The sequence below is a fragment of the Thermobia domestica genome, chromosome 5, assembly GCF_964235325.1.
Source record: "Thermobia domestica chromosome 5, izTheDome1.hap1.1, whole genome shotgun sequence".
Taxonomy (NCBI): domain Eukaryota; kingdom Metazoa; phylum Arthropoda; class Insecta; order Zygentoma; family Lepismatidae; genus Thermobia; species Thermobia domestica.
This window is the reverse complement of record NC_137458.1, coordinates 208,594,749-208,666,837: the sequence shown is the minus strand read 5'-3', so window position 1 is coordinate 208,666,837 and position 72,089 is coordinate 208,594,749. Positions and strand designations below refer to the sequence as shown.

The following is a 72,089-nucleotide window of genomic DNA, read 5'->3' as shown; positions in this document are numbered from 1 at the left end:
TGATAGATTAATTGAAATTGTTCCCTTTTTGTTCACTGATCTTTATGATAATGTAATGTTACTTTAAATCGATGGCCTACTCTTTACCTTACAGAATTTTAAACAAAAATAAAATCTTATACTAGGCATTTTCTAAGTATCACAATAATTCTACGAAATAGTTATAGTTACCGGCACGTAGCATGGCTTCTCAAGGTCACAATATGCTGGCCGAGGCGAGCTTCCACTTTATTCTGTTGCAGAGTTGGCAGAGTAGTTAGCTACTTTGCAGTGCAGAATGTACGTTGCAGTGTCTCATAGTTATGAGGTATGCGTATATGTATAAAACACAACCACAATATTACGAAATACACGAAAATATTGTCGCTCACATACTGGAATTATGTTCATGTTACACAGTATTGATTAATGTAGGGACGTCAAATTTTCGTTATTTTCTGCCCAAAATAGATGTTCTTTACGACAAATTGGTGCTATTGTTCGTATTAAACTAAAGATATACAGTGTTATTGATTTCAAATCATGTTATTTTTCCGGATAGTTGTAATAAAATTTAAATATATCACGCATTTTCTCGGATTAAAATAAAAATGGGTTATAAAATATGAATGTTATCATTTTGAATGAAATGATGCACTTCGATCTCAGCCGCGGTGTCTCAGTGGTAGGACGTTCACCTCTGGTGTTTGGGGTCCCGGGTTCGATCCCAACCCCGCCAAGTGGACTTTGCGGTGGACAAACACCATGTGTGTAGGTTTCCTCGTGGTTCTCCCGCTTCCTCCCACTTTCTTCATTCCACCATTTCATTCATTACTCATCATCACCGTCTCCTTTGCCCTAACCGGTATAACCGTGTGATGTAAAACTCAAAGATTTCATTTTTTTACTTCGATCTCAAAACAAATTTTAAGACAGAAATACACGCACACGTCATTATTAATTTATTTTTATTATTTCTACTATAAGGATTCATTTTTATCTGTTATTAATCCCTCTGTGACTGACTATACTTGTTGTTATTGGATGCTGGAATAACTTTGTAGGGCTGGCAGCCCTGCTGGTTACTGGAAAGCTGATTGTCGGTAGGATCGCTGGTCGGAATTCGTCTGCTTTTGCAGTGACCTTGAGCTGCCATGCTACGTGCCGGTCACTATAACTGATTGTTTATCAAGTAGTAACCTGCATTATTACTCATGTTTATTTTGTTACTGTAAAGGCGTTTGAAATGTCTCAAAATTCAGTGATCACTGTAAATAGTGGATGTTAAGAATAGTCAGTAAAACATTTCAATCCAAGTATACTGTGTAAAGATATTCGATTACGCAAATTTTGACCGTCAAGTAGATTATCAACAACTCTATCAGACATTTAAAAATAATAATAATACAGAAGAAAATAGAAAAGCAAATGTTTGATTAGCGCCAAAAGTTTTTTTTTCTTAAAGCAAAAGCAGAGATATGATTAATAGAATACATCGACAAGGTACCAATTCGATGAACAAAAGCAATTACACTGAATTATTGAATTCGATTGTAAAATATGATTAGAGAGTTGCGAATCATTTGTTGAATGCAACTATGTAAGTTTGCCAGAACTTGCTATACGATTCAAAATGACCTAAGTAGTTCTGTAGCAGAGAAAATTTTTAACTATAACGGTAACCAAGAAAGTTCTGTCGCTTTTTGTGGAGGTTTGTGTTCCATTGGCCCTCACACCCTGAGTTGAATGAGAATGGAAATAAGGCGAAGATCAGTTGTTGGTGTGAATATATCCAACATACTAGTTGGTTGTGGCAGTTCACTTACCCCGTGAACTTGCGTAAGGACAGAGTAAACGTGGTACCTCCACAGAGCGTCGTAAGGACGTGTATGCTGTACGAGTTCAAACTGGGGTCAAACGCTGCTGCAGCGGGGCGGATGATATACCAGGTCTTTGTTGAGGGTGTCTTGACTACGCGGACAGTGAAGCGTGGTTTAACAAGTTTAAGGACGGTGACGAAACACTCGAAGACGCACCACCACGTGTCGGAAGACCAACACGTGTACAAAATGAAGATATTCAGGCAACAATTGAGGCAAACAGTGGCCAGACATGTGAGGAACTGAGGCTACAATTCAGTGTGAGTGGAGAGGACAAACCTTTCGGCAGCACCACCATCAACTTGAGAAGCACTACAAGTTGGGTCGATGAGTCCCACAAAATTTGACTCCAGTCCCAGGGGTGTAGCCAGCAGGTTTGTGTAGGGGGGGCCCGTCGTTTTGGAGGGGGGCCAGCTACAATGTACAAAGCCAAAAAAAAATGTGTTGCTGCTAATGTTTTTGAGGCCTGAAAGAAGGGAAAATGTTGGTTTCCTTCTGGAAGACTAAGAACACTATTTTATATTATTATTATTATTATTATTATTATTATTATTATTATTATTATTATTATTATTATTATTATTATTATTATCCATAAATTATATTTAACATAGTTTTTATTATGCTTAATCAAGAACTACTGCCCGGGACCAAACGCTATACTTTTGTGCATAACTATAAAGGTAACCAAGAAAGTTCTGTCCCTTTTCGTGGAGGTCTGTGTTCAATTGGACCTCACACTGTGAGTTGAATGCAAGTGGAGATAAGGCGAACGTCAGTTGTTGGTGTGGGTATATCCAACATACTACCTGGTTGTGGCAATTCAGACACACCGTGAACTTGCGTAAAGACAGAGGGAATATGGGACATCCACAGAGCGTCATAAGAGCATGTATGCTGAACGAGTTCAAATGGAGGTCAAACACCGCTGTAGCGAGACAGAAGATATGCCAGGCCTTTTGTGAGGGTGTCGTGACGACGCGGACATTGCAGCGATGGTTTAACAAGTTTAGGAACGATGACGAAACACCCGAAAACACCACGTGCCAGAAGACCAACACATGTACAAAGAGGAACTGAGACTACAATTCAGTATGTGGTGAAACCATTCGGCAGCACATATATCAACTTGTGAAGCACTACAAGTTGGTTCGATGGGTCTCTCATATTTTGACTATGGGCCAGAAGGCAACGCGGCAGTCGCCTGTGTTTATTTATTGTTTCGGAGCCATTTCTGGACAAGGCGTTGACATGTGATAAAAAAATGTGTCCTATACGAAGCACCACGGCGCCGTCATCATTAGTTAACATCCCATGAACCGATTTCAAAACAGCCGAAACCAGCACTGTACCAGAATAAGGTCCTTCTGTGTGTTTGGTGCATCGTGCATCGGGAACTGCTACCAGCTGGTCAGAGTATTAATTCAACTGTGTACTGTCAGCAGTTGAGCTGTGCTGAACAAAAACTCAAAACTCTGGAGCCATCACTTCTGAATTGCAAATGGGTCCTCGTTTACGTGACAACGCTAAGTTCCACGTGGCTAGGATGACTCAGGACACCACTTTCCGCCTTGGATGGGAAACAATATTGCAACCACTATATTCTTCGGGTATTGAACCGTCCGATTATCAAATGTTCCATTCTTTGGACAATCACCTTAGAGGACGCCAGTTCAAATCCCTAGTTAAAGTCCAAAATGCACCTCATACTTTCTTTGTTTCACGGCCCACCGAGTTCTACCGCGTTGGATTGCATGGCTTTCCAGAACGTTTTCAGAAGGTCGTCGATGCTGATGGGGACTATTTTTGACTTCCATAGGTGACATAGGTGACATATCGATGTTCGAAGGTGGTGGGTGAAAAAGCAACAAAACTTTCTTGGTTACCTTTATATTTAAATTTAAGACCTTGTATACAGAACCTATCTACACAAGATTGATTTTCTTTGAAATTTCACTTAATTTCTTTATGGTTTCCTGACAAAAATATTTATTTATTATTCGTGACTAAAACAAAACAGAATTATTTTATTACACTGAGTAGAAATAAAAGAGAGCGAATGAAATCCAAATTGAATAAAAGCATTGTTTCTCACCAAATTTTCCATCCTCTATGTCTTTTAAAACACGTTAAAGTATATAAAATATACTGTACTTACAAATCAGTTTAGTACCTTTGTTTTATGACTGTATTTCTAGTACCTTGTTAAAACGTTTGTCTTAAAACTGTCAAATATAAATCGCAGTAAATTGTGTAATCTCCTGTCACAAGAAAGTATCCTATTTTTCGATCGGTATAAGGAAGAGATACTATACTTTTTCGATCGGTATAGAAAAACAATATTTCTCCATGCTATTTTACCATAAATTATTAATTGCCAATAAACTTTGTTACTTTTAAATGAATGAAGCGAGATAATTTTACTACGATGTTTTAAAAGTTGGTCATTTGGGGGGGCCGCGCCCCGATGGGCCCCCCTTGGCTACACCCCTGTCCAGGCCAGAAGACAACGTGAACAGACACCTATGTTTTTTGTGTCTCGTCTGAGGAAGGAGCCATTCTGAATAGAGTGTTGACAATTCATGAGGAGTGGGTAATGTACGAAGCTTCACGGCGAGGTCATCACTGGTTATCTTCCCATGAACCGTTTCTAAAACACCAGAAACTAGCACTGCACCAGAAGAAGATCCTCCTGTGTGTTTGGTGGACTGCTCGCGATATCGTGCATTGGGAACTGTTACTAGCTGGTCAGAGCATCAATGCAACTGTGTACTGACAGCAGTTGAGCCGTGTTCAGGAAAACTCGAAACTCTGGAGACTGCACTTCTGAGTCGCAAAGGGGTCCACCTGTTATAGGACAACGATAAGTCTCACGTAGCTAGAATGACTCGGGACACCATTCTATGCCTTGGATGGGAAACATTATTGCAACTGCCACACTCCCTGGACATTGCTCCATCCGATTATCACCTGTTCCACTTCTTGGACAATCACTTTAGAGAAAGCCAGTTCAAATTCCTAGTACAGTTGCAAAATGCATTTGATACTTTATTCGCTTCCCGGCCCACCACGTTCTACCACCATGGAATCCATGGCCTTCCAGAACGTTGGGAGAAGGTCGTCGACGCTGATGGGGATTTTTTGATCTTTCATGCACGTCTTAGGTTACATATCGATGTTTGAAGGCAATGGATGAAAAAGCGACAGAACTTTCTTGGTTATCTTTATAAATAAGGCATAAATGGTTACCTTTATAAATAGGGCATACATTTTTCAGTTCTCCCTCTGTCGCAATATTACTTCAAAAAATAACAGATGTAGCAACTTTGAACACTGTTGCAGGTGGAGAAATGATTTCCATGATTCTTAGATATTACTGGAAATCGATCAGTCACAGTATTGGTAAAACAATTTATTTGCATACCATTGTCCATTACATTGTTCTCATGAGATATGTTACAATTATAATCATCCTCAAAATTGTTCTTTAAGTTATTCTTTCTTTTTTCTTTTTATTTTTTAAAAGTAGGAAATCATTATATTAAAGTAAAGGTCGTTCATTATACTTTTCAATCTTCAGCAATAACAGTTTGTAAACATAGAACAAAACACAACTTTAGTTATTAGTTGTAGTGACGGCTAAAGGAGACAAATGTTAGTAGCTTTTGAATTAGTCTAACATCTTCTGAATCCTGAGATTTTTGAAGTTGACTTGTAGCAACCCTGCCAGCCTCCCTCTTCCTCTGTTCGCCTGTGTTGTATCCTTTTGTTCTTCTCGTTGTCTGTGTTGTGTCTTGATGAACTGCTCTACTAACGCCTCCGTTGCTGCCGGAAGAAATTGTCTTGCCCAGCGCCACCAAACAACCGGCCCAACAAAGAAATAGGGGAAAAGGAAAGGAAAAAGGGAAGCCGAGAGAGAGACAGAGAGAGAGAAGGAAAGACAGAGACAGAGAAAGAGAAATCTTGTGTTAAGAGTTTGCGCACTTAGAAGAACAACATTTGAAGACAGTCGAAAAATCTGGCTTTCGGCACCTCGCCTCACTTGTCATTAAGTAAGCGTCTGCTGCAAAATCATTGCACCACTACCGTAAGTGTTACAAACTTAGATAACACAAAAATTATTGTTACATATATGTAACATAAGACGATAGCCATGAAATAGAATGTGAATCGGGAAAGAAGAATGGGAGGAAGAAGGTACAGAAGGAAGGAGAAGAAGATTTCATGTTGTATAAAATATTAAAGAAAATTGATCTTGTGAAAATGAAGTGATTAGCGGAAGAATGTAATGTACGGATCCTTCTAAATGTGAGTCAAGTGATGTATTGAATTATGATTCAAGTTTATAGTCAATGTTTATAGTTATCATACAGTTTGCTTTGCCTCAAACTTTATTATGTTTCTTGAATATAATGATAGGGACTGCGGTGGCTTAGTGGTAGAGCGTTCACCTCTGGTACTTGGGGTCTTTGGTTCGATCCCAGCGAAGTGTGCTTTGTGGTGGACAAACACCGCGTGCGTGGGTTTTCTCGGGGTTCTCCGATTTCTCTCACTTTCTTCACTCCACTATTTCCTTCATTTCTCATCATTGCCGTCTCCTTTAAACTAACCGGCATAAACGTGCGACGTAAAACTTAAAAGATTTCATTTCTTTTCATTTTTGAATATAATAATAATAATAATAATAATAATAATAATAATAATAATAATAATAATAATAATAATAATAATAATAATAATAATAAATTTCAGGTTTCTTTCCAGAAAATGTCCGTGAGAGAGAAGTCAAAATGTAAGGGGGCTCCACTGAGACAATATTTTGGTGTACATACACACACACACACACACACACACATAGATAGATGGATAGATAGATAGATAGATAGATAGATAGATAGATAGAGAGAGAGAGAGAGAGAGAGAGAGAATCTATATGTGTGTGTGTGTGTCAAAGAATATTGAAAATCTCCAAATGGGGACTTTAGTGCTTAGTCAAAGAAAATACATACAGAGACCAATCATTTCCAACGATCTTAAAGTGTATTGCTCTGCTTCCCAGTAAACCAACCAGAGAAAGAAAGGATCAGATAGGAAAGTTCATGTTGATAAAAGACAGTAGTGGCAGGCAAACAGCATCGATAGCATAGTTGATGATTTCGCAGTCATACTACTAACCGTGAATCAATTATTATCAGTACATACACTGCCCAAACATACTTATTCCATCCTCCTCCTTCAAACCTTCCTCTTCTTGCCTCATTGTGATTACATTTGCTTTTCTTAGATTGTAAAAGTGCGCTCCTGTGTTAAACATTAGCTAGTTCGAAATGGTTCTTTCTCTTCTATACTACGTGGTAAAGGACGTGCCCTGCACGAAATTGACGTGCAATCGCAATTTTATATATTCTAGCTCTGGACAGGGTCACTTCAGAGGGCAAAATATCCCTGAAAGTATTCCTGAAAAAAAAAAAGTACAATTTCGTGCCATCTTGATTAACGATTCAAATAAACTGAAGAGAATGACCGACTGGAGAAACTTACTAACCTAGTTGATTTGTTTCTTTCTTTCAGTAATGATATCTTTGATAGGTTCTATAACCTTAGTCTAAAAGGTTTTGAACGTATGTTCTATCTGAAACGATTCATAAAAAGGATCAACAGCGATATAGCATAATATTGGTTATTACTAATTAATCTTGCACGTAACTAACAATCAGTGTCAGTAGTAACACACGGCTGAATATACTAGAAATGTGCATGGTTTGAGGCGTCAATTACCGTAATGATATTGTATTAATATTGCTATTGGTAATTCTTTTCCGTGATAGAGAACATGTGTCTCAGATTCCAAGTGAAATTGCAAGCTGATCTCATGTAGACAGCTTAAAGGAAACGAATGTTATACTTCTTTGTAAAATAAGAACCTTTCCTTAAACCAATAGAATCAATTTAATCATGTCTGTAAATGTGAGGAGCTCTTGAGTTTTAAATTGAATTTTCCCATTACACGTCTTGACTGCATTCAATACGTGTTCAATATGCTCATTTACACATAAGTATACTATGCACTAAAAAATAAAAATTGTATGTAGTCACCAAAGTCGAAGCACCTTAATAGAGGACTACAGAAAGATAGTTCTGGCCAGGATTCCAAATTTGTTGATGATCGTTTGATCCTAAGGGTTCTCTTCGGCAGGAGAAACTACTAAGTATGAGGAATAATCTGTATTTTAATTCAATGTTCGTTTTCTTTTTGATTGGACTACTGCAATGAGGAAATGGCTGTTATTATTTCTTTTGGTTGCATGTTTTATTATTATTGTTGTTGTATTATTACAAGTTGTTATCGTGTCTTCGGTTATACTATAGCTTAAAATTGTGCTTTATTAAAAGTTCTAACTAATTTATATTTAACAAAGTTATTTATTTATTCATCTAATTATTTACACCTATGTATTTGTTCGAGTTTGGCCACCAATCAAAATTCAGTTACACGAATATTAATGCTTAAATCTTGATGGTTGCGACCAGGGTTGCCACACTCAAGATTCGTGATGATGCCAAACACGGGTCTGAATTATGCTAGGTTTTTGTAAATTATGCCAGATTTTCAAATTATCTTTCCTAATTAATTTTAAAGACCCGCTCCTACTTATCTTCATTATTTTAACGGTGTTTTAACTGTATTCATGTACAAGGCTAATATGACGCTTTCAGGAACGATAATGAAATAAATTGGTAAATGGCACATTGTGGGGGAAGAAGGTCGAATTTATATTTTAGGAATGAATAACATTTTAAGAAATATATGCACAACATGCCGCTTCCGACACAGCCCTGAAGCATTATTTTTAGTGTATTACTAGCTGTCCCCTGACCCTGAAGCTCATATCCCTCCCCCCTCAAGTTGTATATTGAAAGGGACAGAAACATCCCAGATAACCACATCAGGTTTCAGTTGACAGTAATAAAACTATGGGTAACTAAATATGTTTTGCAGGGTCACATTTTGCTATTTTTGAACATTTCTCTGAATTCAACAATAAATTACAACTGTGGAAATACTGACTGGTTTCCATTGCTCCAACCATCGCTTCAACTAAAAAGAATAATTCCAGACAGTCCTTGAACCATCTAAATTTTCGTCCTTTTTCTGTTCAGAAAGAAGAATGAAATTATGCTAGATTTGGCCAAGATGCTAAAGTCAAGATGCTAGATGCTAAATGCATGTGAATTATGCTAAATCTAGCACCAAGATGCTAGATATGGCTTCACTGGTTGCGACCCTTGTTCTATTTTAAAATAAGCTTAAGCTGTACATAAATTAACACAAATACACAATACATAGAATCTCTGATAAGTCACTCATTCTCTAAATCATTGTAGCTTCCTTATTTATGAAAGTACTTTTATGAAACTAGGATATTCAGAAGGAAAAGAATTTTATTATTATTATTATTATTATAATATTATTATTATTATTATTATTATTATTATTATTATTATTATTATTATTATTATTATTATTATTATTATTATTATTATTATTATTATTAGTTAATATCGTTTGTCTTGTTTCTGTGCAGTTTGAGTTGAAATGTTATCTATGTTAAGCGTGTAAAAGTGGTTCAGAAAAGCAGCTTGATATGTCTCGGGATCTGTTATTCGAATGCAAAGGAATCTCCCCTCCTGATTGCTAAAACTCTATTGCTATCATAAACGCCTGAGCATATGCAACCCAATTTACACCTAATTTTTCAAAGACCCGACGTCAGTTGATAAGCCTGTAGAGCACTAAACTAAACAGGCTTTAGCTATGGATTTGACGAACAAGAAAATTTCTCCATTTTGAAATTAACCTCTATTGTTTGAAGCGTGTTGTATAATGAGTGCTATCACAAATGTTATAATTCGTTGTGGGCACAATGCATTATTTCACCACAGTCTGTACGTAAGAAAGAAAATAATAATAAAACATTGATCGTACATGAGTTAGAAAATAGTTGAAGTGAACTGAAAATATCAAATCTGAAACGCTTGAAGGAAATAATTTGTAAATCTTTGTCTCCAATCATGAACCTATTCCAATTCCTCATCATTCTTGCCATTCGAACATCTCCTTCCTTCTCCACAAGAAGTAATATCTTGTATATCCTCACCATAGGTATTCTGCCCTTACTGCCAGGTCACTTGCAGCAGCTGAGAAGCTTCCATGTTCCACGGTCCTCCGCTAACCTCTTCGTCTTCATGTATGATCTTTCTGTTTTTATATCATCCATTAATTGTAGTCTCCTTCGCCCCCTCCCTCTCTTTCTCGTCACCATACCCTTTAGGACGTCCCTTATGGTACAGTTTCTTAGGCAATGTCCCAACCAGTTTCTCTTCCTCTTCTTAACAATACCTAAAAGTGTTATTTTCTCCCCCACCATTTCTAACATCCTCTCATTCGTTTTCCGCTCGACCCAACTAATTCTTTCCATTCTTCTCCATATCCACATTTCGAAGTATACCAGTCGTTTTTCATTACTTTTAGTAATGTCCATGTTTCCGCCCCGTACAGAACAACACTCTACACGAAATATTTTATGAGTTTTTTTCCTCAACTCTTTATTCAAGGTCCCACAAAACAAATTTTTCTTATTCCTAAAGACTTCTTTCGCCATTCCTATCCTAGCTTTTATTTTAGGTTCGCACTTCATGTCATTACTAAAAATACTACCCGGATGTCGAAAACTATTCACTTGTTCTATTTTGTCCTCTCCCATTTTTATATTTGACACAGACCACTTCGTTCCAATCACCATGGCTTTTGTCTTTCTAACATTTATTTTCATCCCATATTCTTCAAAGCCTTCCTATTTTTTTCTAACATTTTATTGATTTCCTTTTCAGATTCTGCAACAAGCGCCATATCGTCTGCAAATCTTATGCATCTAATCATTCTACCTCCTACCGAAATGCCGTCATCATCATGTAAACTCTTTTTCACTATCTCTTCTAGATAGACATTAAATAGTGTTGGCGAAAGACATACAGTATGGGTTATTGAAATTGATTGAAATTGAAGCACGTTAAAAACTTTGGAACTAGGGACATTCGAACGGGAACTACTTGCCAACACCGACCATTTACTTGGTGTTGCATAAAAACTGTTAGCTAGTTGAAAACCTTTCATGTAAAACTGGCCTGTGTGAAGAGACGATCATTAACTGAATAATTAATCATTTCCTTCTTCAACTCAGAGACAAATCAAAAAGAGCTTTCGAAAAGGAAAAAATGTCTCGAAACGTCCCTCAAGTTGAGGCTGAGGTTTTAATACCTCTTCAACCTAGGAAGAAGAAAAGATCTCAGACGTTATATTCTAATTATTTAAATTGTATCAAGACGTTCAGGAATATTAGTTAGGTTTCGAGATATTAAAGTAAAATATACTCATCAAAAATATTACCTCCTTAATAGTAATTTCTCACCTTTAGAAGAAGGAGGTACCAAGCAGAAGACTTGGGTTCGAGTCTCGTCGTGACAATGAATTTTCTTCAAAAAATGTTTTATGTAGGAAATTGTTATTTAATTCTATAATTACTTTATTATTATTATTATTATTATTATTATTATTATTATTATTATTATTATTATTATTATTATTATTATTATTATTATTATTATTATTATTATTATTATTGTTATTATTAACGATCATTCCAAACTTCCACCACCTCACGCATTTTGTTTCACGTAAGATAGTGTGTTGTAAAATAAAATATGATTTGTGCGAAAACAACGTTTATAAGTTACAAGGTCTGTAACATCCAAGTATTCGTCAGAAACTCAGTCGTGCATGACTGACAAAATCTAGTGTGAAGCAGAAAAGAAGGAAGTGTGATGATCGAATAAAAATCAAATTCAAGATTTCAACAAATTTACACGTTTTATGGTCTCTATATACCGAAAAGGTGTTTCTGAATATCCATTCGTTCGACCCACTCTACATGTTCAGTCACCTAGAAATCATATCGTTCAACGAATCCGCACCAAAATTTGAAGTTATAGTTTTCTAGGAGTGTTTCTCGAATTTTCTCCCTATTCCAGAAATAAAGTACTTTACTCAAGAATGAAAATGTTTAAAAGAAAATCTTTATATTTCATATACAATATTGCATTAACAACACTATGCTGTGGTATAAGAAATTTTTCTGAGAAAATATCACAATAGGTAGTTTATTCATGGGGGTATTTTCCGACGATTTTCTTTAACAGACTCCTATGATTTTGTTTATCATTCATAAATAAAGTGTGTATTTCATTAAAAATCTCACAATGTATACCTTATATGTACAAGGTGTAATGGTTTTGCTCGGAATATTTTCTTGAAAATGGCATAGGTAAATTTGTTTATATTTCATAAATAAATATTTCAAAAACACATTGACAACACAACATAATTCATTTATGCTTGAAAAAGTTCACAAGGAGTTATTTTATTCTTGGTTGTGACTTTTACAGACGATATCTTCAGAAGCAACTCAGGTGATTTTCTTAATATTTTATAAATAATTATTTCATTAATAGCTCTATAATAGTAAATAAAATACTTCCTATAAAAATACCCCCAATGTAGTAGTTCACTCTTCAAGGTGAGTTTTTATTGACAGTTTTCTCAAATACGACCCATGCGATTTTATTGATATTAGATAAATAAATTTTTCCTTCGTAACCCTAGCAAATGGCATATGCAATCTCTTATGAAAAATTCAAAAGAGCTAGTTCAATTTTGAGGGTGAGGTTTTTCTTTTTTTTTTTTTTAGCACGAAATTTCCTCCAGAAAAGGCTTATAATTAGTTTCTTTTTGCTCAAGAAAATGTTTCGTTAATAACTGCAGCATAATATGATTTAGTGAATGGAACAAGAGCGGGAAAGTTTACTAAGTTGGGTCATACCTTCCATTTGCTTTTCTTGAAGTCATTTAAAATTCAACTTATTTTCACTCCGTTTCTCAACTTCAATTGAGGGGTGAGCGCAACAGTGGTCTAACCCACATTAAAAAAAAAAATCAAGTTGAACTTAAACACATGTGGTTTTTTGTACAATATTTGTATGTACAATGTATGACACATTCAACCACTTGTAGTTGCTTTTGCTACATTGTACAAAAAGCACATGTGTTTAACTTTAACTTGATTTTTCTCCACTTTTTAAAAATGTGAGTTAGACCACTGTTGCGCTCACCCCCTCAGTTGTGAGAAATTGAAAAGCTACAATTCATTTATTCCGAATTGGACATAGAAACTTTTCCTTCCAGAGAACAACGAAGCGATGCATGACAAGAAATGAAGGTATGAATATATATACCCCCACATCCAGTCATTATCAACTGGATGCTCTGAAATTTACGGTTTACTCGCAGTAAACTACGAGCAAACTAGCGTTTATGGAAGAGAGTGATTGTTGACATACAAAGAGCTGTCGTGACTTTTTAGATTCACTGCTCTAGTCATCATGAGTGACTGTGCCCTGGCTGCACGAGTTTTATTACATTACACTTATGTCTTTCTTATTTATTTATTTTATTTTATTTTATTTTATTATTATTATTATTATTATTATTTTTTTTTTTTTTTTTTGCACAACCAGTTCTCTCCTTCCTTGTTATAATCGTCATACCTCAACCAATCCTAAACGTTTTAAGACTTCGTAATTCATCTAATCACCACTTTCCTTCTGCATTGATTTTCGAAGGTTTCCATTTTAAATATACTGGGGGAATTACAGATCCTCAATGAACCAAGATATGAGAACAAAAACTTTAAGCTCACACGCTGTTTGTTTGTTTGTTTGCTTGTGTTAACAATGGAACCTAGATAATTAGGCAGCGTTGGTGTATTATTCAACATCCGTCAAGGATTTACTAACTCGAGTAGCTGGTTTGAGCGAAACTGCAATAGTTGTCCACATGAGGATATAATACACATATATGGCTCATGTATGTTTATGCAGTAACCTTTCACCAAAATTTAATGATGTGCTCGTAAAAGAAGTTTGTGCTTCGTCTCTTAAGGTACCTTCTTCTACACTTTTTTTCCCCGAAAGTAATTACTGGATTTGGAAGTGGGAGAGTAATCTTTATTGTCAATTATGGTGTCCTTTAATAAACAACTTTCGTTTTCCCTTCTTTTCCCCCACCGAATGGTGGTGTATTTATATACCAATGTCTTCTCGAAGCTCTTTATAATCAAGTGGCTAACGCACGACTTCAATGTGCATGGTCCCGGGTTCAATCTAAGTCGAAAGTAATATTACATGTAGTGATTCAAATGATGTAAATACCATGAATGAGCTTCTTAAGTTTTCATGAGCTTACCAGATGTTGAATAAGGACGTTGGAGAGCTTGAGCCGGTTGGATTTTATATGTACTTATTAATCATGATTTTATTTTGGTATGTTTTTATAATGCTATCTTGTTGCGAGTGTCATTTGAAAATGGTACGACAGTGGTGTGAAAATTCTGTCTATACAGTCAACTCATTTATAATAGTTAAATATTGTATACAATAGGAGTAATTAGGGCGTATATGAGATAGGTTACTAAATTAGTCGATGTTACTAAATTAGTCGATGTTAAAAAAAAAAGGACGAAAGTAGATTACAAAATAAAGATGTGTAAAATAGAATGGACATTTCTTTTCTGACCAAAAGTTCAAGTTAATGATTCCATTTTGTAGACCGAATCTTCAATATATTTCAAATATCTCAGAAATTGTTTCTTAGTTAGGGAGATGTAGAGTTTCAAACAACACAAGAACGTGCTGCTTACTTACGACAGTAGACACTGGGTGTTTGACATAACGTCACACATCGAGTCTCCTTTTTCAACTGAATTGAAAGCTTAAGGCAGTGTTCTTATATAGCAGTTTCCTAATGTAAATGATAATAATAATAATAATAATAATAATAATAATAATAATAATAATAATAATAATAATAATAATAATAATAATAATAATAATAATAATAATAATAATAATAATAATGGAACAAAAAGGCAGGTAATAAAATAAGTAAAATACTTTCTGTACATAAAAATAACGTGTTAACAAGACCTATTCTTCTAGTATAAAATATACTAAAAGCCATCTGTAACAAATCATGTGTGATTACAAATATTTTAGATATATATCATCAGGCTTATTTTATCATTAAACTAGCTGAAATACCCATTCTTTTCATGAAGGCTGTACTTGAAAATCAACGCCTGTGGGAGTATCACCATTCATCTCAGTGACCGCGAAAACTATGGATTTGACACTAATATCGGTCATTTTGAATTATTTTTACATGTCTCGGTAAACTCTCCCCCTCCCGCAAGTGAACCCTGGCCCGCATACAATGGTAGTTGAATTTGAAAGTCATCGCTAATGGAAGTGTCACCATTGATTTCAGCGACCGCAAAAACTATGAATTAGACACTAACATCGGTCATTTTCTACTACTTTTACATGTCCCGGTAAACACCCCTCCTGAGACCCCCTGGTTCGAAATTTTAAAAAGAGCTTCATCTTGGTCTGGGGCCTGAACCAAGGTACCCGTGACCCAAATTTGGTAACTCCCGGTCCACTCATCTGGTCCCCAGGCCGCACACAGACAGACAAACACACACACAGACAAACAATTTATTTTATTTATATTAGATTGGAACAGAAACATGAGGAGTCTAACTACTGCATCAATTTAAATTAATCCGCAGATTGAGAAGACTTTCCACCATATTATAGTTACAAATAGGTCTATAGCTTTTCTTTATGGCACCTATATATTTCTTTTACTCTTGTACACATTGAAAATTTGTAGGCATACAGCTTGTAAACGGGATGAATTTCAATGCTATTATATATATATATATATATATATATATATATATATATATATATATATATATATATAACACTTTCTGCAACAAAAAGTTCTTCTTTCTCACCTCAACGATAGGTTGGTGGACAACATGGAAGTTATAAAATTTTTTCTCCCTTGGGAGAGCTGTTTTATACTTTAATTAGCAGTCAGCTAGCTGGAGGATCTGACCCCAGACCCCGGACCCCAGCATTTAATCGGCCTACGGCCTCGCATCTCTTATGTATCGGCCTTTGCATCAAGAGTGAATTTCGTACATTTGCTCGTAATATTTCCTGAATTTGGCCAGCTGTGGAATTAGCCCCCAGACCTCCATGTTTGCTCGGCCTCTTAGACTCACAATTCTACCGAATTTCAAGTTTCTTTTCCTATTTCAACTATCTAAAAGATAAGATTTTGTATACCAAGAAAACTCTCATTTAAATAACATGGGAATTTCTTCATCTCCCCTCTTTAGACCTCTTAAAAACTAAAAATATTCACTTTTATCAATTTTCCCGTAGGTTAGTCCCAGAAGACTACAATCATGCCAAATCTCATCATTCTAATCCTGCCGGAAGTACCTAAACATTTTGGGGTGTAGAAGATGTCCCATATAAATAACACAGGAAAGATTTTTCAGTTCGTCATAAAACCACTCTAAAGTTGCAAATTTTTATTTTTAGTGATTTTGTTAAGTGATCCTATAGGAAACGTACAAGCATACTGAATTTCAAGTTTTTATTCCAATTGTAAGTATCTAAAACATGAAATTATAGGTAAACAACAACAACAACAACAAAAAAGCCAATTTAAATAACGGGGAATTTCTTCATCCCTCTTAGACCTCATTTTTAGCACTTTTATTGTGGGTTAGTCCCGAAAAGCTACAATCATGCCAAATTTTATCATTGTAGTCCTACAGAAAGTGCCCAATAATTTTGGGGTGTAGAAGATGTCTCATATAAATAACATGGAAAAGATTTTTCTGTTCCCCATAGACCCACTCTGAAGATGGAAAGTTTTATTTTTTAGTGATTTTATTAAATAATTCTATTGAAATTGTGCAAGCATACCGAACTTCAAGTTTTTATTCCAATTTCAAGTACCTAAAATACAAGATTATAGTTAGAAAAAAGCCCATTTAAATAATATGGAGAATTTCTTCATCCCTCGCTTTAGACTCCCTAAAAATTAAAAATACAGGGTGTCCGAGAAGTACTTCCCTGATTACAGAAATTGATAGCTCAGGCTAGAAATAAGATAGAAATATGAAACTGGTGTAGAGTTGTTTACAAACTATAAAAGTTTTTGTCTGTGTTAGGTTTGTTCTGTTTTACCAAGTCTCAATTTTGTTTGTTTTAGGTTTGTAGTGCGTAAGTAAGAAGCCCAAGAAGCCATGCCAACTAACCAGGAGAAGGCACAGTGTGTCCTGTGGTACCATGAGACACGATCACCAACCACGGTGCAGAGACAGTTCTAGACAACATTTGGGAGGACTCCACCTGATGTCAAGAGCATTAAAGCCTGGTATGAGAAGTTCAAGAACACAGGGTCGGTTGCTGACCTTCCGAGGTCTGATCGACCAAGAACCTCAGCAGACACGGTGGAGACTGTGCGGCAGTCTTTTCTGAGAAGTCCTAAGAAATCGGTGCGCAGGGCCTCACGTGAATTACAGATGCCAAAAAGCTCTATCCATGACATTTTACACAAACGTTTATTGTTTCGTGCTTACAAAGTGCAACTCGTTCAGGCCTTGTTGCCCGACGACGGTACACGTCGATATGACTTTGCGGTCGAAATGCTATCACGTATTGAGGACGATAATGGTTATCTCAGACTAATTGCCTTTTCCGACGAAGCGACATTCTTTGTCAGTGGAGTAGTGAATCGCCATAATGTACGCATTTGGGGTTCAGAACCCCCCAGGGAGGTCAGGGAGTTCACCAGAGGCAGTCCAAAGGTGAATGTTTGGTGCGCGTTATTGCACGATCGAATTATCGGGCCATTCTTCTTCGCTGAGGATACCATCACATCTGCAGTGTACCTGGATATGTTGCAGCTGTATGCTGTTCCTCAGCTGCTTCAGTATCGCCCCGATGTCGTTTTTCAGCAAGACGGTGCACCACCTCATTGGGGTTTGGACGTCCGTGCCTATCTCGATAGGACATTTCCTGGGAGATGGATTGGTCGTGATGGACCAACAGCTTGGCCTCCACGCTCTCCTGACATAACCCCATTAGACTTCTTTTTATGGGGTTATGTCAAGGATGAGGTCTACCGAACACGTGTACCAGATCTTGAAACCCTGCAGCAACGAATAACCACAGTCGTTGCATCGATCCCTCCAGTGATGTTGGCTAATGTGTGGATGGAAATTGAATATCGCCTAGATGTGCTACGTGCTACCAAGGGTGCTCATGTGAAAGTGTACTGATGTGACCAAAACTTTTATAGTTTGTAAACAATTCTACACCAGTTTCATATTTCTATCGTATTTCTAGCCTGAGTTATCAATTTCTGTAATCAGGGAAGGACTTCTCGGACACCCTGTAATCACTTTTGGCAATTTTTCTGTGGGGTAGTCCCGAAAAGTTACAGTCACTCCAATTTCAACTTTCCACGTCAACCGAAAATACTCGTTATTTTATGTCAGTGACTCAGTTCATGCAGTTTCATATACGAGGACAGATCGGAAAGTGACGCACGATATATATATATATATATATATATATATATATATATATATATATATATATATATATATATACAGACTGTTCCATAATTCGTGTTATTTTCTACAGCGCTGGGAGAAGATGAAGTTTATACACTATTAATGTAAAATTTGGCACTCTTATTGAGAAATATCTGAATTTTTCGAATATGTAAAGAAAATAAAAGAAAATTACTGTTTAGCCCCCCTTTTAGGGGTGTAAACACGAAAGTTCATTTTCCTTATGGGAGATTCAATGTTAAATTTTAGAAGCAGTTTTCTCCAATAATTATTCGTGAAGATTTTGGAGCAAATGAGTTGTATTTGTTACAAAATGCAAAAACACTCATTCACAAAGCTAGTAAAGCCGTCTCAAACATTATTTTGCGAAGGTCCCCCTTTTGGGGGGCAAGGGGCGTAAAAAGGTGGTGCGTGATATGTTACCAAAATCCCAAAATTTATTTTCGGAATGCCAGTAAGCATGAGATTAATCACAAATGTCACAGAATTAATGCTCCAATGTCCTTACATGTAAGAGTGACTTATAATGGGGCTACAGCCCCCTTTCAAAAATTAAAAAAAAAATCACCATAAATATCCTTAGTAGGGACATACGAGAAGAAGGTATTTTTGTTAATGTGAAATTTGTCGTCATTGTATCAAATGAGTATGCGTTTTTCAAATCTGGAATATTATTTTGATAACGCACCGTCTTAGGGGGGCACAGGGGGCGAAGTACTCGATGATGGATCTTTATAAAAATTCAAAATTTTGTTCCGGAAATGCCAGTGAGCGTCAGATTTTTCACCACTGTTACAGGATTAATATTCTAATGCTCCTTGCATGTGCCAGTGACTTATATGGGGCTATAGCCCCCTTTCAAAAATAAAAACAATCACCATAAATATCCTTAGTAGGGACATACGAGAAGAAGGTATTTTTTAATTAATGTAAAATTAGGCGTCATTGTATCAAAAGAGTATGCTATTTTTCAAATCTGGAATGTTATTTTGATAACGCACCGCCTTAGGGGGTGACTTATATGGGGCTATAGCCCCTCTCAAAAAATCACCATAAATATCCTTCGTAGTGACATACAAAAAGAAGGTACTTTTTGTCAATTAATGTGTAATTTGGTGTCGTTGTATCAAAAGAGTATGCGTTTTTCACATCTGAAATGTTATTTTAGTAACCACTGCCTTAAGGGGGCACAGGGGGCGAAACATCAGATGATAGACCTTTATAAAAATTCCAAATTTTGTTCCGGAAATGCCAGTGAGCATCAGATTAATCACAAATGTCACAGAATTAATATTCCGATGCTCTTTGCATGTGTCAGTGACTGATATGTGGCTACAGCCTCCCTTCCAAAAATCATATTAAAAATTCACCATAAATATCCTTACCAGGAACATACCGGAAGAAACATTTTTTTTTAAATCAATTAAGTTAAATTTGGTGTTATTGTGCTTGAAAGGTATGTGTCTTTTAATATGGGATGTTACTTTGGTACCGCACCGCCTTAGGGGGCACAGGGGGCGAAACATAAAATGATGGATGTTAATAAAAATTCCAAATTTTATTCTGGAAATGCCAGTGAGCATCAGATTAATCATAAATTTCGCAGAATTAATATTCCGATGTTTTTTGCATGTGCCAGTGATTGATATGGGGCTATAGCCCCTTCCAAAAATCACATAAAAAATTAGCCATAAATATTTTAGCAGGGACATCCGAGAAACCATTATTTCTTGTCAAATTAATGTAAAATAATTTATCTTAGTAAAAAGGTACGCGTTTTTGAAATATAGAATGTTATTTTGGTGACGCCGGATTAGGAGGGCACAGGGCGCGCAGCATAAGCATTTTAATCTTTATAAAAAAAAAATCCAAATTTTATTCTGGAAGTGTGAATGAGTATCAGATTAATCACAAATGACACAGAATTAAGATTCCGATGTTCCTTCCATGTACCAGTGATTGATGTGGGGCTACAGCCCCCATCCACAAATCACGATAAATATCCTTAACAGGGACACACCGGAAGAAGCTATTTTTAAAAATCAAGTAATGTGAAATTTGGCGCTGGCATTGTTTTTTTAATTCGGTATAATTTTGATAACGCACCACCTTTAGCGGCAAAGGGGGTGAAGCATAAGATTGTGGATCTTTATGAAGATTCCAAATTTTATTTTGAAAATGCTAGTGAGCGTGAGATTAGTCACAAATGTCACAGAATTAATATTCCGATGCTCTTTGCATGTCCCAGTGACTTATATGGGCTACAGCTCCCTTCCAAAAATCACAAAAATTCACAATAAATATGTCATAATTAATATGTAAGTTGTCATTATTGCAAAACAAAAAAATATACAATAAACATGGAAATTACTGTAAATGAATAACTTCTGTCAGTGTAACTGATTATGCATATAGCTTTGTTGTTATGGTGTCACTGGAATATAATCAAAGAATTTTATATTTTTAAAAATCAATTAGGGCTCTTTTTATAGCAGAAAATCTCACACACAAATCACCTACGTATTTTCTACACACTTAAGCAGAACCATCTCGCAATAGAACACAAAATGACAATAGAAAACGTAGCAGGAAAAAAAAAAATCTTAATGAAAAGTAAGATCTTAAAAATTAAAAGTGAGCTTTAAGTTTCAATATTGTTTGCTTTATTCGTAAAAAGAAAAAGTATGTATTTTCATTACTTCTTACACAATAACCGTATTATCCAACTTTCCATATAACAATGTACTCGTATGTACTGCAGAAGTAATACACACGGACACACGGTTGTAATAGATACAAATGTTTCCCGAGGAATAAGAATCAGTTGCTGGAAATTATTCTTTGTTGAAAACTATTCTTCTTGGCTCTACTATCACTAATTGTTTAAAAAGATCATTAACCTAAGTGTAAAACCCATGAAATCAACTTACTTTTATTCGGCATGCCCTCCTGAACGAGCAAGACATAAATTAATGCGGTTTACTAAAGAAACTGTGAGCACCTTCTCCAACATATCTGGAGTGATCATCTCTATACTGTGGACAATCCTCTGTTTCAAGTCCTCTACACTGTTACATGATTTTTGGTAGACAATTTGTTTTAGGAATCCCCACAAGAAAAAAAATCGCATGGTGTAAGATCCGGACTTCTTGGTGGCCATTCGACACTTGACCCCATAGAAATAATCCGTTACCAAAATTTCTCTCTCAAAAGATTTATAGTCGTATTTGAGCGATGCGCTGGCGCTCCATCTTGCATAAACCACAATTCATCACTTTGACCTAAATTTAAACGATCAAGTTCAGCAAATACTTTTTCTCTTAGTAGCTTTTGGTATGATGACGTTGTTACATTTTCATCAAAAAAGAAAGGTCCTATCACCTCAGTCGCAGTTATACCACACCAAACCATTATTCCTCGTTTGTCCATTGACACTTCTGATCTCACGTTCGGCTGTCGATGGCCAATATCTTGCATGTGATGACACAGAACCATTTAAGAAGAATTTTGCTTCATCGGAAAACATCACTTGAAATAAGAACATAGGGTTTTCATTTAACTTCTCGATAAACCAGTTACAGAAATAAAGACAATCACCATAATCACTTGCACACAATTCAGAAACCATTCGGACCTTGTATGGTTTTACCTTCAAGTTTCTTAAAATTCTTTGTAGCGTAATTTTCTTAATATTTAAGTCTAAGCTTCGACGAGCAAGGGATTTCCGCGGTGAACTAGTAACAGATAATAACACCTGTCTTTTTGTTTCTTCTGTAGATGCACTTGGAGATCTTCCTGCACTTTTTCTAGATGCAAGATGGGCAGTGTGAAAACAATTGCTGCGGAACTGTTTGTACAAATGGTGAATTTGCATATCGTGTACTTTTAATCCGGGTTCTTTAACTATACGGGATCTTCTTGCTCTTGCAGATTTTTCTGATAAAATGTACCATTCAATTACATTAGCACGCTGATCCTGAGTTAAAGACTGCATGATCGAAGGACACTACAGTATGAATGCACTCTTAAAGTATACTGGAAACGACAAGTAATTATCAAATTATTAAGCCAGTCTATCCCCGAGATTCACCTACTATGTAATGTCCATTTCCGAAGAAGTCAATCTAACTCAGGTGTTGATTACAGACACGAAATCCTATTGAACTGTCAACACGTTAACTCGTAAATCGTTGGTGTATTGCGATAAGAAAAGGTCTGAAACTGTTGTCAGCACACATGAACAAGAAATTGAGTCAGGAATTAGAGGGTGTTTTATAAACAAAAGTTTGTTGACATTGCTTAAAATCAGCTTACAGTGGGACGCCAACAAATGATTCGGACGTGTTCCAGTGCTTCTTAAACACACATCTCTTAGCATGCATTCTGAATAGGCCAGAGAGAAGCATGGAAGATAATAAAACAAAGTGGTGTGGTTCTTTAAATGATTTTGGGACCGGGAAGGGGCAATTGAATCACTAAAGTGGTCGCTGGCACATGGAGATAGCTTCTAAGCATTAATTTTGGTATATTTCCAAATATTTTGACGCTCACGGGAAATAACGAAAAGTTTGAATTTTTCTTACTGCTTATCTTCCCCAATTTGCAGGTTTGGCGCAATAAAACGAGAAACGCATGTAACATCATAGATGAAAGGGGAGGAAGAAAAGGAATGATATCGTATTTTCTACCTAAAACTGCTAATTTACAGCAAAATTCGAATAAATATAGAGCAAACTGCTTTCCGCATTTTACGTTGAAACTCCAGTTAGGCCAATCAAATTTTGAGTTGACGCCACTAAAAGAGATCAACACATGACCATTATCATATTACCGCTTTAGCTCTTTTTCTAAACAAACATTTTTCGACAATAATGCCAAATTTCACATTTACCTTCTGCCAGTAGGTCCTTGCATATAAGGACATTCATCATGAATTTCTATTGTTTTATGAAAGGGGATTGTAGCCTAATATCAATCACTGGTACAGTCCGCAGCAAAAAACCTGCAACATGAGCATATATGTTTATTGTGATACGACGAAGTCTTTTGCTCCAAAATAAGTGTGCAGGGGAGGACGCCGAGGTTTCTCCTGGCGTGATTCATGCCACTTAGATGTTATGTTGATTCCCTGTGCTGTTAGTCGTAGTTTCACAATAAACTTACATGCTCGTGTTGCAGGTTCTTTGCTGCGGATTGTACATGGAAATAGCATAAGAGCATTAATTCTGTGCGCCTTGCAATTAATTTCATGCTCATTGGCACTACCAAAATACAATTTGGAATTTTTTATACTTCGGCCCCTGTGGCCTCCAAAGCCAAAAATTACCAACCGCGCCCTTTGTCACCTGTTATCAAAATAATATTTCAGATTTGGAAAATGCATAACTTTTTATTACAATGACGCCAAATTTCACATTAATCGACCAACAGAAAAAAAGCTTCTTCTGGTATGTCCATGTTAAGGATATTTATCGTGATTTTTGGTGATTTGTGGAAGGTGGCTGTAGCACCACATCAATCACTGGCACATGCAAGGAGCATCGGAATATTAATTCTGTGTCATTTGTGATTAATCAAATACTCATTCACACTTCCAGAATAAAATTTGGAATTTTTATAAACATCCATCATCAGTACTTCGCCCCCTGTGCACTCCTAAGGCGGTGCGTTATCAAAATAACATTCCAGATTTGAAAAACGCATACTCTTTTGATACAATGACGCCTAATTTTACATTAATTAAAAAAATACCTTCTTCTTGTATGTCCCTACTAAGGATATTTATGGTGATTTTTTAAAATTTTTTGAAAGGGGGCTATAGCCCCATATAAGTCACTCGCACACGCAAGGAGCATTAGAATATTAATTCTGTGACAGTGGTGAAATTCTGACGCTCACTGGCATTTCCGGAACAAAATTTTGAATTTTTATAAAGATCCATCATCGAGTACTTCGCCCCCTGTGCCCCCCTAAGGCGGTGCGTTATCAAAATAATATTCCAGATTTGAAAAACGCATACTCATTTGATACAATGACGACAAATTTCACATTAACAAAAATACCTTCTTCTCGTATGTCCCTACTAAGGATATTTATGGTGATTTTTTTTAATTTTTGAAAGGGGGCTGTAGCCCCATTATAAGTCACTCTTACATGTAAGGACATTGGAGCATTAATTCTGTGACATTTGTGATTAATCTCACGCTTACTGGCATTCCGAAAATAAATTTTGGGATTTTGGTAACACATCACGCACCACCTTTTTACGCCCCTTGCCCCCCAAAAGGGGAACCTTCGCAAAATAATGTTTGAGACGGCTTTACTAGCTTTGTGAATGAGTGTTTTTGCATTTTGTAACAAATACAACTCATTTGCTCCAAAATCTTCACGAATAATTATTGGAGAAAACTGCTTCTAAAATTTAACATTGAATCTCCCATAAGGAAAATGAACTTTCGTGTTTACACCCCTAAAAGGGGGGCTAAACAGCAATTTTGTCTTATTTTCTTTACAAATCCGAAAAATTCAGATATTTCTCAATAAGAGTGCCAAATTTTACATTAATAGTGTATAAACTTCATCTTCTCCCAGCGCTGTAGAAAATAACACGAATTATGGAACAGTCTGTATATATATATATATATATATATATATATATATATATATATATATATATATATATATAAGGGCGGATCCAAGGGGGGCTATAGGGGCTATAGCCTCCCCCTCCCTTGAATCTCAGATATACACTGGATAAAATGAGCTTGAATCCTACTTTACACTGGATAAAACGGCAAAATATGATTTAGCCCCTCCCTTGATCATATTCTGGACCCGCCACTATATGTATATTTAAAAAGTTTAATATGTACCGAAACCAAACAAAGCACAAATGAACTTACATCTTTTACCTAATTTTCTACATCGTCACCAAGTTTCTCAACATATTTCTCCCAGCGTGGTACCAGTTTCAAGATGCCCTGTTCGTAGAAGTCCGTATGGTTGGAGTATAGCCATCTGCGGACTGTTGATTTTACTTCCGCATCTGTCGTAAAGTGTTGGTCGACCAGGAATTTCTTCATGGGACCAGAAAGATGAAAGTCCGACTGTGCCAGGTAAGGACTGTACGGAGGATGTTCGAGCACCTCCCACCCAAATTTGTTGAGTTTCTCACGCGCAGGAGCAGCAAAGTGTGGACGGGCATTGTTATGAAGAAGTTTGACACTATCAGCATTAATGTTGCGGCGTTTGTCACGAAGGGTACAACGCAACTTAACCAAAGTTTTAATATAGGCTGTAGCATTTGCAGTGGTCCCATGTACAGCAAAGTCCACCAATAACACACCAAACATGTCCCAGAACACTGTCACAAGCACTTTCCTCGCAGATTGAATCAGCTTAAATTGTTTATACTGGGGAACCAGCATCTTTCCATTGCATAGAGGCCTGCTTGGTTTCAGGCGTGTAGCGCTACGCCCACGACTCATCATCAGTAACGATTCCTAGTACCCTGTGCGTTTCAATAGCGTGTTGTTTAGAGAGCTGTTTGCTCGAGAACGTATAGTTCTCTGTTGGTGTTTTGTTTATCAGTGAATCATTAATACAATACGTAAAAATACCTTCAAATTTAATAAGAGTTTACGCCATTTACGACCGACGCCACTTGAGGTTCATACCTGACTTGCCGAGAAATTAAAACTTACCTTGGACCAAGTCGAGGTCATTCAACTGCACAATGAACATTATTGTGTTTATGTTAACTATAGTGCCCCTAATATCTATAATATTTTTTTGCGTAGAATATAACACCTCAAAAGATCATTTTTACTCATTCTGATGGGAGGTTTTGTCCATATTAAGAGCGGTTGTGAAAATTTCACACGAGTGCGGATTTTAGAATTACCCATTGAATTCCGTCCCGAGGTGATTCATGCGATACTAAGCCCGTATGGATCGGTTTCTAAAGTACTCAATGAACATGGTGTGATAAATTACATTTTCCTGTGTATAATGGAGATTACATTTTCCTGTGTATAATGGAGTTTATGTTGTGTATATGACTCTAAAAAAGCATATTCTGTCTAAATTGACATTTCAAGGTCATCATGCAACAGTTATGTATCTTGGTCGGCCCCTATTTGTTTCTACTGTAGCAGTAGTATGCTTGTTTATAGTCAATGTACTAAACGTCAGCCTCGTAATCTACCTGTCCGTCATTCACCTGGTCCTCTATACATGACTGAGTTATTTGTCGGACCTTTACTCCCAACTCCTCAGTATTCAAGCACTACTTTGTCTCGTCCCAACACCACCTCGTCAGAAGCTGTGGATATGACCGACCTAACATACAAGATGTGCAACTTTTCCCCTTCTTACGACCACCTGATTCAAAAGCATTACTCCCTGTTAGTACCAGTGCTATCATGACATGTTCTGATATTCGTACCAGTGTTTCTCTCAGAGTTTCGGAGAGTCCTCTGCCTGCACCTGCAATTTTCCCTTTCCCCTTCCCCTTCAAGTCTACTCCTCAATAGTGATGACGTGTCTGCTAACTCAAGTACTTTCCTTGACAATTCTATAAGTGAAAATTTTACTGATAAGTTATCAATTTCTACCCCCGAATACACAACTGGACGAAACAAGAAAATGAAGGTCTCCACAGTTAAAAGACGTCACGTGATTCTCATGTGCTTACTTCGGAGGGTGCAAAGTTTTCTTCTGAAGCCACACGTGAAAGTCAGTTGCCTTCCAAGGTTACTCCCGCAGTTCCTACTCAACCATAGTGTACATTTTTTGTTTTTTTTTTTTTTTTCGTATTGATACGAATGACTTCCCAGTTCCTCGTTCCCCAAGATGTTGTTTACATATTGATGCTTTTGCATTCCCCTAGTGTTTTTACTCCCGATATTATGTTTTCCTTACATTTTGCAACAAAGTAACAAATCAACCAGCGCTCTCAAATTTACTGCTTTAAAGGACTTTTTACGTTGTCACTCCATTGATGTTTGCTTCTCACAGGAAGTTGGTACTGCATCTTTTGTGAATATTCAAGGCTACAATGTTTATAATTTCTCTTACAACGCTACAGGTATCGCTACTCTTGTTCGTCAAGGTATACAGTTTGACAATGTCTTTTACTATCCATCTGGTCGCTTAATTAGTGGTATGGTAGATGGTGTCAAAATTTTGAATTTGTACTCGCCCTCAGGGAATAATCAAAGGACTGCCCAAACGAATTTTTCGAAACAGTTGTTGCCCAGGAATGTACCGGATATTATGATGGACTCATTATTGGGGATTATTTTAATTGTATTCTACATCAATCACAGCAAATTCCGGGCTACAATTATTGTGCTACTCTGCACAGGTTGGTAACTGGCCTTGGTTTGAAGATTGTTGGCTTACGCTACATCCGGCTTCCCCAGGTTTTACCTTTTTCACACATACAAGCTCGTCAAGGATGGATTTTTTCTCAACCTCTGCTTCGCGGGGTGGTTCATATGCAAATTTTCCCCACATGTGCTTCTGACCACTGTGTGCCACATTTAAGTACTATGTTAAACGTTATCAAAATACCACGAGACAGAGATCTCTGGTATCTCAATACATCTATTTTAATGGAACAATTATATGTACAAGAGTTTACAGACACCTTTCACTGCCTCGTTCAGTGGCGTTCTCGTAAAACTATTGCTGACTATTGAGAATATAATGTTAAACGCATGCTTCGTTATATGTCTATTTCCTATTGCAAAGATAAGGTGCAGGGTTTCAATCAAATGTATAACTTTTATTATGGTGTACTACATAATTTATATACTCTGACTGTTCAAGGGGACAAACGAGTAGCATCCATTAACGAGGTGAACGCAAAACTATTACAAATCCATCGTCGTCAACGAGCGGGAATTCATATTCGTAGTAAAACCTTATCCATGGATTCCAATGAGTGTGTGTCTGTCTATCAAGTACTGTGTGAGCGTCATCACTCTAGGTCTCAACTTATTGAAAGTATCACGGATGAAAATGGAGAATCCGTCATTAAGTTTTCTGATATATAAGCTATCATCCTTCGATCCTACCAACAACTATTCAATTTGCAGGATGTTGTTGAAGCACCACCCATTGACTATTTTGCCCATCTGCCACATAGATTAAAGGCGGAACAACGACAAACGCTCACTCAACCATTTCTCAGGAGGAAGCGAAGCAAGCTGTCATCACAGCTAAGAATTCTAAAATGCCTGGCATAGATGGACTAGGTGTTGAGTTATATAATATTTTTTTCTACTTAATCCTACTGAATAGGTGAATTATGTATTGCAAGTAGGCACTTTTGGAGAATCCTCTCGGACTGCTGTCAATGTGTTGATTCCGAAGAAGCCTCATCTTCGTACAGTGGAGGGCTATAGACCTATATCTTTACTGACCTGCGATTATAAAATTATTTGTGAGCTCATTCGTGGCTAAGCGGTTAGTGTACGCGCCTTTGGCGCGGGAGACCCGGATTCGATTCTGGGCGGGAGCTCATGTGGTTCGGATTCCTCGTTAATCAGTACCCTAACAACACAATCACATAGCAGGCATATGCCTATCATGTTCCCTCAGGTACATGAGTATCTGTCCAGTATGTGCCTTATGTACCTCTGAGAGAGAAATCACATGGATGGCAAGTGATAGTCACAGTCTATGTCCGCCCCTAAGCACATGCCTGACATGTACCTGGGAAACGTGCCTAGTATGTTCTAGGTGTTCCCCATGCCATAAGCGTCAATGAACCACAAAATTACACCCCTAAAATATGTTAAATCGCCTATATGCGTAATGTGTTTACATTAAGGTGTCTAAAAGCACTTAAAAAAAAAACAAGTACGCGGGGTGAGCGCGAACCACCAACCTTTGGATTACTCGCCGCGTACTCTACCGACTTGGCCACGGATGCGATGAAGACCATATTCGCTTGTAGAGGGATAAATTGTTGAGGTCTTTTGAATTTGGCTGATCAGAGTGCTCCTTTAACCGCATATATTGGACGATAACCGTTTGGGATCAGATAAAATCTACTCGCCATGTAATTTTATAACAAAATTACGAGTATCTATTTACTTTATTTCAATGTTTTTCCATATTCACTTTCAAATGATCGGCGACAGTTGCCATCTAATAAATTTGATGCGTTTTTTGCTTCTAGTACACAATCACTTGGAAAAAGGAAGCAACAAATGCATCAAATGTGGGAGATGAATTTAGAACACCTAAATGGAGAATGCCTAGCACATCTTGTATTGTTAAAGTATCTGAAATAGTATGTTCCTAAAGGACGTACCTAGAACATGACAGATATATGTCCCAAGTGACGACATGAAAACAAATGACTGTTAGAGTGCAAAACTGAGCCAGGTATATAAATGCTATAATTGTAGTACATAGTTTCAAATATCAATTAGGTATAACAAGTACCTAAAACTGTAGGTACACAGAGAAAAATCCGTTCTCCGGACAGCGGTATATTGTACAAATATACGTTATCCTCTTGCTTACTACAGAAATCAGTACGGAGCACACGTTATCCATATGCTACATAGGCACTGCCCTTCGATGTTACATGATACCGTTGCAGGATGTCTGACATGTAACAGTTTTCCGTAGTTCACATGCATATACTTATGTTACATTCCTCAGCTGTATGTTATATACGTATATTTGTATGTGAGATGCTGACCGTCTATATTGTTTCATACGGAAAGTACGTATTGATGGAACACTTATACAGAAAGTATTATAAAACATGCGTTTTCAGTTATACGTAAGTCCAAAAACTACAGGAATTATGCATGTAACCTATCTTTTTAAGTATGTCACCTACAATTTTTTTTCTCAGTGTAGCTGAGGTACATACTTAGCACATGAATATCACATGTGCCAAGTGTCGGGTACCTAAAAAGTAGCTGGGACACCTAAATGGCACATATCTAGCACATCCTGTGCTGTTAGGATAGGTCCCGTCTCATGTAGCCTCGCTGCTGAAAAGGGCGTTAAACTCAAAACTTAATCATTAAAATTATTAGTCAATGTATAAGTGCTCGATTACAAACTCTTATTGCCCATCTTGTTGGGCCTATACAACATGATGACATACCAAATAAACGTGCTCAAGATATTCTTGCTGCTATACGTGACTTCATCACCTACCATCAAGATATTGAACATGTGACGAGGACTTAGTCGCCTTGGACTATTCTAATGCTTTTGATCGAGTGAACCATACATATTTATTTTCTTGTCTTCAAGCTTATGGATTTGGAGATATCTTATGTAATTGGATTCTGCCTTTCGTCATTACTAAACCAAAAGGCAGAACGGAGATTTCAATTAATTTTGAGTTTAATTGTTATATTGTAATTTGACAAATAAACTCAAAATTAATTGATATCTCAGTTATACCTTTTGCATTAGTAATAGCATCCAACAGGGCGGTCCGTTGAGCAATCAGCTTTTTATTTTAAATTTAGGACCATTTCTATATAACGTCCGACATGCCCTTAATGGTGTCACTATATATAATACTTTTGTGCGAGTTTACTCATTTATCGACGATGTTAAATGTTTTACGATTAGTCACGCCGATTTAAGCGTTTTAATACAATACGTAAAGACCTACGAATCAGTATCCAGAGCCAAGCTTAACCCTAATAAAACGTACGTAATGCCTCTGAGTAACTGCTTAACCATTATTGCTTCTACTTCCATTGATAAGCTACAACAGTTAGTTAAAATCTTGGGAGTCACCTTCAGTTCTCGTGTGGTAGATATTATTACTAATAATGTTGGCCTTGCTGTCAATCGGCTAACCTATGTGCTTGACCAACATCGATTTAGTAACATTAGCCTCTTTCCTCGCCTAGAATTTGTGCGTTTGTATGGATTACCTCAATTATATTATGTTGCGATTGCCGAAGTAACTGCCTTTTTCTCCCTGTCATCTTGCAAATGTTAAGATATCTGTGGATAATTTTCTATGGAAGCCTATGATTTTTCGTGTTTCCTTCCAAATCTCGTGAAACGATCTCCAAAACAGTGGATTAAATTTGAAAGATGTCGAATTGCAAACTAAAGCCCTATTTCTCCAACGATGTTTACGTTTACTCCTCGAGCGTCCTGATCATCCCAACACTCAGCTCCTCATGAACTTATTACACAATGTGCCATTAGAAACACCTACTTTGGACATCTCTCACCTAAATATATTTATCTGAAACCAGTTCTGTATGAGGTTTGTTATCGACTGTTGAATAATTATTTAGACGAAGTCCCTTGTCTAAGAAAACTGTATTCGGTCCTTCGCCAACCTTGTACTCTTACTCCTAATATCGTTGTTAAGCATCCCTATCAATTGGCAAGTATTGTGTTTTACATGCACCTTATTTAACTTATCGTGCAAGATCAGTGTGTTTTATTGTGGTGCATCAAACTGTTGATACTGTAGCCCGACGACATTCACTTGGGTTTAGTGTCTCTGATCTTTGTGCTTCTTGCCATGTAAAGGACACTATTCAACATCGTCTTACAGAATGTGGTGAAGCTGCAGTGGTGTGGCCCCAGTTTTGTCGCTATATGGTCCACATGTGCCGCACTACTTCCAAGGCTATTTCAATAAACTTAATTCTTTTTTCCTTCTTTACTTTTTTTCCGAGAACTAAATACCAAGCTGTTAACTGGTTGATTGGAAACACTGTTTGATATTTGTTAGCAGAATCTCAGAACCTTGTTCATACTTCCTAAATCTACTTTTTTTTTTTTTTTTTTTTTTTAATATCCACAACTAACACAAATTCCTTTTGCCATGCGCAATAGGTTATGTGCAAATTTTTTAGAGGGCATCCCTATCAATTGGCAAGTATTGTGTTTTACATGCACCTTATTTAACTTATTTAACATAATGTACCTTTTGCTGTACCTGCCAATTTGTATCACCTTCTTTATTTTGTTTATTGGCTTGTACTGATATTAAGTTGTAATAAAAAAAATTGGCAGAGTGTTCACCTCTGGTGCATGGGGTCCCTGGTTCGACTCCAGTTTGCCTCAAGTGAGCTTTCTGGTAGACAAACACTTTGTGAGTGGGTTTTCTCGCGGCTCTTCCGTTTCTTACCACTTTCTTCATTCCACTATTTTATTCATTTCTCATCATCTCCGTCTCCGTTAGCCTACACGGAATAACCGTCGGACGTAAAACTAAAATATTTAATTTCATTTTCCTCTCAAGAATCTCCCAAGAGTTGGGTCTATGAGTAACGCCATACAATCTCCACCCGACTTCCCCCGAAAGAAAATCAAAATGTTTTGAGGCCACCAGTTCTCTAGTAATCTTGAGGTAAACGAAGAAGTAATCTTGAGGTATTTTTTTTTCTTAATACAGTAGGTGCTGAAAAAGGGCGTTAACTTGAACATATCATTTAAACTATTCCTCAATGAGGACGTCAGCTTTAATTCTGGGAGAGGGCAAGCGGAGGGGCACAAACATTTTCGAAGATAGCTATCTTTTCCTTCAAGTGGAGGGAGGAGCATAAACATTTTTTGGGGTAGCTACTTTTTGCACAACGGAAATAATAGTTTCATATACTTGACCTACATTGCTACACAACAAGCTTGGGGTAAGTTGGGAAGGCGGATGGTGTTACCGGGCCCCCGCCCCCTTGCTATTCTCTAGCTTACAGTGACTTTCTATTTTATTTATTTATAATATTATCATCATTATTTAAGTCTCTAGCCTCTTTGTATTAAGCGTGATTTTCTACTTAATAACATTTCCTGCTACTAAAACAATTTCCTCAATTTCTCTTTTTATACTATTAGTAGGTACACAAGTTTTGAGCTCGTTGTTATGAGTAGCATACTTTGTTTTGGCGCAGGAGTCCTGGGTTTAATCTCATGTAGTTTGTATCGCGTATTAAATTGTACGTCTATGCCTCACAGAGCCCCAGTGTTGAAAGGGGCGTTAAACTTCAACAACCAATCAACCGACCATAAGCAAGTCTTAATTTAACGTGGATTAAACTAAAATATTATTTTTTATACTTAACGTTGTGATTTGTGGATATGGAATGCTGAACTACTGAAAACGGCATTGAACTAGGAACTTCTAAGATAGGAGCGTGATACAATAGTAACCCAGTGTTACGCAATGTGTTATTTGTTAGAGATATTTCATATTAGCCCTGCAGGCCTAATTATGTAGAAGTAGTATGTCCTGTAGAAGAGGTTCCTATTCTGTTTAATTCGTAGTCATTTTGACACCCACTTCAAGCAATAAATAAGGAAGATATATGAAATCACAATTTTGCTACTGGTTTCGGCAATGATGTTACATACTCTGCATCTAGTTAACATCCCCCTCGTTCCAGTGTCATATTTAGAGGCGTTCATTCGGGGAGGACAGGGGGAAATTGCCCTCCCTAAGTTTGAGAAAAACATACTCTTTAATAACGCCTTGATGTCCCTTGCTGTATAATATACAACAGGTTCACCCCAGAAATCAGATTCATCTACCGTCAGGCATGTAGCCAAGGGGTTCCGGACCTTCCTTCGAAACCAGAAATTAAAAAATTAAGGAATGATGAAACAAAAAGAAACGATAAAATGAAGGTGTGTTTTACTGTCTGTTTCAAATGATAAGTTAAATAAGCAGTAGCCAATAATATGCAAACTTGAATATAACGTTGTCGACATGTGTCCTCATTGTTTCCTCACCACTCCAGCCATAGGCGCCGACTTGAAAAAAATATTGGGGTGCCAAACAATGAACATAATCATATTCAGCCGTTTTCTATCAACTGTTTGATGAAGCCCTTCTTCTTCCCCCCTCCAAGTTCTCGGTCCGCTACTCCGCTTCATCCTCTCCTTCCTCGACTGGATTATATTGGAGGGGCGAGGACCCCACCTTTAAATATTGGGGGTGCCAAAAGTGTCCTGCCCCCCCCCCCAAAGTCGGCGCCTATGACTCCAGCCTTATGAGGAATTACTTGCAGTACATGGTGATGAATGAGCATGATATCCTGGAAAAGTCAGGGAATTTAGAAAAGTTAAGGAATTCTCAGAATTTCTGCTACTATCAGGGAAATTTCAAGCTTTCGAAAACATAATGCCGTTCTGTGATAGTGTGGGCATTTTTTATCATAACTTTTCGTCATCGCTTTTCTGTAGTATCAAACATGTTATTTCAGGAACAGTTTTCTACTGCTCCTTTAACTTGGAATTCTTAACAGATAGTAGTTGAAGGGAAAAAATTCTGTTGACATTTGATTCACCGGAGAAAGAAAAGCAGATGTTGTAAAATAGTTTACAAGACATTATTGGATATGTACTTTTTATAATTGTGGATATGTACAGTTATTATAGTTGAGGTCATAATGAAAGGAAAATTGTTATATTTGAATGAACAGAGGAAGAAACATAGATATTGTAAAATCTTTCTCCATAGTTATATATATATATTCTTTTACTCGAGATTTCTTCATACTTTGTTATTAAAATAGTTACTAACATATCCTCATTTTATTATCCTAGCAAACCAAGATATGATGCCAGTAAAACAGTTTAGATTGACCCAGCCCCTGGTGTGATAACCACAGTATTTCATGCCACTCCCCCCCCCATTACGAAATCGTGGCTAAACAAACCAATATATGTTGCCACTAAAATAGTTTAGAATGATCGAGTCCCTGGGCTGATAACCACAGTATCTCATGTCACGCCCCCCCCCATTACGAAATCCTGGCTAAGTGCCTGCCTACCGTAATATGACTCTCATTCCCCTTCCCCAGAATAAGCTACAAATCTGCCCGCCTCCCAATGTTGAAGACAACTTTGCTCCCCTGTTACTCCACAGCATTGTTTTTCAACTTCATAAATATTTTGAACATCGCTTAAAAAAGAAAAAAAAATATATGGGAACGGTCATACCCGTCCCCCTCAATGTTGAAGACAGATTTGCGCCGATGGTGTGTCAAATACTTCTATTTCTGTCATTCATTATGGTGAATTTGAATTTAAGGTGAATTCAAGTTAGCCACTCTCAGAATGACCTACCTTCTTCTTGTCTTACTTTTGTGACTACGGACCAGCAAGTGGATGTGATATGACCATTAGCGTAATTTCAGATTTTGATAGGAAGGGGGAAATTGTCCACCGATATAAAAATTTCACGTTTTTAAAAATTAGTTTATTGGTATACAACTTATTAAAGAGTATATTTCTTAAACTTAGGGAGAGCAATTTGCACCTGTCCTTCCCCGAATGAACGCCCCTAAATATGACACTGGAACGAGGGGGATGTTAACTAGATGCAGAGTATGTATCATTGCCGAAACAAGTAGCAAAATTGTGATTTCATATATCTTCCTTATTTATTGCTTGAAGTGGGTGTCAAAATGACTACGAATTAAACAGAATAGGAACCTCTTCTACAGGACAGACTACTTCTACATAATTAGGCCTGCAGGGCTAATATGAAATATCTCTAACAGATAACACATTGCGTAACACTGGGTTACTATTATACCACGCTCCTATCTTAGAAGTTCCGAGTTCAATCCCGTTTTCAGTAGTTCAGCATTCCATATCCACAAATGACTACGTTTAATATGCGATACAAACTTCATGAGCTTCCACCGGAGATTAAACTCAGGTCTTCTGGGCCAAAACCAGTATGCTACACATGGCTACAACGGGTTCAAAATTTGTGTACTAATAATACAAAAAGAGACACTAGAAATTAAGGAAATTGTTTTAATGGAAGGAAATGTTATTAAGTAATCACGGTTAATACAAACAGGCTAGAGGCTTAATAGCCTACTTCATGTAACGCAACAAGTATTTACCTACATTGCAAAAAATTATTAACTACAGTCTAAATCAGCGTTTCCCAACCGGTGTGCCGCGGCACACTGGTGTGCCGTGAATGGACCGCTGGCGTGCCGCGAGGAATCGAAACAAAATTATTAATTTTAGAGCAATCAAATTGCAAAACGTAGGGAAAATTGTATATTTGTATTTCACATTGCTATGAACCTCTACTATGAATCTACAATTTTAAGTTTCATACCGGGTTACTGTTCTGTACATTTCTAATGTTGAAAAAATATTTATCATTGTTATGAACATTATTGCTTCTTTATTGTTGCAGACTATTTTGTAACTTGAAAATTTAAAATATCATTCAATCCTTCGACAAATTAGTAAAAGAGATTTGTTTGTTTGTTCGTTATTTAGTGATCTTCCTTCTTAGTAAAAGGTTGGATACTTTAAACTTGGATACTCGTCACTCTCATTAAATACTATAGTGTGTAACTAAGCAAATCTAAAATGTTTTGACACGTATTTCAAAGAAACGGGTTGCCCCCTCTGCGGGCATAGAAGATACGTTACGCACTTATTCATACCAGCTAATAATTCATCTGTTAATAATTCATATAATCAATATGTATACAGTGGTTACTTAGCTTTGAAAGCACATAGACCCTAATATGTGCAAAGCATGTAAGTAAAAAATCAAGCTCTTATTCTATTCTAACCAAGAGAATGGAATGGCCTTGTACGTATTGTTAAGCTTTAAAGAAAAATCAATAAACAAATGAAGATAAAAAGAGGGTAAACTTGTTTGAAACTCAACGGAAGAAGTTCCAGCAGTATCGTGGAACAGGCAAACTTCGCTTGTGTTGTTGTGTGAACTTAGTTTCGTAGTTCGCCTTTTAGGTAGGTTGTGTGAAGTGTGCGTGAACAGTTGTCAACAACGTGTCGAAAATGACAAGTAACTGTTTACAGTTCGAAATGAGCCGTTATGGCTACACTGACTGTCGCGCCTTTCTCCACAACCGCCTATGTTTTTTCTTTCTTCTATTTCTGCCCGCACACATAGTTCTTGCACGTCGAGTTTAGTCATTAACCTACCTTCCTTCTGATTGGAAGATGTCAGAAGTGCTACCACATTCTCATCAGTCAACTTAATGACCGCCTGCCAACACGCAATCCCCGAAACTCAACCAATCAGAAATCATGTTACAAATCAGTCGGTGGCGCAGCGGCGAAGAGTTAAAAGAGAGCGGCGAAGAGCGGGAAGAGATGCTAAAAAGAGGGGGTTAGAAAACACCGCGGATGAGTAACTTACAGGAGGGAAGGGGAGCCCCACGTGACGTCACCACCTCGAAAACGGCGATCGTCAGTCGGTAAAGCGGCATGTAGTAGTCGTCTGTGGTGGTCGCAAGAGTGAACGAGTGTCAAGTTGAACAAGAGAAGATCGTAAAGCGCCCGAAGGCTTTCGCGGCTCCGGCTGCGCTCTCAGCCAGGCAGTGTCCACAGTATTCATGCTTTGACAACTTGTGTGTTTTGTGATGGAAGTTTACTTTTCGAACGTCAGTTTAGGAAGTTAAAAAGGAAAAGGAACAGAGAAGAGTTATATATATTGTTGTTGAAACAGAAATAAAAAAAGAAAAGTTTGCAAGTGATCTTTTCCCCCTCCGTTGAGGGTAAATTTATTTGGTGGATGTGTGTGTGTTCCAGTGCTTTTTAATTTTATTCCTGTATATCGGGACAAAGTGACAAGCAACATGCTAACTTCCAGTGCTAACCAATACCTACGACCGGAATATCTGACACCGCTTCCAACTACGGTAAGTTTTCTTTGTAAAAACGATCTCAGGAAGTTTGAACACTTACCGTACTGTAGAATACTGTGGCCTATTTTGCTGTAAAATTACAAATTCTTTGACAAATAACAAGTAAACTAACAATTTGCACTTTAGACTCCCTTGAAAAACTGGTATAACACTTGGCGGAGAATACGCAGGGGGGAAGGGGGTGCATTTCGTTATACGCTGTACAAATTCCCAATATACCTCCCTCCCCTCTGATACCAACAGCTTCGTGCGGGAGAAGTTGCTCAAATTTATCATTGTCTTCCGAAAAATTGTTATTGCTTCCTTGTGCAATTTGTTAATTAAATGTGACAGCAAAAAGGCCCGTTCCCTCCCCAACCCTTTTCAACTTTTCATTAATCATGTTGATGCTTGTAATAAATTTTAAACAAATGCGTCTGAAGAATTACAAGGTCCAGGCGTCGGAGACTATGAATAATCATTCTTAATTTATGTTTATTTCACAATATGTGGTATAAAAAAATCTTTCTTTCCATTAACTGACTTCCTGATGAGGTATTCGTATATTTTCTGAATAGTTAATTTCTTCTCAGAGTTTCAGCATTACGTATCTTTCGAATTGATATTCATTTTAATCGTCTGTGATAAATATTTAATTTATTCAGTACTTAAATGTTGAATGTAATTTTCAAGGGACTTTACCAGATGAATGTGATGATATTCGTGACCTAAGTAATGTTTGTTATATGTTGGTGTATGATTCAAACCGATCGTCAGAAGTAGGACTCAGTGGCGGATCTAACCCGGGGCGAGCTGGCCTCCAGTTTTTGGAGTGTCAAAAATAAGTTATTATTTACATATTTTTAAAAGTTCATTGTAAACTTGCTGGCTCCCCCATTTTTAGCTTTTAGATTCGCCTCTGGTAGGGGTGCTCACAGACGTAGGTTGCAGTCATAGTTTTGGGGGGAGGGGCAGTTTTCATAAATTATACCATAATGGTATGGGAGTTATACCATAATGTTACCGTCAAGAACACTAAATTGAATGCAGTTTAGTGTACAAAGCAATTTATCGTGGTTTTGTAACAACAAATTATGGTCTGCTCTACTACTTTTTTGTGGGTGGGTCTTAGTTTTGAGGGATTGGGCCCAAGTACTTTGAGGGATAGCTACCGCTGGTCAGGAGGCACGGGCAGTGGGGACAAAACCGGCTTTGAGTCCTTCCACAGAACTAAAAAGAAGTCATGTGCGAATTGAGTTTCACAACTTATGAGGATTGTGGGATCTGCGGTACCATTATCGCCGCCACTGGCTGTGGGGGTCGTCGAAAAATGTTCATTCCTCAGTAGTAATTCCCGAAATTGTTGACCAAACACACTGTTTTTCCTCTGGCCAACAAAAGTTTCCTGTTTGCTACGAGACTGATACATGGTAATCTGTCCACTACACTCGCATTCCCTCCTCGTCATTACGCGCAGTAAGAACTCAAGTCAATACTAAACAAAGAAGTAAAATCAACAGGCCTATTGCCAAAATAAGAAAGGGGAAAGAAAGTAATCGAAGCCCATGTTTTATTGCTGGTGTGATTGAGGAATTTTTCTGGACGGTTAGCGTGCGCGCGTTTGGCGCAGGGAGGCCCGGGTTCGATTTCAATCACGATGCTAAACGAGACGCAAAACTCCAAGCAACCAATGAAGAATTGTTACTGACAGAACAAAACCTCAAAGCATGGCAATAGCTTTAGCCATCAGACCAAGGTTTCACTCCCATTCTATACGAGAATATTGTAGCATACAAGTTGAATTAATGTAAAGAAGTTAGTAATAAGGAAGTTAAAAAATTAAGTCTTACAACATAAAATCAATGAACTTCCTAATTTCATTTAAATGAAATCATGTACACGATTTGAAGACCTGTATTGTGGCCCCGCGTAGCGTAGTCGCTAACGCTCTCGTCTTTGGTGCGAGCGGTTCCGGGGACACTCGGTCGAAAATGTGTAAAAGCTTCTCCAGGGCAGCCATCCTGAGAATTTTTTCTGAGTTTTCTCATTCACACCAGGGATGATATTTAACATGCAAGTCCCAGGTCGCTTCCTTTCTTTCCCAATTCTTTCCTCTGATACTGTGATCACCAAGGGACATCATCCCTTAAACGTGACGAGCTAACAAGAGCCCAGAAATCTATTTCCTAATCCTAATCCTTGATGATGTATCATCTATGGATCCGGTACACGTGCTTTACAAGCTAGAGGAATGTGAATTTTCAAAGTCTGAAATATTCTTTTTAGAGATATGTTTGTACATGTTCAATTTATAGGGTTGGAATTTAAAACTTTTGAATGTATTTTTGCTACTGTAGTAACAGAAGTACCATCATCGTGCAGCGCATACTTTTTCATAAGCCGTGTATCTCTTGTGTAATACATGTCGTTAGTCTGCCAATCATTAATATTATTTGGTACATGAGTACTGCTACACCAAAAGTTCTATTTCAAAGAAATATAAACAACAAGAACAATAATAAAAGCCATTTATTCTGCATGTGTATTCTATGTAGCTACAAATTACACTAGAATGTACTACAGTATGATCAGTAAAAGAATAACTTTGTCAAGTCCGATATTTATATCCTTTCTACAGATTAACGGACTTTTAAAAGCTGTAAGAACCAAAAAAGTAAAAAAATAACATTCTTTTCGGAGTCTGTGAGATGCATTCTTTGTCACTGCCGTTGAAAATGGAAAATATCAGGTCAGAAGTAAACGCCAGTCTTCCTTTTTTAAACACGTGCACCTCGACTAGCGTTTTACCAACCATTACTCATTAAAGATCATCGCTCAAGTTCTGATCATTCTTAAAATAAATAATTCGAGAAGTAACATTTAAAAATAATTGTTTATTGAAATCTGAGATACTTTCAAATATTTAGGATCAATATTAATAGACGAAAATCATATCCACCAATAAATTAAATGTCGACTAAATGCAAGGAATTCATGTTATTATTATTACTTCAAAATTTCTTGTCGCGAATTCTGTCGAGGAATTTGAAGCTTACAATATATAAGACGATAATCATGTCTGTTGTTCTGTATTGTTGCAATACATGGTCATGTACTCTGAGGAAAGAACGTAGACTGAAAGTATTTGAGAACAATATCCTGAGACCGGGATATTCAGTCCCAAGAGGAACGGGAGTGGGAAATGGCGGAAATTTCATAACGAGGAACTACATAATTTATACCGTTTACCAAACATTGTTAGGTCATCAAATCTAGGAAGCTCAGGTGAGCGAGTCATATAGCCAGAATGGGAGAAAGTAGGAACGCTTTCAAAGTCCAATCGGAAAATCTAGGACCATTAGGAAGACCTAGGAGCAGATGGGAGGACAATGTTATGATGGATCTCGCAGATACAGGAATAAAAAGTAGAAATTAGATCCAGTTGGCTAAGGATGGAAGTCAGTGGAGAGTTTTGTGAACTCTGTGGCTCGGGTTCCATAGGCCACAGAGGTAGGTAGTTAATCTGAGAATTTTAAATATGAAAATTTAGTATAACAAAATTCCTATATTTCGTTTTTTTTTTTCATGATATAACAATGGATAATATAATACGAGTAATACTAGTTGAAAACCATTTTAAGTTCTGAAATCTATTAGGAAGATAATTATACTGTTGAGTACAGGGTTGCCCAAAAGTAGGTATACAGTCAAGTATTCATCAACTCATTCTTTTTAATATAATTTCTTATTGTTATTCATCAGTAGACTAAGTTTCTTTATTATTTGTTCTTAATGTCTCTCTTTTTTTTTTTTTTTACTTATATCTAAGCTTGGAACAGCCGAAGCAAATAAACGTAGGCATATATGCTAGAATGTTACACTTGATCAATGCAGGGGTGTATACCTACTTTTGGGCCACCCTGTATATCCTTTTTATGCACGCATATACAAAGTGTGTCGTAATGCGTGGAGATGTACGAATAAGAACAGCAATTGTTCTACATGCTAGAATATGGGATCAATTTTATGCGTTCGAAGTTTAATACATAATCATTGAAACATTTATTACGGTTTAAAAAAAAAATAAGAAAAATCAACGCATTTTACACGATCAATAAACATTTTCTAGCATGTAGAACAATGTATTTTTAGAACTTTGACATTCACTTTGTCGAGACCCTTGGAAGAAATTTGAAAAGCAGAATCGATATTTGATGCTCTGGGTTTGTAGTGAGTTGTAACTGTTCGGTTTAGATTTCCTTGAGAAGTAACTTCATCATTCCACTAGTTGTATCAATGTCATTCATAACGTTATTCATATTTTCAAAGTTTCTCAAGGGTTCTGGCTTTCGGTAAATCCTCCCTATTGAAACGTATTGTGATTATGGAATTTAAGAAATACAATCACCACAAATTACATAATTTTAACGCAAAAGTTAAGTTGTTACCTAGTTTTTAAATGTCGCAGGTAATTTTTGCTCGAGCCTTTTCCTAAAATTTCAGTGATCGACTTGCATCATCATCAGTGGTCGAATTGGAAAAATTGGAAATTACTATGAGTATACATAGATCTGCCCTATATACGTCAATATAGTTGAGCTTATTTTCAAGTGTTTACAGGTGATGGGTTTTAAAATCTTAAGTTTAGACCTGAGCGTGCCATTTTGACTCAATTCGATCACTGGTCATGGTACCCTTTCTTTCCGTCTGTATAATCTCTATCATATGTTTTTGCCACCTTCTTCAGCATCCAATACTATATAAAATACGACACTGCGAACCTTTTAGGGGCTACATTTTGGTGTTTCAATAATAAAAAAATTACCAATGAACCTGATGGTAAAATATTTCTAATTCCATAAATGAAATGTGTTTTGGTTTAATTTTTTTTTTCCTTTAAATCTCTATGATTTCGAACAATACGATCGTGCGCTGTCTGTCAGAAGGGGTAGGTGCTACCTAGGTTGTCAGCTTCTATTATTAAAGCTCTTGCTAAGCCCACTTCCACATTCTTTTTACTTAAAGATAATGAAGAATATGAGAAATGTAGAAAGTGAACCTGGTATTATCTACAAAATGCCATTAAATACACTTATAACAGTTTCCAAAGCTTTTCATATAGATCAAAAATTTGGGTGCGCATTTTGTGACATTAATGTTGGCACCAAAATTAATACACTGCACAAGAGGACTTGAAAACAGTTATTAGTTCGTATAGTAGCATTTTGCATATGCTCTCTCGCTTAGTTTCTAAATTTTTGGTGTTCTTCACTGTTATTCACTAAGATTGAAAAACGTGAATTGAGCTTAGTGAATAGCCTTAAGATAGGTTTAACTTTTTTCAGTTTAGGAGTTTTTCTCGAATAGTGAAGCATTAAAAAAAAAAAAAAAAATTCCTTAATTAACTATAGATGTTTTTGGAAGCTTTGGATTGGTCATTTTTCTTTTGTCTGACATTTCTAGATTTGGTAACTAATTAACTAGTAAAATAGTAAAAAGTTTTGCCATTCAGTTGTCTACTTATCTTCCAGTGATTTTTTTTTTTTTTTAAGTTTCGTCATTGTTTAATGTCAAGTTATCTGTGTGTACTTTAGTGGAAGTATGTTTTATTCAAAAGATGTAAATGAAACATTTCTAAATCAATAACATTTCTGAACAGGTCAGTCAGTCGTTGAAATATTTCACAATATGATTTCATAATAGAAACTTAACTTCTGCTTTTTTTTCCATTTTATATTTATTTATTCAATTGTATGTCATCTTAGGTATATCTGAAGTATTTTTTACGTCTTAAACATATAGTCATCAATGTTTCGGAGGAAATTGTGAACGAATAGGGTAAATTTTTAAACATGGAACTGGACAATTTATTTTTTATGTTTTTCCATAATAAATAAATAATTTGTTCCCTAAAATTTTCTAAGAACAATATATCGTAAATTGTAATATTATTCATCTATAAAAGTTCATTGCTTACTTCAAATTTTGTAAATCTTTAGAGTAAATCAGAAGCTGCTCGTTAAGGAAGCCATACTAGTAAAACTTATTTTTTTTTTTATTTAAAACTAAAAGAAAAAAGAAAACTTAAATTGTTGTTGTAATTGTTGTATATAATACAACACAACTTGTATACTAATTATCATTTACAACAATTAATACATTAGATAACTTTTATTTCCTTAAGTGATGAAATTTTAGTTTTTGCCCTTACGAAGTGCCTCTGGAGTAAATCCTATGGGATTTTAACAAATTTCTTACGAACTTTTCCTACTGCAAAAAAGAAAAAAGAAAAAAAAACAGCCTGCCTGTCCTTCATAAATGTTTCCTTGTGCAAATCTTTATTATAATTACACACCACATTTACAACATTGCTAGTTAAGTATTATCCTTTACTTTCTTATGACAAATTAACGTAATAGGTTTGTTTCATGTATGTTGGTTCTAAATCAAGTTCTTTTTCTTTTGCGGAAATTTCAGTAAGTCCAAACTCCGAATTTGATGACCCATCATGCGAGATCCTAAAGTCTGCACACCATAATATTTCGTATACTTACTAAGCTCATCGAACTTATCAGCATGTCAAATTTGGCCAATATCGACCATCGATCGCCTACAATTCTATCCTTCTGTACTTAAAAAAAAAAATAAAATAAAAAAAATTAAAAATAATGAAATGCAAGATGAAAACAATGTATTTTTTTTAATTAATTATCTAGGACATCTGGAGACGGTGTACTGCGAAATTTTAGAATTCAAAAAGTGGACGAATTTAATAAAAAACAATAATGAAAATCTTTGATCGGACATCGAGGTCGGTATTGCAGGCTCTTGTCCTTTGTTTCCTACATCGCCCCTACACTCAACTTGAACTTAGAAGGATGTGTCTACTTGTGTGTTAACGTTGGTCTGTACGAGTATTTCATGTCTGAAAGTATTATATAGAAACTTATAGCCTTATGCTGATTTGTATTTGGACTATTAGAAAAAAAAAGAACAAATGTGTCGCGATGTCGTCTGGAGAGTGTCTCGTTAATGAAACTACATTTCAGAACCACTGGATTATTTCATGATGTGATAGATATGTTGATATAACTCTCTAAGATGATATTTTGTACAAAATGTTATTGTATTGTTATTATTATTATTATTATTATCGATAATTAAAAAGATTCCGTGTAAAAACTTGATTCTATTTGTGCTGCAATTCTGTCCAAGGTATTGCTATTTTTAGGGTTGTCCACGAGACGATACGAAAGAGAATTTTCGTGACGATATACAAGGAAAGACAGATCCCTTCTAATAGAAACAAGCACTTTCCAAAAGAAGATATTTTCACACCTTTTCGGACTTTTGTCTCATAGACAACCCTAGATCGTCTATTAATACTTATCTTTGTCCTTAATTCGATTTCTTTTTATTTTAGAAAAACTTGGATAACAAGGACGTATGTATTTATTGTAAGTGAAAGATGAAACTCGATCCGATTTTGGCTAAAGCTGTGTACGCTGTCAGACATTGACAAGCTTAGTTGTTATCTGAAATAAATATTATGGTGGAGACCTTTGATTTCCGAGTTATGGTTATCAAAGTAGTATTTTTTTTTTTTTTTTTTTTTTTGACTGTCAAATTTTCGCAAAATGTTTCTCTAATTGCTGTTTAGAACAAAAGTATATGGAACAATCATCTTATTAAACGTTAATTTGAGCTATAAGACAATAAATGATGAGACAATTAATTATAAAGCTATGTTGTAAATGCAGTGTCTACTTGTAATAAAGATGTAATTAAAAAATCAATGAAAAGCAATTTTTCCCGCAATAGGGACACTTATATCTAAATAATTTTTCTTTGATGTCGACTTAAAAATGTAAATTCAAATTGAGAATTGCGTAGGTTTCCACAAATAATTTTCAGTACTCCATTGCGCGTTATAAGACGTAAGTACGCAATAAGATCTTTCCACACCAAGAGAGAAAAAGAAAGTTAAATAAAAGGAAAGGGGGAGGGGGGATTAAAATAAAATAAAAACATTTTTGAAAAATGCAAAAATTTATTAAATTGATTGTTGCATAAATAACAAGTCATATTTTTATGAACCTGAATTGCGAAATTATACTGAGTATTTATGGTTTGAAAGAATCATCTCTGAATATGCAAGTATGTATGAGAGTGAATAATGCAGAAAGGCTGGCAAAAGAAGGTAGAAGAAAGTCTTATAATTATTCAGGACATCTAAAATGGAATAAAGTGATTGATGTTATTAGAAATCTTCGATCAAACATTATTTATGTACTATTTTATCAGACTCCTATCTGGACAGTAGGCACTTCTATCTGAATACCACTCATTCTAGTTTTAGAACTTCTTGTACAGAGTAAAAGACAAATTCTGACCAAAGCGTATATTATCTAATAAATAATAGCGTTACAGTTTCGGCAAAGTATCTGTGTCTTCATCAGACACATTTCAGATCAGATAATGTGTCTGGTGAAAGCAAAGATACCTTGTTGAAACTCTAACGGTATTACTTAAAAGATAATTTATATTTTGGCCGGAATTTGTCTTTTATTGTGGATAATAGGTGATGAGATCTTTTTTCAGTTCTTTGACTCACATCAGCCGATATTGAGATTCTATATTTGAGAATAATAGCCATCTCAAACTTATCTAGCACCTGTGACGTATCTATGATTTTAACTTGGGTGTAGCAAAACATTAAAATTTTATAGAAAATCGTTATTTATTCTATGCTTGCATTGTTAAGTATCGTTCGTGAAATGTGATTATTTTCCAGTTTCTAAAAAAATAAAAATTAGTTCATAAGTTAGATTCATAAAAATCTGATTCAAATTATTATTAACATTCTCTGTATTAACATTTCTGTATGGACTGTTAGGTATAGTACTCATTTCGATGGAATCGATCCTTCTGTACAAGCCCCAAGCTGCGTACTAGTACAGGTACAAACATTATTAAGGAAGCCATGAAAATATTTTCTGAGTAGACTCCAATCTTCAGTGTATCTCAGAAAAATATGATAATAAATTTAAGAAAAATATCTGTTCCAATATGGCATCTAACCTATTTATTATTACCACACCGGTAAGTACCAGCTTGTTTCGTAGCTAAATAACCTAGAATTTTAAAAAGAAACCTAAATAACGTAAACGAAACATTTTTTAAATATTAGATAGCTCCTAATCTTAAAAAAAAAAAAAAAAAAAAAAAATCAACCCAACTAGACAGTTCAGCCGAAGGAAATCACAACTCTTTTCAAAGCGATGACACAATATAAACAACGAGAAAGTAGTTCAATACTCCTATTCAACTTTTTTTTTTATTACATTAATTTTAGGCACACATTCTGATTGAATATTCTGATTTGTAAAGTCTCATAAGAGCAGAATCGGAACCCCTCCATAAATTGGACAAGGCAATGCCTTTACAAATGATAGATTTAACATTAGCTTGTCATTTTAAACGAGCTAATATATTAAAAAAAAAAACAAAAAAAAAAGGTAAAAGCTATGGTGCAGTAGGTACTTTAGCAATATCTTATCGACTAAAATTAGTTTTAGAGCTTTAAAAGGTGATACTGTACTTAAAAATATTTTTTGAAGAGTGGATATAGAAGTATGAATATTGAACTCGGATTACTCGTTAAGTATAACATTGCACAAACAAGGCATCTTACTTCTAGTATAGTTCTCAACGATTAATTGAACTTTAGTGTAGATATGAGAATCAACCGTATTGTTCCATTAATAAATCGTATGGTAGAACATTGTGTTTACCAAGTTGAAAGCAGGTCTACTTACAGTAAATGATTATGAAAGATTCTACATGATGAAGGCTGTTGGGAACAGAAATTTTATGCAAGCATATGTACCAAGTATTGACATATAAGTGTGAGTAAAAAGTTTCCCTATTGCGGAAAAGAAAATCATCCTTCATTGATTCTTTTAGCAAATTTTTTATCACAAGTATTGTAATTAATCAACCGCCCCATCGCGTATTTTCTTCCGTCTCGAATTAACGTTTGATAACAGTTTGTTTCATGTATTTTTACTCTAAATAGTAATTAGAGAAATTTCTTTTGCGAAAATTTGGACTTTAGTCCAAACACTAATTCATAACTCTGGAACTGAAAGTCTACACTTCACAATATGCATATTAACAAAATCAAGCCATGCCAAATTTGGTGAAAATCCGATTTTTTTTTTTTTATTGTATGACAGCGACGACGTACTTTAGTCTTTTAAGGTGGCAAGCGGAGGGGTAAAATATTTTTTGTGGGGTAGCAGCTACTTTCTTGTATAACCGAAAAAGTATACATATTAATTGATACATTAAAATATAACATGTCTTATGTGTGGGAGGGGGGAACAGAGATAGCCGGCCAGATGGGGCGCCAATCCCTTTGTCCCCACTGACGTCATCGTTGGCGTATGATATATAATATATTCAAAAAGAGAAGGAAAATCGAAAAGATAAATCAAATTAAAACTAAAAATATACAGTTGATTTTGTGCATAAAAGAAACTGTATCACTTTCATGCCCAATCTGTCCCTTACCAGTCACCATTGATTAAATTGACAAATGTTAGCTATTATGAACGAAAAAAAAAAAAGTCCATGCAAATGGAAGCTGATGATTTTGAACCATGTACGATTTTCTTTCTTTTTATTTTTTTATTTCTTTTTTAAATCACCATTTGCTTCTTTGAAAACTCGTATTGTTTCTTCTACGTCACTAATTTTCAACAAGAAATTAGATGAGACAAGGATATGTATGACATATAGTCCAATATATAGGTGTTTTGTAAGCATTGTATATATGATCATTTACGTCCATATAGAGGGTTAAATGGTATGCATTGATCCCATGGTTTAAACAATAAGTAAAATATTTGAAACATTACATTCCTATGGAACAGTATCTAACATCCTCAGAAAAGAAAAGAAAATCCTTACATGATACCTTTAGTGGAGAGTTTATGATTTATTGCTGAAATATAAAATTTACATGCCACATATGATATGGATGATTTGTACTTCAAATGTTCTTTTCCGCATATAAAAAAAGAATTATTAAATTATTCATTATTTTAAGAAAATGTGATTTTCGTGGGAACCGCAATAAATTAAACTGCTAAAGCATTTTACGTATGCTCATGTAGTAAAATAATAATCATAATAATAAAATCGTCAGTTCTACTGTTTCATTTTCCATTACTATACTTTCAAGTGTAGCATTGTAATATTGCAGTCTCATTACTATATTGTCAAGTGTAGCATATGTAGTATTGCAGCAATTAATAGGTGTTACTCTATACTTACAACTACAAGAATTACCTTTTCTGTATAAGTTATTACGTAGAAACAGTGGCGTATTTAGGATTTTGTTTCGGGGGAGGAGGGGGCTATGCACATTCTCCTGAGTGGGTGTATATATACTGGGTCTATGTAGGTATACAGTTTTTATATATACTATGTATAAATGTATCTATTTCGGGGAGGCTTGAGCCCGATAGCCACCCCCCTAATATACGCCACTGCATAGAAATATTTGTCTCTCTTCCGATTTTAGATAATAAACTATTTCAATTATCTTCAATCATTACTTGTAACATAAATTTACCGATTATCCCAAGATTTCCAAGTGGTATAATAATGTATTCGCTACCGTTAAGCAGTAGCGTACGCAAAACTCGTCAAAAGAGAAGGAGCCGAACTTCCAAGTTCATATAATCTCAGATACTTCTGTGTATATAGTGTATATCTTAATATGGTGAATGCTTATTTTTACATAATATATTGCTCAAGTGGGAATTAAAACCCCCGAAACTCCCTTACGTACGCCATTGACTTAAGTATGCCTGTGTAGCAACACGTTGCTTTTTTTTTAAAAAAAAAAAAGAAATACTTTGATGCATTGACTGTTTAAAAAGTTATAACAATAGAATGCTTGACACCTTACTTTTCTAAATTATCACCAGTAGGAAATGATAGATAGGAAATGATTTTATGTAGGAAATGATAAAATTTCAATTGTTCACAATTACTTAGTTTGTCGCTGGTTTCTTGATATCAACTTCAAAATATTCTTATTAATTATACAAAAAAATAATTACTTCCAATGTATTATATACAGTATATACAACTTTTGAATTTCTAGGAGGAAAGGAAAAAACAATCTAACTTTTTAGACAGACATTTTTAATGCCACTTTAGTACGGATATCGAGGTTCGTACGCTAACTTTTAAAAAGTCATCGTTAGTAAAGAAAAGTATTAATTACAAATTACAAATTAATTACAACTTACAATTGAGGAGAACTATATCTGCATTACCCAAGAAACTCCTGAAATACGAAAATCCTAAGAAATCTAGAAAGCTGAAGTGATAACACTCATAGGCTGAAATTTTAAATCGACTAACCCCTGCTATAAAAAGTTTTCCTGGTAACGCCACTGATCGGACATTGGAAACGGCTGAGAAAATCGAGGATTCGAATCTGAACTCCTTTTCCGGTAACTCGTTTCACTCTTGATGAGACACAAGAAACCACATTCACCATAAGAACAGACAAAATAAATGCTATAAAAAGCGTCAATAAAAGTGGGTCTTAATTGTTTTAAGGGATGAACAGTAGCAATAGTACTGTAGGAAATTAAAAAGGTCAGGTCAGGTGAACTAGTAAATGTTAAAAGTAACTTATGAATAGTGTGCTTCGTACGAGACAAGACATTTCTGGTCTCGGCTCGATTTTCGTATTCTTTTCGAGACATGGCTAGATATTCTCCAGTGTCGTAGGGAGAAACCAGTTCACCCAAGTTTTATTTTAAACACTGTTTCAGTGATATGATTCATGCTATAAAATTATAAAATAACCAAGTGATTATACGAATACGAGCATTTATCAACGTTTAATGATACATATAGTTTAAATGCTATTATATCACACGTTTCGTGGACCTCTCGTGACACGGAAGGATTCTGCTCAGTTCTAAATGAAATTAAGAAGAAAATCAGGACTTCGAATTAACAAACGGGACGAGACGAGAATTGGACAAAAATTTGATAGACGAGAAAGCCTTATTTCTCGTCTCGTCTCGTGTGGAATACTAATTATGAATCCATGTATAGTTTCCTTATTAGAAATAATTTCCTTATTAGAAACAGGAAATCAGTATTGAGTCCTATTCTGGACTAACGCAATGCGATCACGATTATTACCTACTTACCTCAGGTGCTGCTTTATACATATTATCTTCCCAATTCCCCCTTTGCGTACTCAAAGGACTCTTTTCTACCAGTTTTCCAGTTAGAGCCCTATACGTGGTGCCCGTGTTTCTTATGTGATAATGTGTCTCGCCCATTTTAGACTTCGTATCTCATTGTGATTCTTTTGTCCTTGCTCCCATTTTAGACTATGTGTCTTAGTGTGATTGTCTTCTCCTTTCACCTGCTTGTTCTTTCTACGTAAGCTAATTAAATTTGTTAGTGCTATACGAAAGGTTATGTCCGCCAGATAGTGCATGTTCAACAGGAAGATGTGTGGTCAGGGTATTAACTCCTAGTGTCATTCTTGCTGCTCTCAAAATCAAAGTACTTTATCTCTTAATTTAAATAGCTTCCCAATCGCTCATTATTCTAGATCAGCACAAAAAAGTATTGTCCTCACTTAGATCGAGCCCGGGATCATATACACCAAATACCCGCTTTGGTCACTTCTCGCGGGAGCACTTGTCCGTTAAGAAGCACATTAGGTGCAGTATTATGCAATATATTAGATTTTTCTGTTATCCCTGGTATTAGAGAAGGGAACCTAAACCTCTAAATACTGTTCCTGGAAACTGGTTTTGTGTCGGGTAAGAATCGTTAACTCAGTAATGAAGTATATCCTGACGATAATATATTTCTGTCCTTAATATAAGCATTCGTGATATATGAGGAATGCTTATATCCAGAAAAGGTGCATCGTAATTTGTTGCAATATATTGTGTACAGCGACAAGTTCTTTGTATTCAAAATGTATATTATATAGTGCCCAATTTAATATTCAATTTACATATTCTGAAGGTTGCTGTAGTTTTCCTATTTAAAAAAATAAAAGCTCAATTTTTATGCAGTGTCAGCAATGAATTGCTATCTATGACACCGAAGGTCTACAAGAAACCTTCCCACAAGTAACTTTGAACTAAGTAAGCTTCTCGATGAGTTTGACAAACGGGAAACTATCGTCAGAAAGTGTTGACGTGTCTTACGAATATAATAAATAAAAATAATCGCTGGGGAAGCCTTTCCTTCCCAGGAGGCGGTCTTGTCGCTTGCCAACAGCTGGCATATATCAACAGAACGTATCATTGCCTAGATTACTTCCTCACCTGGTGTATAAATAACAAACAGCTTGACTTACAAGCTTTAAAGCCGCCACAGGTAGACAGATTTACGACTTCCTTTCTCAATGATACGTATTTGTAATTTAAAAGAACGAGAGTGGGAAATCCGTATGATGTAATCTATAGGTCTATTACTTACAGAAGCTACACTGATCAACACATAAAATTAAAACTATATTTTTCACCATCATCATCTACTTCTTTGTCCTTATTATAAGTTTAGTACTTAAAAACTAGAGTGTAAAGCGTTAGAATTAATGTGATGTCCATTACATTTTATTGTTAATAGGAAGTGAGTTTTACACGTTGCATACAAAGTAAGATGATTATACTTAATGAGCAGATCGACGTGACTTCCTACATGTTTCATTTTACTCACATTATTCAAGATATACATTAAAAAAATGTTTAACATTTATGCTAATCATATTGTAATCCAATTTGTACGTGATTTATATGTGAAACTAGCGAATGTCTCCGCATACTACTGTACACAATATTTTACTACCTCTTTCTCTGTGTCCTCGACATTGAATTCAGGCATATCTGTAAAATATTGATACCTCCCAAAATTAAACTCCCAATATAGCAAATTCTGTGCCTTTATGCCGAACAGTTAGAAAGAAACATGTAATAATGTCAAAAAATTCCTCGTTCGAGTTGGAAATAAAAAAAAAAATGTGCGTGTTGACCTGACCTTCCTCAACTGATGACCTGTCATGATTTAAAAAAAAAAATCATCGCAATCAAATGAAATATTTGTGTGATGATACTGTTCACAAATCCCTTCCTGTTCGTCGTGTACATTGATTTCACAAGCGATTGGTATTTCCTTTCCCGTTGGGAATTAAAAAAAGAACTTTTATAAAAATATAACCTGCTGCATGTAATCAGTCTCCATGCTAAAAATAATCCGGATCTACAAAATAGTTTTTAAATGGTGATGCACTCCACAAAGAAACATTATCTTTTATGTAATAGTTTAGAAGAGCACGCAATACGGTAAATGAAGCTGGAAAATAATAAAAGCATCCGACATATTTATCCTCGATTTTCTTGCTTTTATGTTCATTTTGTGTTATTAGATTAGCAGAAAAGATTAGTGTTTACTTCAACAAGTACATAAATAAACTTAGATATAATATATCCGAGGATCTAGTCTTGTTCAGTCCAGTAGTACAGCCACAGCTTTGCACTGAAAAAAAAAAGAATGAGTGATTTTTGTTATACATATCAAATGACAAACAGTTGAAACTAAGAGAATACATTATAATACATACAACTACAAAATACCTAAATTGCTTTAAATGACGATGCAAATGTTGGTGTTGGTATTTGTTATAGTTTATAATTTAACGTAACGTTTCCGAGTCGAGAATCATGTGGAGTTGGAAATGAGGCATTAGCGGTCATTAAGCTCAGGCTTTCGATACCAATAATCCTAGCGACAAAACCTAGTTCGTACTTAATAACGCGATAACTTTGCGCTGAAAGAATATAGAGATTTAGTTCACTCGTCAATGTACCACTGGTAATACAATAGTAAGAAACTTCAGGATTATGTTTAGAAAAATAACATAAATGTAAGGTAATCCTTTGATCTCAAATTTTCGTATCTTTCAGCCTGTAGGTTGATAATATATTCAGATGGGATTGGTAAGTCCTACCTCCCCAAGGTCTTTTTATGTTATCCTCTTATGTATCTCTTACTCAGTCTTCCCAAGAGGCTCTTCGTCATCACCGGCAATTCCAACATATGGTTCATAACTACATTATAGCATATAAACTTCGAAACTGGGTCAAAACGTTGAATGCTCTGGACGCTACTTATCTTACCAATACTGGAAGAGATTCAATGCATTGACTAGCGAACTTACTCGCACACGTCATCCACTCATTGACGGCAATCATCCACTCAACTCCGGTAGTGCCAAAGCTGATACCTTTGAGAAAGATTTCATGTCGTTTTCTCCTGAAAGATACCATCCTTCTTACAGATTTAATGTCAACTTTCCTGATTTTCAACCCAGACTAGAGCATCACGAACTCACTATGCCAATCACAGAACTAGAAATCCGACAAGGGAAAACTCGCAAAAGTAACACCGCTCCAAGCCTGAACCTTATCACCTACTACCTGATTAAAGAGAGTCTGTTCTGTTTGCTAGTACTGTTAGCACATATTTTCACTTTCATTTTACGTACCAGCCTCATCCCTACCAACTGAAAAACTTTAGAAACTTTAATGTTTCTTAAACCTAAGAAGCCAGCTACATGTGTATCATCTTACCATCCAACCCAATAACCACTGTTTTCTGCAGAATCCTCGAACGTATTTTTGTTAACATGTTTCATCCGTATCTTTCTTGCCGTTGTGTCATTGTGCTCTACCAAGTAGGTTTCTGTTCTCATATTGATGTTCACGACCATTTCTTACGACTTAGTAATCTCATCACCAATCACTTCAACTGATTACAGCCTTCCTGAATACTTCTCTTCGACCTTGAGAAAGCTTTCGACAAGATATTGCACCTTTAGTTTTGTTAAGCTGCTGTCCTGTCATATTATATATTTCAGTCAACAATTCTTTATAATATCTTATTTTTATTCATTCTGGCATCCTGCATAACTCAGTCTTATCTCCGCATGTACATATTTGTTCTTTGTCCTTCATTTCCCCCTAATGTACATCTCTTCTAGTTCGCAAGCGACACAGTTTTTTCTTGCACTCGGCAAACACTCAAACTGAACACAACACTACAATCTGTCATTGATGTCTTTGTTCGTTGGTGCTCGAAATGGCGAATACGCTTAAAACTCTAAGAAGACTCAGGCGATAATTTTACTTGACCGTAAGCGACGGTCCCGCGTCCACAGGAACCCAAATCACTTGAACTTTTCTGTTCTTGATACTCGCATCAAAGCTAACAACTACGTCAAATACCTAGATATCATATTCGATATTTACTTCACATGGAGATCTTTTCTAACTCAGCTTATCACCGAAACCTACAATAGACTAGTTTGTTTCATGCAGCTTGTGTTCTGTTATCTAAGATGTTCTAAATACTCCTCATAGGTTAAATTCGCAGAGGGGCATCCGCCCAACTTGACAATAACATTTATTCAAAAGATCTTATGTTTATCTTGAAGCGACCACCTGTTCTTCAATGTTATCAAAATTTTCATACATCCTTTCAACGAATCTTTGTGTAGTTCCCTAGGAAAATAGAAATCAAGAAAACCTTTAAACATAGTCTCGAAATCAATTATATTATTCGATACTTTAGTTCAATTTCTCGTACTAAGAGTACAAAAATCTCAAGATTCCATATAATAATTACTCTGTGTATTACAAATAATTTTCATTCAGTATTCCGATTAAAAATGTGTTTTCATCTCATTTTTTAATACTTGCAGCAGCTTTATTTTCTGGTTTGAAATGTACCTGTATATCACTGCTCTAGTGTAATATTATATCGTATGATATTTTAGGATGCGATAGTATATTCGAGAATATTTTAATTTAAGTTCGCTTTGTATGCTTATAATTCAGAATATTTATTCGGGAAATTGAGCAGTTAAAGATAGTTGTGTATCTTAAAGTACGAGGGGCAAATAATTCAGAAAGTATTTTAGATAGTCTTAGAAAAATTTATTTATTTACATAAAAACCTTTTGCAGTTTCTGAAAATAGTTCCCGCAAGCTTCAATGCATTTTCAAATTTTAAAAACCACGAGGTAAATATTTAAAACAAACAAAAAGAAAAACGTTTCTTGGAATATCAGAAATTTCATTATTATATGCTGTGATAGCCTCTCATTTCTTTGAAAGCGGGGTCTCGAAGCCTTTTCTTGATTTTTGGGAAGAAGGCAAAGTAGCACGGAGCTAAATCTCGATAATAAGCCTTGTGCGGTAGAATAGGGCTCCATTTTCCTGTAGAAACGCCAAAGATTTCGCTGCTGTGTGTGGCCATGCATTGCCGTTATAAAGAAAGTAAGATAGTGGAGACTTTCGATGGGCAGATCTTCAAGCTTCAAAGACATTGGAAAAGGCAATAAGTAACGTACAACTCTGCTGTCACCTTACGTCAATAGGTGTTTATTTGCTGCATGGTCAGTCTTGGAGAAAAAAAATCCACATGCCACCATAACCTTTACCTATGCTCGTTTAACTTTCGAAGGTGGAGTTTCATTTTGAAAACTATTCTATTGTCTGCTGTATTGTTTCGGGGTCAGTTGTAAATCCATGTTTCATCACTTATGACGATATAAATGTCTTTACTTTGCCCCTGCGAAAATCTTTTAAACATTCATATGTGTGACCCAGCAACTGCAACACTTGGAAAAACCGAGATAATATTTTATTATAGACTGGGCTGCAGTTGATTCAACCTTCGAAGTGACTGAATTTTCTCGTATGTGATATGGCGATCCTCTTTCGCAAGATTTTTTACTTTTGCTATATTTTCGTCCGTAACTGCGGTGTTAGGGCGCCCAGAGCGAGCTCATCTGTCAGGCTTTGTCAGATGTGTTTAAACTCTGCAACATGCACTTAAAAACGATTGCATGTGAAGAGGCAGAGTTCTCGAAACACTTTTCTAAGGGATTATGGCACTGCTCTTGCGTTAAACCGTGCTTAAAATCGTAAAAAATCATTGCACGAAAATCATGTCCCTTGAAATCCTTTGTTGCTAACAGGTTCAAACTAACCTAGATTTCCAGCCCTTTAATTTTCAAACAAACTTGCGGCGACCTTGCAGTTATACGTTTCACCACTAGAGGATATACACTTTAAAACATTATACGTTTCAGTACGACAGCACTATTTGAATTTTAGTATCTAAAAACTTCTGACATGTCCCTGGTATTTAAGTCTATTTAATCGATATTTATGTAATAAATGTCATTGTCTGTGGGATTTCAAAAACAATATATTAAAAGTTGAGGTATTAAATTAAGTCAACATTTTTTAAAAAATAAATGTTTAAACTAGGAAATAAAAAAGAAATCAATCCATTTGTAAAATCTCTTAAAGCTTAATCCTTTCCATGAAATATATAAAAATAGTGTTATTAAAATGTATTAATGTGTCGTGCAGGTAAATACTAGACACTGGTAAAGTATACTTCTTTAAATTGATATTAAATATATAACAAGCTGAATCAGAAAATTTTTTCACGAGTTATCGGATAAAAAGAATGTCCCGTGGTACTTCGTTAGTTATCAGTTAACTCTAGTACAGTTCAATATCTAATATGTGTATTAGTTGTTTATTTAGTTATTTTAAATTGTATGCGAGATTCCCAGTGAACTATATACTTCTCTAGCACTGTATAATAATCAATAATAATAATAATAATAATAATAATAATAATAATAATAATAATAATAATAATAATAATAATAAAAATTCGCAATTTAATATCTACAGAATCATACAAGAACTCATTTGGAGTACACAAATGAACAACAATGTACAATGATGTTATTCGAACTTAAATGCTAGATGTTGTATTAATTGGCTTATTCTCATTACATCATAATTGCATATATATTGATTTCAGGAGTAAGTAGTTTCATCAATCAGTTAATGTTTCTGCAATGTACTAGTTCATTTGCCCACGTTTAAGTGAAAAAAAAAGTGTAACAAATTCTAACTATAGTAAGTTTTTCGGTTTTGTTTAGTGGAATCGTATTTGTATAAATTTGCCATTAATATATTACTAGAGCAGTAAGTTCTAACTTTCTAGTAATCACTTGCCTCAATATAACAAGTAACAGTGTCCCAGTGTACACCTCGTGAAGTTTGCACAAAATGAAAATTGAAGTTTCAATTTTTCCATTTCCACTCGCACTCCATTTCATACTCAAAAACTTTAGTACGGTGAACGAATACTTGAAAATAGGAAAATAAAATCTTTATATTTGTGGAATAGAAAGTCATTTAGTTTCAAATTTTAGTGTTGCGTTTTTCATCCTGAGCGTTATACCAACCCTCTAAGGTCAGCAGCACTATTGGTAGTCTGTCATGTAAGGATGATATCCACAATTACTCCAAGAGGAATATTTGAAGGACTGATTTTTGATTGTCCGTGTCGTGGGACCAACTTGGGATTTCATTGAAGCATGTCTTGGGACCAATTGGATTGATCACGTCCATCAACAAACTCGATTTTCAACTTTTTACTTTCTACATCCTGAAAAAAAAAAGTCAAGTAGTTTTTGAGATTTTGTGTCTCCCGGAAGAACACATGGACAGAGTAAACATATAAAAGAGTTTTTGGTAAATCAATCTCCTTAAAAAATAATGTTACCATAATGTAAGTCCTGCTAGACTGTGTTACTTATTTTACTATTCGACATTTTGAATCACTATTAAAACTATTTACTTTGGAAATATGATTACTAACTGCCGTATACACCATTTTGTTCAGAATTTCATCAAAGAGGAAGGGGATGTCAAGCATTCAACTTCATATTCTTTCAGGGCAGACGTGATTATAGATCTTAATACGTAAGGGTTTAATTTTTGTAAATAATATCCTACTCGAGTGGGAACTAAAATTCCGAACATCTCTTTGAATAGGCCAGTAATTTTACCACTTTTTTAATCGCTAGTTATTATTTTAAATCTTCATCGATATAATATTTAAAAAGTGTTCCAGAAAGTAAAAAGAAAGCACTTTATAATTAACATTGTAATTTTTCTTCTTGTAAAATAATAACCCTACGAAATAAAAGAATCCTGATATCAGAAACGTCCATGATTATTGATAAAATTATTTAGCGCATTATGGATTTAGGGGAACTATATTATTAGATAAGAATGCTACAAAACGACGAAAGAAAATCCTTATTTGGGAATGCCTGTTTATGTTCATTGCATTACATGTAAATTAGTAGTTTTGATATTATCTTCTTCGTTATTAACACTTATTCTATCACTACATGTTTGAAATATATTCAGCAGAAGACAATAGTACAAAATGTAAGGCACTTATGCAACAGAAAACATTGGTTACCAAAGGAATAAAATATAAGGTCACTGAGTTTATGGTTATCCGAACCTTTCTACCTTAATTGTCTCATTAAAATTGTAATGTTAATTAAAATTACAAAATTTTAAACAAAACGATGAAACCGAATTCAATCTTTCGTAGTTTCATTGAATTTAAATAGTATTTAATGATTTTAAAGTTGTATTTTCAAGATGCTTATCTATCCTACTAATTTAGAAAAGTCGTTTGCGAGTTCTAACACAAGGAAATTCAGTTAGTTTTATTTAGTAGATTCTACAGTTTACAATATCTGAGTATGAATAGTTTAAAGAGGCAATTAGTAACACTTAATCCACGTTGTATTTATTGATATTTTAAAGTAGGAATTTCGAGCGAGACGGAAATTCTTATTTTTACCCTAATTTCTATACCTGGTAATGAGTTTCTTGTTCTTAATTATCAGCCCATTTCTATTTCCCTTAGCTTTTTTCTTAAATGAGTCAATAATTTATAATTATTTATAATGTCAACTAACAATTAGGTAATGTTGAAAGAGATAAATCAAAAATTTCTCTTGGATGGAGAAAGATCGAGTTTATTTATTAGAAATAGTCTGGAACATTTAGACACATATTTCCGAAGTCAAATAAACCCTGAAACGAAATATTAACATGTAATTTTAAATTATTTTTTGAGAAATTACCCAAGTAAGACATTTCTTCTGCAGATTCAGTTTGTAGATTAATCCCTTTTTATAAAGGATTGTTCAATTAGCAATCTAAATAAGATCTTTCCCTCCAATATGGTTATTTCAAAGCCAGGCCAACAACTTAGCTTCTTCTTTATATTTTGGCTGTACCTAGATACGCGTGTTGCTGACGTTACACAGTATACACTGATTCATAGATAGCGTTTTACTTTATACATCATTTGGTTCTATAGATATTAGTGTAAAAATTTATAAAACTTTTGAGTTATTGGAATCATGTTTACATTATTATCCAGTTATTTGAATGGTCAAACTTGATGTGCTTATATATTGTATATAATTAATATGACCATCGGTGTGTTTGGGTTTTCATCAAGTTTCCTTGTTTTGAACCCATTTTTTTCTCAGTACATATTATGATCTTCCGTTTTCAAAAATATTGCACGCTATGTTTTCTAGTAGTGTTAAAATAATATTTGAGACAAATTTAATTTCTTGTTATCATTTATTCAATTAGATCTTAAACACGGAAGATTTTTTTTTATATTTATAGCGAAAATCACTGTGGAAAGTGTACTCAGTTTTATGAATGGAAGTATTATTTTCGGTTATAATATTAATGACGTAAATGTTGAATTATGAAAATCAATTTGTTTAGTTTATAGGTCAAATTTCCCATTTAAAAATCACTCAGTGTTGAAAAATTCTTATAGAACACCACTATTTTTTTAAAAATAATAATTCTAAATTTAATTTAATTTTCACGGACTTGACTTAAATTTGTACTTCTTTCGTTTATTCACTTGTGCAACATTGTAGCTTGATGTGATGTCCTTATAAAAAGAAACTGATCAATCTAAACTTACAGAAACTCAAAGAAAATTCTTGCAAGAAATTGATATAAAGACATAAAAAATAGTTGTAGACCTGCTGCGTTAATGTGACCAATATAGATAAATTTCTATCGTATTCGTGGGTTTTCTCGGGGTACTCCCATTTCCTCCTAAATTATCATTCCACAAATTCTTTCATCTCATTTACTTGCCTCGTCTTCGTTAGCCTAACGGACATAATTGTGGGACGTTAAACTGAAAGATTTCATTTTCAAGATAGATCCATTTTTCAGCATATAATATGTGTAGAATATTAAAATGTGTGTTGCTTGAGGATCAGATTTTGCTTTTCTTTGGTGTGCATAGTCAATGTTTTTATCATACAACAAATGGTTCACGTGTTTTCTCTTGATGATGAGACTTAAAAACCTTGAAGTTAATTTTATGTATTGAGAAGAAAACAGAAATTGTCCCCCTTCTCTCGTTACGAGGGGAATTTCCAGAAACGTTATGGCATACGTTCACTTATTTTGAATAAGGAATTTATATACCAAGTTTCATGTTCCTACCATGATGGTCATTTTATTATAATAATTGTAATAATCCTTTTCTTCCTTCCTAAGTGGAATATCAAAAATGCTGAAGCACATCTTTAATTATCCTAAATTAAAAGCGTAGATACTAATTTTCATGTTTCTAACCTTAAAAGCGAGATATGGTCATTCTGTTATAACCTCAACCATTTTCCTTCTTTTTTTCTCTTATCTTTTAGGGAAAGTATAAAAAACATGAAAAACATGTCTAATTACTTTAAATGAGAAGTTCATATACCAAATTTCATGTTTCTACCCTTGAGATTTGGACATACGGACATTGTACCATAATAATTGACATCCCTATTTCCCCTCCCCCTTAGTCGAATTTCCAAAAATTCTTCCTTGTGGTATTTTACATCACAAAATTGTATGCACTGTCAAAATTTCAAGTTTCTGCTTAAGCGGTCTTGCCTGGACATTGATCAGTCACTCACTCAGAACTTCTTTTATATGATGAGAATTTATGTTGCAAATTATACATCCATAAATTACTTTATTTTGATGGCAAATGCTAATCTCTTCAATACACAAATGAAACTACGATCACACACACACACACAAAAAATACACATTGGAGCTACTCCTTTGTTCACTTAGGAATACACAAAGGAACTACTCCTTTGTAAACAAAATTTAATTTTAAAAAATTATCTTCTTACATAGTATTATTGTAGAGTAGAGCTGACGTAAAGTTTACTCAATTATAAATATACGGGAATAACATTTGATAATAGACCACATTTGTTGCATTTTCAGTTAAAAATTATTTCCGAATTCAGTTTTGACTTCTGAATAAAGGAATACTGCGTGCTACGTAGGCTAAAATGACTTCTAAGAAATTTAATTTGATAATCCTTCTGTCTTCTTGAACATTTTTAAAATTCACAATTAAATCGTGTGAAATTTCGTATAATGAAGTATTCCCAAGCAATACGCTGATAATTCTCGAAACACTATAACCTCGAAGAAGAAAAATAAAAACGTTGAGAAGTTAAAATGAAAAAAAATATTATTTAGTGTACAAAATAGATGAGTGTAACATGTTTTAACAAGAATTGCATACAGTGAATGCAAAACTATATTTTTAGTCTAGCATAAAGCCTAGTTGATTACTAGTCTAAATTACTTTTGTACTTACAAAACTGTGTATCATAACATTTGTAATCAAGGTTTAAAAATCAACATAATTATCTAAGACATTAAATGAACACTTGGATAAATATTGAAAAAAGAAACTATTTAAGCCTGCGTGTATCAAGTTGATTTTATATCTCAAAGATGATTGTACATTCATGTCCAAAATTATTGTCGTATGTCTATAAATATGTTGTTGTAGGAATATAATTTGATAACGAATTCGCCCGGTATTTCTTATAATGTTAGTATCTCTATAATCGGCAAAGACATGTATGTGGCAAATTTCATGTCAAAAGAGCAGTAAATAAGAACAATAAAACGAAAATAAAATTTTCTCGTGCATTTAGCAATATTTTATTTTACTCATTTTAATTTTCGTATTTATAATTCTTTTCCTATGAAATTTACCACAAATATACATTACCCGATTATACACATAGTATCAGTATTAAAAGTACCCTGCAAAATCATTATCAAATTATATTATTACAAGAAGAGAGTTATAGATATGCGACAATCATTTTAGACATGAATGTACATGGTAATAATACATTGATGATATTAATTCTTTTCCATAAGAAATTAATTATATTTTCAGCACTCAGAAATTTCTGTAAGAAGAAATTCAAAATTTTTATAGCTCATTTACAAGTAGAAACACAAGATTTAATAGTGAATAGTTTTCTTAATAATGCATTTCCGTAATAAGTTTCTTAATTATTTTGACCATGATCAATTAAAGTGTAATCATATTATAGAACAATTAGTTTCTCTCGAGACAAAGAGGCTATCTCATCTTTCTCATGAAGAGGCTTTTGTTGAGACAATTTCGTTATTCTGAGATACGCTTATCACTCAAGAACCTGTATGCCAGCTAATACAGTGATTACTGGAAAAGTTTTTGCAAACTACTATTTACAGTGGCTGTAATGTTTCTCTGTTATACAATTCGGATTATCTTCTAATGTTTGTTCAAGCCGATTAGTTTTTTTTTTTTTTCATAGTAACAAGTTATATTACTTTACTGTTTCCCGTCAGTTACTTTACAGATTCTTAGTTTTTTCTTAAATGAAATAATATTTTTTTTTTAAAAAAATACCGAATATTTCTAGCATAAAGGTTATTTTAAATGGCAGCTACAGCCCAAAGTAAGATCTGGGGGTTGTATCCAACTTTAGTACCTCAACCAAGAATCGAACATGGAACCATACGCAGATTCAAGTTTCGACCTGAGTTTTGCACTAGTGAATAGCTTCACATCTTCGATTCTGCTTAAATATCTAAAGATAATAATAATAATAATAATAATAATAATAATAATAATATAAATCCTACATGTTTCCTTTAATATAGCTGACAGGTTGTATATTATTTCCCTTTTGTATATATATTTTTAGCACAGCTTCTTAAGTCTTTTGTTTTACATGAATGACCTTACTGGAAGGCAGGTTCTAGCTACTTATACTAACGTAGGGAGATGGGAAAACAGAACTCAAGGAATATGGTGGCTAGTTTAGTTTCTTTTCCATTGTGGTTCAAAAAGATAGATTGAATACTAGAATTTAAGGAACTAGAATGGACAGATGGGTCTAGAATTCGGATTAGAGATGCCACCGTACAAGAACTAAGTTAAGTAATTATGACTTTATTACACAGGCACGGCACATGAATTAATATTTCACTTATATAAAATAACTCTGAGTTCTTATAATATCAAAAACCTAGATCCTTGTTAATAAATATGCATGAACAATTTAAAATTATTGATTACAGTTGTCTCCAGACTATCCGGCCTAATGTAGCTGGAGGGCAAGCCGCATAACAGAAAAGCTGGAGTGGCTGGAGTTCTATAATTACTTACTTGTCCCAACCGTACCACTTAAAACACTTTTTATATCAAAACCTGCCTTTTCATAGTTTCTGACGTCTTAGTACGGGCCAGTATTTTACAAATGTTTATTATCTACATACGTATGTTTTAAAAATATGTTACTAAAAAAAGGAAAGTCCATGAACAAAAATATTGTGCACATTTTAAGATAAAATTAATAATTTCTAACTTAATTGAAGGAAATATATGATGTATACTGTATATACATACAATTTTAAAATTAACAAATTATTAGTGTAAAAGAGGCCTAATTCTTAAATAAATTATTTATACTTGTTTTGCCGTTCGTTCATAAATAATTACACAAATGTGAAAAAGTAGGCCTAAAAAGTTAAAAAAAACTTCCAATTTTTAGTTTTTGATAGATGAGTTCTGGCCCTTACTAGGTAAAATCGTGTTGTTAGGAAGGTGTTACAAGTCCAATATATCGTTCAAAAAATATTTCTAATTTTATTACGGATATTTCCATTTGTTCTTTCTTTTCTTTTTGGAAATAGGTCGAATATTCGTCGAATTTGCTGTATTATTATTATTATTATTATTGTTATTATTATTATTATTATTATTATTATTATTATTATTATATGTAAATAATATTATGCTTCACTGATTATTCTTATATACTGGTTATGATTGAATGATTAACTTAATGCTGATCTAAATATAGTGCTGATTTGTGCGTTAATAAGTTCTTTTTGTTTGCTTCTTTTAATGCTTTGAAACTACAATCGAAATTACTTGGCTATATCTCTTAGGATTCTGGTTTACAACGAAAATTATTGTATAAAATACAACTATTAAACAATTGATATAAATTGTGTATATGCATTCGAAGTTCAAATGTAAGTAAAAGTTAATTCAGACTATATATTGAAACGTCACACTGTGATGCTCGAAAAAAAAATTCCAAGGAAGAAAAATGAAAGCATGGTATTGTTTTTTGCAAGCGACTATTATAGTTTTATTGTTTTTGAATTATTATGTAATGTGCCGTGTAAAATCAGTAACAATAATTCGTATGTTATTTTTATTACCTTATGCGTGAAATACTTGTTTGTTTATTTCCACAGTAAATGCTTTTATGTTTATTTTGATTTTGGAAGTATTTTAACGTAATGTTTATTATCCATGATTCACAGTGTAAAGATCTTAATGCACAACACATTTAAAACCCAAGAAAAATATTTCCTTGCAGACTTTTCCTACCAACATGCATTTCCTGAAAGGACTTTGAATACTGTATTTATACATACAAGCAAGCAACAAATCGAATAAACTATATTCTCTCCTTCTTCTCTCTTTACACATACACATCCTTGTAAGAACACCAAGAGCCCTTTGCTGCTTAATAGAAGAAGCGTTATCTTGGAAAACTGTCGTATGTCAAGTGCAGGTTGATGAAATTGTGTAGAGTTCATTTTCTTTCCGCGCTCTTGTCCGTTTCCCTCGGGACACAGATGTTGAGGAAAGAACACTAAAAGAATTGTCACCACCAAACATTTTCCTATTTTGTAAGTTTAGTTAAGTTTTGTTTGAATGAAAGAATCTGGATGTGATATCTTTCGTTCGATTCTAATGAAGCGTCTTTTCCTGTCTGTTTCAGCTGGATGCCAAGAAGAGCCCACTGGCGTTGCTTGCCCAAACGTGCAGTCAAATAGGCGCCGATTCCCCCAATACTAAGCCACTTATTCCTCCAATTGAAAAGCCAAAGAAGTCAGAGACGCCCCGAGAGAAGACTACGCCACCGAATTCTGGAGACAACGGGAAATCCAGTTTCAAGCCCTATGAATCGACTAAGGACAAAATTAGTGACAACGATGAGTGCAGAGATAGGATTTCTTCCGCAGGAGGAATTGGTGGATCAAATAATAGTTCATCTATCGGTAATCAATCCCGAACCCCTGTTTCCAAAAGTTCTCCCCCTGCCACAACGTCCAGCGGTACTCATGCGTCTTCGCCATCACCTTCTCCAGTGACAGGAGTTGGACGAAAAACTCCAGCGTCAGCCAATTCTGGAGCCTCTTCAGAAGGTGCTTCAGCTTCGACCAAAATGAATGGAGAAACAACGTCAGTGACTCGTGCAGTACCAAGCCCCATCACAAGTTCTACAGCGAGCTCAACTGCAAAGGCAGGATTTTCAAGCCTTTTGTCAGCGAGTGGGGATCCCGCCGTTAAAGACTTACCACTTGGAACTTTTAAACCCGGAATGCCTGCTGCTGGCTTTCTGGGCTACCCGGGATGTTTTACTGGACATTTACCTGTAGACGTTTCGGTATCTAGTAGCTCAGCAGCTGCAACATCTTTAGCTGCAGGACTCGGTCTAATGTCTCAAGCAGGACTTCATCTCAAGCCTGGTTTGAATCCATATATAGGATACGCGCGTATGAAAACGGCCAGTGGAGCCGAAACTCTTGTACCTGTGTGTAGAGACCCATATTGTACTGGTTGTCAGCTCAGTTCTCAAAGCGCACATTTACTTAAAGGCTCGGCATGTCCTAGTGGATGTGTACAGTGTGACCACCAGAAAAATGGACTTCCTGCAGGACTTCCTCCCTTGGTTCCTGGACTTTCACCCGCAGTAAGCACAGCTAGTCCTTTGGCCGCTGCATATACCCAACATTCGTTGCTCACTTCTCACATGCCTTACGTGTGTAACTGGATCGCAGGAGATACTTATTGTGGAAAACGGTTTGCTACATCTGAAGAGCTTTTACAGCATCTACGGACACACACAAACCTTTCTTCGTCGGACTCAAGTGCGGCAGCTCTTTCTTTACTCAACCCAACCTTACCTACACATCCGTTATTGGCGTCACCTGCTGCTCTCCATCGAACGTATCCAACACCTCCTCTTAGTCCCCTGGCAACAGCTAGATTCCATCCATACACGAAACCATTGGCAGGTGGTCTTCCAGCATTGTCCACGGCTTCTCTAGGAGCAACATTTCCCTTGCATCCTCATCCAGGAATGCCACCTTATTTCTCACCTTATTCTTTATATGGCCAAAGAATAGGAGCAGCGGCTGCAATGCATCCTTGAAGTTTGTCTTCGGTGCTCACTAACGCTGAAATTCAAAGAGTAGCCAAACATTACGGTTATCTATGAATAGATAGAGGTTATGTATAAGAAGATGATACGTTTGCTTTCTCATTTGCTGTTTAAATCTCATCTTCCATTCGTGTGTAACAGTGGTGAGAATTGAGATGAAATGGCGATTTGCAAACTTGTGATCTCTCTCTTACAGCGTGTGTTTCTGAAAACAAATAATTCAACAAAGAGACACGAAGTGAACACCGACTTAGTTTCGTTTTTTACAAAACAGCCGTACTTTATTTACCTAACACTTATATCATCAGGATGAATGTGTGTACGTTACCGAATGTATGTATATCTGTGCGTGTCAGAAAATGAATCTTGAATTAAGAAAAAAAAAAAAAAAAGCACACGAAAGTGTACAATGTTCGTGATATATCTTTATTAAATATTATCATAAAATTATCGGAGAGACGGTACAGAAACCAACGTTAGTGTGGTAAAAATTTCCAGTTGGTACACAAAAACCAAGACTGTGTACGAAGGATTTTTTTGCGTTAACTACCTACATACAATAATAATGTGCAATGTGCGTCCTGTTTTATTGTAAGTATTGTATATTTGTTCATAGTTCTCTTATTCCGTGTAATAACCAAAGTATATAATATATATATATATATGGCATTCTTTAAAATGCAAACTACGAGTGTTTTAAAAGATTCTGGTCATCTGCTTATGATGTATGTGTCACGTCAGAGAACGTTATATTTTTCATAAAGGAAAAAAAAAAAGATAAAACACTTATACGAAAAATAAAGGGTTATTATTATTATAACTATATAAGACTGTATAAAAGTGTCAGATATGTTGCATTAGCAATTGTGAAAAATATTAAAGAACCTCTCTTTCTCTATTCATATCTTTGAAGATGGTTGATTTCTTCAGACGTTTATTTTTATTTTATTTTTTTTGGATATTCCTCGAGCAAAAATAAAAAACTGTTATCTTTATCATAATATATGCAATATTTATGAACTTCTATCGTAAATCTTTATAACTTTCATTTTTTTGTGAATATATATATATAAAAAGGTATAAATTGTAAATGACTGAACCCATTCGTATCTGTGAATGTGTGTGTGTGTGTGCACCAAAGCATAAATAAATAACAAGGAATGGTAATCATATCTTAAAAGACTGTGATCACATTAAACTTTTTTTCTTAAATATTGATTTGTCTCATTTGGTCTTGTTTTGAACATCATGTACTGTAACTTTAAAAAAATGAAATGTGCTACTTTCATTCAGAGATAAACAAACAAAAAGTTAAATTATGTAATAATGGTTTAAACATTATCACTTCATTTACTAGATCTATTATTTTTCTGTTGATAAATCATGTTTCCTATTATTTACTGTGAATACAATTTACGTATTTCCAAAATAAACATTTGTTACTGTTCGTTTTTTTCTTTATGTGAAAAAATTTTAAAGCGATAAATAAGACTTATACAAAAAAAATGTTTAGTTTTATTTAATATTTGAAATTTGCAAATACCAATTCTGTCAATTAATTGAAAGGCTAGGGAGAAAAGTATTAGTAACAAATCAGATTTGAAGATATTGAAAGCTTTTAACAGGAACTGGTAATAAACTTCTAGGTTCGGTCAAAGTGATCCATGTTTAAAACCATGGTCAAAAATTTCTTGAATGTTATGCATTGAATTTCCATTTACGATGCAACGAAACTAACCCATACATTAAGCTTATATTGTGTATAAACACATTTAATATGGTTTTAGTAACTAAATAATATGACCATGATTGTTTATGAACTTCAATAAACCAGAAAAATGAAACTTCATCATTATTTTTAATGCAGTGCCGAGCGTCAGTTTACCAAAAAAAAAAAAAAAAAAACAAAGAATAAAACTAGCCATTACATCATATTTATTCTCCGAATTTTTCAATTATTATTCATTTTCACGTTAACTTATGTTCGAAATCACACGATATGAAGTGGAAGTACTTCACAACTGAAAGTCATCAACAGATTCATTCACGTTACCACTACAGGCTTCCTTTATCAGTACCCGAAATTTAATAATATCAAGACGTAAGAAATACTTCTGATTACTGTTATATATTTGTGGAAATTTTGCAGTCGGTGCGCAAATTCTGTTAAAAGTGGTTTGTAATCATGTTATTTACAGAAACTTTAAATGCTTCATGTTTGAAATTTCAGCTCGCATGGTATAATTTATACCATCAAAATGAATATTTCCCCCCTGTTATAAATCAATTACCTCTCGCTTTTGTTTTCGAAGTTGAGAGATTGCTTCTGTTGATTTGATTCGATCTTTGTGTACATTACCTATGCACCAACAAATTTAATTTGTTTTACTGCATGAGACATAAGAATATTTGCAACTATATATCAGCCATAGGGCTTGACTTTAACGTTTCGTAAGAAAACAAAATTGCCTTTATAAATATACTTAGTAAGTAACACTTTGTTCTCCCCGCTCTTCCACCATTATTCTTTAGTACGGGGAGTTTATTTTAAAAAATAGTCAGTGGGTAGATTCTCTCCTTTGTTGCAGGATTTCGTACTCTCAAAGCTAGGATATATTTTACTCGTAAAATGTTATTTTGTTATTAACGATGCTTTTTATCCAGATATAAATTAACCTGACAAAATAAATGAATCCAAAAGTTAAATTTTCAAATAAATATCCTAAACTACAGCAGTAAAACGAAACCACTATTTCTTGAAATAATGTGTTTAAAAAATATCCTAGTATTGAACATTTACAATAAGATCAAGACTGTAAAGTCAGTTTTTGGATATAAAGTATTACGCAAATTGTTAGTCACCAAGGGAATATGAGTAAAAATATACACTGTATCAGTTCTGTGATTTTACGCTCAATAATTTTTTTCGTTTTGATCTAATGTAATCAATAAACATTTAGTTATCTATGACAACAAAAGAGGAAATTTATTTGAATTTCTTCTAGTTTTCACACTTTCATTGTAATACTGAAACTTTGCAGGGTTTCCAAAATCAGTAAGTTATGAAAGATCATTAATTATTTTCTGATCATGAAATAATTTTTGGTAATGATTTCGAAGATATATAACAGACTTGTTTCTCTTATATAAAGAAGTAGAGAAGAAATAAAGGATATTGTTAATAGTCTCTTCAATTTTTTTTAAATATCCTCCGAGTTTTTGCAACCATTGATATAAGCTTTCGCTATTAGGCAAGTTTAGCAATGTCATCAGGGTTTTGTTTAACAAGTATTAATTTGTCATGTAGGCCTTTAATTAAACAAGAAATCATGTTTTCCTTTCTGTTGTAGTCAAAACACTACATAATGCAATGTATGTTAGATGTGATAAATAATTTATTAAGGACTCATGCAAATTTATTTTTAAAAATGTCTTCTTCTTCTTATTATTATTATTATTATTATTATGATGATGATGATGATTATTATTATTATTATTATTATTATTATTATTATTATTATTATTATTATTATTAGTTAATGTAACATTGAAATTGCTTTTGGGCTACACATTTTCCTTTACTAGAAAAGAATTTTTGCCCATGATTGCATAAGGCCTGTCAAAAAAAGAAAAGGTTTGCAACTATAAATTTCCAAGCTCATAGCAACTTATATAGTAAGTAACTAGGTTTCTCTGCAAGAAAAGAAATTGATTTGTATTTCTTTATTCCCAATTGTGAGCTTTGTGCGAGTAAGTACATTTCCACCTTTTGTGTTGAAGGCTCGGGGCCGTTTCTCGTAGGAGTAAATATTCTCGTATCCCATGTATGTCCTTGTGTGGTACAATCTCAGTACAGAAAGGTTACATTACACTGCATCAATAAATCATTTTCAATTAATTCATTTCTTCGTAAAATAGAAAATAATAAACTTGAATGAAACTGAATTATACTGGAAGTTTAGTTTCCCATTGTACCAACAACATATTACAAGTTTTATACTATATATACTTAAGCGCTAAATTAAGTTATTGGTAAACTTCAAAAATACGTTTAGTTCGATGATTGATGTTTTAGGTATAGAATTTCCACATAAATTTTATCTTTCTTTTACTTCATGAAATGTAAGATGCAAGTTAAAAGTAGTTACATTTAAAATTGTAACTGTGTAGTTCTATACTTGAAATTAAGAATAATTGCAGCATATATATCTACTGGTACTAAATGTCCCTGTACGTTCCCAATCACTTTTGTTAAAAACTCAGTAACAGCAAATGATTACTGGTAAAATTTAAGTAAGCCATTTAATATTTGTTAAGTTATACTAATAATTAATATATAAAT

The 72,089-nt window shown here is 34.9% G+C and overlaps 1 protein-coding gene across 1 annotated transcript; it reads left to right on the top strand.

The window, feature by feature from the left end:
• Nucleotides 1-37,568: 37,568 nt before the first annotated feature.
• Nucleotides 37,569-69,656, top strand: LOC145686371 (zinc finger protein Noc-like). Its single transcript, XM_081759638.1, has 2 exons — nt 37,569-38,142; nt 66,302-69,656. The coding sequence occupies exons 1-2, from the start codon at nt 38,080-38,082 to the stop codon at nt 67,736-67,738; spliced, it is 1,500 nt and encodes a 499-aa protein (XP_081615764.1). The 5' UTR covers nt 37,569-38,079; the 3' UTR covers nt 67,739-69,656.
• The last annotated feature ends 2,433 nt before the right edge of the window (nt 69,657-72,089 follow it).

Excerpts from the sequence above, each read along its gene's own strand:
- LOC145686371 (XM_081759638.1), top strand. The coding sequence starts at position 38,080 with ATGCTAACTTCCAGTGCTAACCAATACCTACGACCGGAATATCTGACA. Across the intron at positions 38,143-66,301 it reads TGACACCGCTTCCAACTACG|CTGGATGCCAAGAAGAGCCC; the intron begins GTAAGTTTTCTT and ends TGTCTGTTTCAG.